The sequence below is a fragment of the Oncorhynchus gorbuscha genome, linkage group LG02 (genome assembly GCF_021184085.1).
Source record: "Oncorhynchus gorbuscha isolate QuinsamMale2020 ecotype Even-year linkage group LG02, OgorEven_v1.0, whole genome shotgun sequence".
Lineage (NCBI taxonomy): Eukaryota > Metazoa > Chordata > Actinopteri > Salmoniformes > Salmonidae > Oncorhynchus > Oncorhynchus gorbuscha.
The window spans coordinates 26,556,411-26,622,181 of record NC_060174.1 but is presented as its reverse complement, the minus strand read 5'-3'; the positions used below and the strand labels follow the sequence as shown (position 1 = coordinate 26,622,181).

The window sequence follows — 65,771 nt, the reverse complement described above, 5'->3', positions numbered from 1 at the left end:
TGGATCAAGAAGGTCATTCTGAGAGAGATAGCGGGAGAGCTGACCAAGGACGGCACGTTCAAGAGTTTTGGAGAGAAAAGAAAGAAGGGATACTGGTCTGTAGTTGTTGACATCGGAGGGATCGAGTGTAGGTTTTTTCAGAAGGGGTGCAACTCTCGCTCTCTTGAAGACGGAAGGGACGTAGCCAGCGGTCAGGGATAAGTTGATGAGCGAGGTGAGGTAAGGGAGAAGGTCTCCGGAAATGGTCTGGAGAAGAGAGGAGGGGATAGGGTCGAGCGGGCAGGTTGTTGGGCGGCCGGCCGTCACAAGACGCGAGATTTCATCTGGAGAGAGAGGGGAGAAAGAGGTCAGAGCACAGGGTAGGGCAGTGTGAGCAGAACCAGCGGTGTTGTTTGACTTAGCAAACGAGGATCGGATGTCGTCGATCTTCTTTTCAAAATGGTTGACGAAGTCATCTGCAGAGAGGAGGAGGGGGGGGAGGGGGAGGAGGATTCAGGAGGGAGGAGAATGTGGCAAAGAGCTTCCTAGGGTTAGAGGCAGATGCTTGGAATTTAGAGTGGTAGAAAGTGGCTTTAGCAGCAGAGACAGAGGAGGAAAATGTAGAGAGGAGGGAGTGAAAGGATGCCAGGTCCGCAGGGAGGCGAGTTTTCCTCCATTTCCGCTCGGCCTTCCGGAGCCCTGTTCTGTGAGCTCGCATTGAGTCGTCAAGCCACGGAGCGGGAGGGGAGGACCGAGCCGGCCTGGAAGATAGGGGACATAGAGAGTCAAAGGATGCAGAAAGGGAGGAGAGGAGGGTTGAGGAGGCAGAATCAGGAGATAGGTTGGAGAAGGTTTGAGCAGAGGGAAGAGATGATAGGATGGAAGAGGAGAGAGTAGCGGGGGAGAGAGAGCGAAGGTTGGGACGGCGCGATACCATCCGAGTAGGGGCAGTGTGGGAAGTGTTGGATGAGAGCGAGAGGGAAAAGGATACAAGGTAGTGGTCGGAGACTTGGAGGGGAGTTGCAATGAGGTTAGTGGAAGAACAGCATCTAGTAAAGATGAGGTCGAGCGTATTGCCTGCCTTGTGAGTAGGGGGAAGGTGAGAGGGTGAGGTCAAAAGAGGAGAGGAGTGGAAAGAAGGAGGCAGAGAGGAATGAGTCAAAGGTAGACGTGGGGAGGTTAAAGTCGCCCAGAACTGTGAGAGGTGAGCCGTCCTCAGGAAAGGAGCTTATCAAGGCATCAAGCTCATTGATGAACTCTCCGAGGGGACCTGGAGGGCGATAAATGATAAGGATGTTAAGCTTGAAAGGGCTGGTAACTGTGACAGCATGAAATTCAAAGGAGGCGATAGACAGATGGGTAAGGGGAGAAAGAGAGAATGACCACATGGGAGAGATAAGGATCCCTATGCCACCACCCCGCTGACCAGAAGCTCTCGGGGTGTGCGAGAACACGTGGGCGGACGAAGAGAGAGCAGTAGGAGTAGCAGAAAAGGAAAGAAAAGCACATTTTCTGTCCATTAAAATAAAATAAAATTGATCAGAAATACAGTATAGACATAGTTAATGTTGTAAATGACTATTGTAGCTGGAAACAGCTAATTTTTGTATGGAATATCTACATAGGCGTACAGAGGCCCATTATCAGCAACCATCACTCCTGTGTTCCAATGGCACGTTGTGTAAGGTAATCCAAGTTTATAATTTTAAAAGGCTAATTGATCATTAGAAAAGCCTTTTCCAATTATGTTAGGACAGCTGAAAACTGCTGTCCTAAATAAAACTGACCTTCTTTAGACTAGTTGAGTACCTGGAGCATCATCATTTGTGGGTTCGATTACAGGCTCAAAATGGCCGGAAACAAATAATTTTCTTCTGAAACTTGTCAGTCTATTCTTGTTCTGAGAAATGAAGGCTATTCCATGCGAGAAATTACCAAGAAACTGGAGATCTCGTACAACGCTGTGTACTACTCCCTTCCCAGAACAGTGCAAACTGGCCCTAACCGGATTAGAAAGAGGATTGGGAGGCCCCGGTGCACAACTGAGCAAGAGGACAAGTACATTGGAGTGTCTAGTTTGAGAAACAGACGCATCATAAATTCTCAACTGGCAGCTTCATTAAATAGTACCCACAAAACTCAACATCAACACTCTTCACATCCACACATGGCTTGCAGAGAAACAGCTAATGAGGGATCAAAGGACCAGCAGGATTGCCTGTCACTTCCCATTAGTCTTTTCACCTCTGTGCAAAGCCTCAGAGTGGGTCAATGGTCTGGTTTAACTAATAATACAATCGACTATGCAATTGGCATTCATTACTAGATAAATACTACAATACAGCACTGGACATGAGCCAAACTCAGAGGGAAGAAAGGTACATCGAGAGGTGACTATTGTTGAATTTAAGCCCCCAGCTGAAGACTTTCCCACGCAACTTATTAACAGTGGCCAGTCTCATCGAAAATGTGGAAAATCCCTGGCTATTAATCATCAGTTTTGTATTAGCATGGCCTCTCCAAAGGCAGGCTGCGGACTCTTTTAAACAACCACGTTTGTGGGGTCGGGCAGAGGAAATCACCAATGTGAGTCACAGTGGCTCTGGCACCAAGGTGACATACCTATCTACCTACCACATCCAACAGACACGCCTACGGAGTGTTGCAGCAAACTACTGCACCAGATGTACAGTACCTGCTCCAGTTCAGGGTCACAGAGTGCAGTACACACACGGAAATACATCTGAGGTCAGTCATTATTTCAATACAACAAAAAGTATCCTGTCTTGGCAGTAACTCTATATTTATAACTGAACATGACATAAGAACAGTTGGATACAGGGAGGTGTACTGTAGTACACTAGTACATGCTGTAAAGTGTGGTGTGTGGATTAAAGGCTGTGTGAGTGAGAGAAACACGGAGATAGGTATTCTGGGATCAACGATGCTGGGGTTCTCAGACTGGTGTTCAAAGTAAGGGAGAAGGACATTACAGATCCACTCTTCTTTGTCTCTCCATTCCAGCTGGCTCTAGTATTCCACATGTAAACACGGTGCTGTTCACCAAGACACACATCTCCACTCACATGTCAACTACATTAGATTACATTTTGTAAGAGGACATACCAATGTTTTTCTTCTTATGACTGTTCAACAAATTTGTGTGTGTGTGTGAATGCTCAACAAATGTGTGTTTCCATTTGGTTCTAGTACCTGTGTAGGTATAGATACTGTATCTGCTGTATTGATGTACCTGTGTGGCTTTGTCGCAGCAGGGCTCGCCACTCCTCAGCAGCTCGCCACACCTCTGCCTCCTCCTGTCTTTATTAGTGCCGTCAGACAGGTGCTCAACTGATGAAAAACACACACACACACACAGATAAAAACACTCATGGGGGCTGAAATGGCAGAAACCGATCTATACAGAAGCAGTGAACTTGCCAATGTTCGCAGTGCTGTGGTTACCGCTAGTGGACCGGGTCAATTTACATATTGGAAGGATGGACACACCCACACATTCCGGCAGGCTGCGATGGACTGAGAGGGATTAGGCTGTAGCAGAGAGCAGAGAGCCATGGCTCTCTTGAATAAGGATCCCTGTTACTCAGCCTGACAGAGATGCTTATTCATGAAGCAGAGTCTACAGTGCACAGCCCTCGCTGACAGATCCCCAACCCTCACAGCAGCTTTATTTAGGGCCCTGACCACTGCAGCATGCAGGCAGGCCTTCCACAGGCTGCCCTGACACACACACACACATTCTGCCTGGAGTGGACATGCGTTTGAGTGAAGTGATTCCAGCCTCACTCCCTCATCCTCCCCCCACCTGCAAAAAGCCTGATCTCAGCGCAGAAGGAGGGGCTCTATAGGAGAGGACACTCCAACAACAATACTGCTGAGCTGGGAGAAATCTGTCATGGGCAGAGGATGTGGCCAAGACAGGGGCAGTAGGACAATTACAGTCAGTTTAGTGATCTTCCTCTGAAGAAAGAGAACCATGACTTTAACCTTGAACAGCACCTGCTGTTCCCCTGACCCTTACTTGAACCCCACCCTGACCCCAACTCAGTGACACAATTAAGAGAAGGTTCATCTTGTAATGAGTGGGTGGGAAATGTAAAGATGATTAATTGATGGACAAAGGAGACATAATAACTATCTACCTTACCTACTGACATTTAGACACTAGGCGAATAAACTGACAGTCTATAGTGTAAAGTTGTTTAACCGTATGACAAGGTTTACTAATGGTTCTCACCTCCTGAGTACTGCACAGAGCAAGTCTACAAGCAAAATTGACTATTGGCTGCTGACAGTGCTGAGGAAACTTCCTCACATGTCTGTCCTCAAACACACCTCAGGAGAACATGACATCACTACCTGCCTGTGGTCCTGCTGGGGAAGTTCTTTTTTTTTGCAAAAGTGGTTGCTAAATCTGAGGAGAAGCTTAAATAGAGAATAGACTTTATTCCTTTCAGGGTGTGTGTGTGTGAGAGAGAGTGTAAGAGTGTGTATATCTGCCTTACGGATACAGCCCCCCACTGACGGGGCTAAACCTGCTCTATTCTACAGCTCAAAGCAGTGGGAGTGGGGCAATGGAGTTGACCAGGTGACAGGGTGTCCCAGTAAGACCCAGACGGGTGGACTTGGCCGGGGTCCCTGCAGGTGAGTCTGCTGGACCAGTCAGATAGACCCACCATGACACACAGATCCTATTAAATTAGTATTATATATTTGTATTGTAATTCCTAATTCTATGCTATGAGAGGTATCATTCAGCCTGCCGAGGCCTCCACCCTGTCCCTCCAGATACACCCCACACACTAGTTCAGCTGGCCACTCCTCAGTCAGAGACACGTTTCAAAGGAGGGTCACGGTTATAGTTTCCTTAATGAAAGAGAAAACAAGTGTGTGAGTGACTGTATCTGGATTAGAAGGCATGTACATCATCCAGTTTCTCCTGTACATTCCTGACTCACTTCATCATTCTAGCTCCTTTGTCCAGTAAGTCAAACAACTGACTGTATATTTCCATCAGTCTCAGACCAAGAATCTCAAGGATATACATTCGCCTTCATGTGAATTTGGACAGTGAAGCAAAAGTTAGAACATTTGTTGATTTTGGTTTTGAAATAAAAATGTTTCATGTGAGGCGCAGTGCATGTGAGGCGCACCTTATTTGAGGGTATTTTCATAGATATCTTTTTTACTGTTTGGAAATTAAAAGCATTTTATGAATTAATAAGTATTTTGACAAATTCACTTAGTGTTTAAAAGTAGTCAAAAGTGTTGTATTTGGTTCTCTTATTCCTAGCACGCAATGACTACATCAAGCTTGTTAACTCTACAAACTCGTTGGATGCATTTGCAGTTTGTTAGGGTTGTTTTGGGTGAAATGTTTCCCAATAAGAACTGAATGGTGAATGATGACTGGAGTCATTTTCTTTTTAAGTGAGTAGATAAGAGGTTAGTGTAATGGGAATTTTAATACTTGTGATAATCTTGTCACTCATCTGTTCTATTCATGTGTTGTTCTAAGTAATCGAGTTGTGTTCATGCAAGTGGCTGGCTATACAAATCCTCAGATCTTGTTTTGAGAACAAACAAACAATATCTCAGTTTCAAGGTGTCAGCTTAGCAAGAAAGAAGCATTGTGAGGTATTGGTCTGTCACATGTTATAAACCAGTATTGGTCTATCACAAGGATTAAACAAAACGGTAATGATTAATTAACTATGCTATATCATGCAAATATAACTTGTCTGTGTATAGCCGTACATAAGACAACAGCTGGGTCTGCCTTGGCAGAGCTCCTGATTGAAATGTGTACAATGGTGCATTGAGTTGGTTGGAACCTCTCCAGCTCGCTGACAGTAAACAATAATTCATTTAAGATTGACTTTGATTGTCCCTGTGTAATAATTTTCATGACATTAGCATTTTTGGGGACTTGTGCCTCTATAACTTTCTCACTCATCAATATTCACGATTAATTCATGATTATCCATAATGTCATGATCGTCGTAGTGAGGAGACCAAAGCGCAGCGTGGTGTGAATGCATATTTTAATGGATGACGAAAAACACGAAGTACACTGAACAAACTATACAAAATAATAAGACGAACGTGACCGCTATCAATACATGCAACATAACATAGACAATAACCCACGAAATTCCCAAAGCAGATGGCTGCCTAAATATGGTTCCCAATCAGAGACAACGATAATTGAGAACCAATCTAGGCAACCATAGACATATATAAACACCTAGATGATAAAAAACCCCATAAACGTACAAAACCCCTAGACAGTACAAAAACACATTCATCACCCATGTCACACCATGACCAAAACAATAAAGAAAACAAAGAATACTCAGGTCAGGGCGTGACAGTGCCCCCCCACCCCCCACAAAGGTGCGGACTCCGGCCACAAAACCTAATCTAAAGGGGAGGGTCCGGGTGGGCCTTTTTCACGGCGGCGGTTCGGGTGCAGGACGTGGATCCCGCTCTACCTCAGTCTCGGCCCACTTAGGTGGCGCCTCTGGAGCGGGGACCCTCGCAGCGGACCCCGGACTGAAGATCATCGTAGCGGCTCTGGCAGTTCCTGGCTGGCTGATGGCTCTGGCGGCTCCTGGCTGGCTGACGGCTCTGGCGGCTCCTGGCTGGCTGACTGCTCTGGCGGCTCCTGGCTGGCTGACTGCTCTGGCGGCTCCGGACAGGAGGGAATCTCTGGTGGCTCAGGACAGGAGGGAATCTCTGGCGGCTCAGGACAGGAGGGAATCTCTGGCGGCTCAGGACAGGAGGGAGACTGGCGGATCCGGACTGTGACCCGGTGTGGTAGGTTCCAGTCTGTAGACTGTTGCCGGACGCTCTGGACTGGGTACTGTTGCCGGACGCTCTGGACTGGGTACTGTTGCCAGACGCTCTGAGCTGGGTACTGTAGCCGGACGCTCTGGGCTGGGTACTGCAGCCGGACGCTCTGGGCTGGGTACTGCAGCCGGACGCTCTGGGCTGGGTACTGCAGCCGGACGCTCTGGGCTGGGTACTGTTGCCGGACGCACTGGACTGGCGAGGCGCACTGTAGGCCTGGTGCGTGGTGCCGGCACTGGTGGTACTGGGCCGAGGACATGCACCTCAGGGCGAGTGCCCGGGAGGAGGAACAGGGCGTACTGGACTGCCGAGGTGCACTATAGGCCTGGTGCGTGGTGCCGGCACTGGTGGTACCGGGCTGGGGACACGCACCTCAGGGCGAGTGCGGGGAGCAGGCACAGGACATAATGGGCTGTGGAGGCGTACTGGAGGTCTGGAGTGTAAAGCTGACACAACCCGTCCAGCCTGGATGCTCATTCTAGCCTGGCCAATGCGAGGAGCTGGAATATAGAGCACCGGGCTAGAAATGCGCACTGGAGACACCGTGCGCATCTCTGCATAACACAGTGCCTGACCAGTTACACGCTCCCCACAGTAAGCACGAGGAGTTGGCTCAGGTCTCCTACCTGACTTAGCCAATCGCCTCGTGTGCCTCCCTCAAAACATTATTGGGGCTGCCTCTCGGGCTTCCGTGCTAGCCGTGTACCCTTATATCTTCGCCGTTCCTCCATTCTCCTGTATCCCTCCTCGCACTGTTCCAAAGAATCCCATGCAGGCTCGGGCACTCTCCCTGGATCGATCGACCAACTCTCAATCTCCTCCCAGGTTGTTACCCATTCGTCCTTCTCCCGTGTCCATCTCTCCATTAAGCGCTGTTCCTCCCAATCACGCTGCTTGGTCCTTTTAAGGTGGGTTATTCTGTCACGATCGTCAAAGTGAGGAGACCAAAGCGCAGCGTGGTGTGAATGCATATTTTCATGGATGATGAAAAACACAAAGTACACTGAACAAACTATACAAAATAATAAGACGAACGTGACCGCTATCAATACTCTGTGCAAACATGCAACATAACATAGACAATAACCCACAAAATACCCAAAGAAGATGGCTTCCTAAATATGGTTCCGAATCAGAGACAACGATAAACACCTAACTCTAATTGAGAACCAATCTAGGCAACCATAGACATATATAAACACCTAGATGATAAACAACCCCATAAACCTACAAAACCCCTAGACAGTACTGAAACACATACATCACCAATGTCACACTCTGACCTAACCAAAACAATAAATAAAACAAAGAATACTCAGGTCAGGGCGTGACACATAATCATGGTAGCCTCCAAATTAATGTAGAAGTGATCAGAAACATATTATATTGTTTATTACAATAAAAGTGACTTCAAAATTCATTATTCACCATTCAGTTCTTACTGGGCAAAATACAATCAGAAACACAACCAAACAAAATGCAAATGCATCCAACAAGTTTGTAGAGTTACAAGCTTGATGTCATTGTCTGCTAGGAACAGGAGACCAAATATTAAACTTTTGACTAAGTGAATTTACCCAAATTGTTGACTTTTTCAAATGTGGGGATGAGATACATTTAATTCTAAATGGTGAAACATACAGTGCCTTCAGAAAGTATTCACACCTCTTTCACATTTTGTTGTTACAGATTAAATTGAGCTTTTTTGTCACTGGTCTACACACAACAACCCATAACGTCAAGGTGAAATTATGTTTTTATATATATTTTTTAATTAATAAAAAATTAAAAACTGAAATGTCTTGAATGTCAATAAGTATTCAACCCCTTTGTTATGGCAAGCCTAAATAAGTTCAGGAGTAAAAATGTACTTAACCAGTCGCAATAAGTTGCATGGACTCACTCTGTGTGCAATAAAACATTTGACCCCAACTCCAGAATACTGGAGGACATAGCTCCATTTAAAACTTTAGCTTCGCTGCCCAAATACATATGGAGGTGAGGGTATGTTTGCAAGCCGTACAATGAAAAAGCAAAAGAAAAGTGGCCCATTGTGCACTGGGGATTTGGACAGATACAGAACGTGGGGCCCTATGGTTTGATCATAGTTGTTCCGAATACGTGGGTTGGCGGGCAGAAGAAGTTTCCCAGGTGCATAAGAAGGGGAGAGTGATACAGAGGAGTGACAAAAGATCCCTGTGGGTATCTAATGTGGCAACAAACCAGCTGTTCAACCAGCTGAGATTATGTTCTGTTAGACTGGTGGAGCAGGGCCAGGGAGAGACCGTCGCTGGTCTGTCTGGGTGTCTTTCACATCCAAGACAAGGCAGAGGGAGGGGGGTATGCCGAATAAACCCTCACTTGTCCCGAGAAATGGCACTATCGAGATCTGGCAGACAAAACCAGGGAGAGGGGAAAAACCCAAACAGGGAATTCTATCAGAGATAGGTTTTAATACAGTCCCCTCCAAACAAACCTGAGTATGGAACAAGCATGTATTGTCTGATGTAAGACTGTTTTATGCCTTTCTGACTAAAATTAGGCCTGATCCACTGTTCTGACACAATAACATGAGTAAGCACATTCACATTCATTCATACACATGTCCCTCACAAAACAGCTCATTATGAATCTGTCAGATGCTTGGGTGACTGTGTCATTGAGGCTAACTGCAGGTACTTCCTTCTTTGTGTGGTCAAATCTACACGCCAAAAGATACTGAGTCTATTGATGGAGCCTCTCCCATGTTGTGTGGTTTTTGTGGTGATTTTCTTTTTTTTACTAGGTCAGCAAGCTGGGTTCATAACAGTCCACTCATCCATAGCCCTGGGAGCCCTCATCAGCACCTCTCCAACCTTCAGACGTGTCTCCAGTGTCCTCTCCTTCTGTGAGGATGGACCACTCTGGTACTCTTCCTGCAGCCACAGCCAGGCCTGCAGAGAGAAGAGGTAGACAGAGAATGGGACACTGAGAAACCCCAAGCCCAATACAACCTATATACCACCATTAGGTGATTCCACTGCAGGTTAATGTCAATGTCATTCCAGAACATCCATTTCTAGGGCATATGAGATGAGATACAACAGTCGTATCATAGATATACTTGTTACAACTTTCTAAAAGGAAAGCCAGCCAAAGTCAAAGGTTAATAACACCCCACAAAACTTGAGTGAAGACCAAAGGTTTACACATGTAAGGTGAAGCACCACCTGGAGCCCCTTGACTTCCTACCTTGAATGGCTGACAGATACACAAAAGAGTTTTCATGCTTCAAGTTCTCCAGAAAGAGCTTTAAGACAAACTATAAGATAAGACACATTACACCAAATCTGCTCAACTTTCCCTGTCTAAAATTTCCATAGTGTTTACTATTTGTCCCAAAACAACCCTAACACATCTTCAATAAGATGAATATTAAAGAGGAACCCCACCCCCCACTATCCCCACTACCCCCTAAGCACAGATTGACGGACGGACGGGGGTCGTGGAAGGTGCACACAAAAGGGGGCTCATTACGCTGAATACTAAATGAGAGCCAGGCCCAGGGGTGATAATCCAGTCTCCTCCACCTCAGTCACATTAACAAGTCCCCATAGACACCACTGTCACGCCTAGGGTCTCTGATCAACTCCCCTCATCTATTAAACATCCTCTCCACCCAAACAGACAGCAGCACCCACACAGATTGGTACTGCTGCCTGCTACTGTCCATGCCTCCAGGGCCTGCGTGAGGCCCAGGAGAGGAGCCTCTTCAAGGCAACAGTACCAATCTGTGTGGGTGCTGCTGTCTGTTTGGGTGGAGAGGATGTTTAATAGATGAGTGGAGTTGATCAGAGACTCTGAGCGTGACAGTGGGGTCTAAAGTTCACCACCTCATTACTTATAGTTTTTTGTCAAACTTTTTCTTTAAAGCTGCAATATGTAACTTTTTGGGCAATCTGACCAAAATCAGTTATAGTTCTGTAACTCTCATTGAAAGCAAGTCTAAAAAGCGGTATATCTGTTCTATGTGCGTTATTTATATGCTTCCAATTCTTAAGTTAGTTTTTGCGTCTTTTAGTTTTGTACATCAGATTCAAACAGCTGAAAATATAATATTTTTTGTTACGGAAAATATATTTCACAGTGGTTTAGATGGTACAATGATTATCTACACTATTCTTGCTTGCTTTGTCACATAAACTGATGGCGGAGAGATTTCTGCATAGTGCATCTTTAAGCGTCTCTGTCCTCTCCTTCAGCATCAGGGCTTTACAGAACACTGGTCATCTGGGCCTCTTTATTAAGGAATGAGGGCATGTTGACTAATACTTTAAGAGCTGTAAGAATAGCAGTGTCTGTCTCTGATGAGGTAAAAGACCCAGGGCTAACACTGTGCCATTTTGCATGAGGTAAACCCTTCATGCTCAGATTAGATCAACTGGTCTCAATTTGGTTGATAAGCAGTCATTTTAGACGTCTTATCTCTACTGCCATTAGCCAGGTTTTTTTAAATGAAAACTTTCAAAAAAAAGTTTTATGTCTGTGTTGGTTTGAGGATGTGATGGAACTCTTTAGTAGACACCCAGTGGTAGGAAATGTGTGGTTTGTACAAGAAGTTGTCTGTCTGTTCTCTCCCAGGTGGTGGAGTTCATCGTGGCCAACCCGCAGAGGGCCTGTATGGGTCTGGACAAGGTCTGGGGTGTTGAGGGGCAGGTGGAGACCGAGACCCTCAGCATGGGAATGGGCCTGGTGGCCACCCTGCCCTCAGGACCCTCATTGGTACACGCACGTACGTTCAGGCAACAGGCTTTAACATTGGTATTACTAATACTGCTACTAGTATGCTACTATGTTGATGTGGTCATTGTGTGTAATATGTGGTATTTTGTTTTGATGTCTCTCTTCCTCGCTCTCCCTCTGTCTCTTTCGGTCTCCTCTCTCTTTCTCCTTGTCACAGTTGAGTGCTGATGACTACTCAGCAATGCCAAGGCTCCTCCCACCCTTGGAGGAGATTTCCCAGAGGCACCCAGTGGTGGTGATCCAGAAGCTGGCCTCAGACCGCCGCCATCACCACATGGGGCATACCACCCTGACAACGTGACGTGAGCCGCTACGTACCAAAACCACAAAACTGACAATAACATGCCTTCTGAGAAGAACCCAAAGATCAAGCGTCCCAAACAAGTCACTCACAAGTCACTCACAAGTCACTCACAAGTCACCCAAACTAGACTCCCCTCACCCACCTCTCATTCCAACCACAGCACACACACTTCCCAAACGCCTAACACCCCAGCCCCTATTCAGACCTGCATCCCCAACCTCAGAACACAGCTATGGAGATGGGGATAGTCTGGCCCAGAACACTCATCCCATCCCAGATAGGGTCATCTGGGGCTGGCCAGGGTCGTATAGGGATAGGAACAGGAACAGCAGGAGGGAGGGATGGCAGCAGGAGCAGTGGGCCCTCCAATGGCACCCCCAGTAGGGCCCTTCTCAGACTGCCTGCTGTAGGCTTGTGACCGTGACATCCCCACCAGAACAGTAACCCTGAGAACCCTAACCCAGGCCATACATAACGGAGACAGAGAGGCACTACAGAACTAGGAGAAAGTCCTCATGGTGAGTAGAGAGGTAGCGTATAGCTTATTAAATATGTCTGTGGTCTGACTGTGAATAAACCAAAAACCCCGTACAGAAATGGGTTTAATGGGTTCCCTCTGAATCAGTAGTATCTATCTACCGTAATTGCTGGACTATTAAGCGCACCTGAATATAAACCGCACTCACTGAATTATTAAAAAATATGTATTTTGTACATAAATACGCCACACATATCTATAAGCCGCAGGTGCCTACCGGTGCATTGAAACAAATGAACTTGGTCACTATCTTCCTCCTCCTGTGCACTGAAACCACTGAAGTCATCTCCTTCGGTGTCGGAGATGAATAGCCTCAGAATTGCTTCATCCGATGTTGGATCGTTTTCATTGTCGCTCTCGTCACTTTCATCCGGAGGCAAATACCCCGCTGAGCTCATGCTGCCCCTTCAACACGCAGCAGTCCAGCCTTTCGAAACCCGTTGATGATAGTGGATTTTTTGACAATGCTCCACGCTGTCAGGACCCACTGGCAGACTTGACCATAAGTTGCTCTTTGCATACAGCCCGTGTTAGTGAAGGATTTCTCCCCACTTGTCATCCAAGCCTCCCACTGAACAAGGAGCGCCACCTTAAATGCACGATTTACACTGATGTCGAGTGGCTGCAAATACTTTGGGCCATCTGCTTTTCTTCCCTCTGAAAGCCTTTGTTGTCTTTTTGCACTGAGTCAGTTCCTCACGCTGCTGTTTCCAACGTCTTATCATCGACTCATTAAGGCCAAGCTCCCGTGCAGCAGCTCTTTTACCTTTTCCAACAGCCAGATCGATCGCCTTCAACTTGAAAGCTGCATCATATGCATTTCTCCGTGTCTTTGCCATGATGAGGGTGACAAAATTACTACCGTAATCAGAATGATGGGAAGTTTGAGCGCGCTCGATTTTATGTCACATTATGTGACGGTGCTCAGTTTTTTGGCGGCATGAATCTTGTGAAAGAGGGAAAAATCCATAAATTAGCCGCGTCATTGTATAAACCGCGAGGTTCAAAGCGTGGGAATAAAGTAGCGGCTTATAGTCCAGCAATTACGGTATCTATCATCCCAATTGCCCCTAGGATCTCCATCTCCCATGAGAGGTGCCTCTAACATCATAGCCTTGAAGAGGCTCATCTCCTGGGCCTCACGCAGGCCCTGGAGGCATGAACAATAACAGGCAGTAGTACCAATCTGTGATGCATAGTTATGCAGTGAAAGGCAAAGTCTATATTGGTTAACTATGGCTTGCGCAGTAGAAGAGTATGAGGGAGACCTTCACACATGACAGTCAGGACCTGCAGTAGAGCCAGCTACTGACCCCGCCCTGTGATTTTCCCTCCTTCTCCATCTGCCATGTCATGGCTGACGTGTCCACTTCCTGCTCATCTTCCTCTTCAGCCCAGCAAGTCAGTGCCTGGCAGGGAAAAGAACATCCATAGTTACAGACCAACCTCACCTGGGCAACACAGCAAGACAATAAAGACTCATGTCCAAAGCCATAGGCTGCCTCTCTGTGTGTGGTACAGTAGCTACCTGCAGAAGCTCCAGGAAGAAGTCTCCAGGCAGGTCACTGTCCATCTCAGCCAGCAGCTGGGCCAGACACTCCACCCTCCACTGCTCCCCAGACACCCTCTTATACAGAGCATCATCCTCATTACTGAGACATGCAGGGTAGAGGAGAGGAGGGGAGAGATACATGAAGGGAGACACTTCAAACATGTTTGAATAGTTTATAGTTTTGTCTTTCTATCCCTCCTTGGAATACTCCATAACATGACATGATTGGATAGGTGAATGTGTGGTTTCCACGACATTAGTTTCATCAATCCCAGTCACATCAGATCAGTGATTATCCCCCCAAGGAAGAGAAGAATTGGGGACCAGTTATTGTGTGATGCTGAATAGGAAAGAGAGGACAGGGGGATACCTAGTCAGTTGTAGAACTGAATGCCTTCAACTGAAATGTGTCTTCCGCATTTAACCCAAACCCACTCACATGAGCAGGATCTCCTGACAGGGGGCGCTGTGGAGCACACATCATACAGGGAAAAGTTAGAAACTATCTAAAAAGCAGAGACCAATCCATGACAAGATACATGTGAAACCATTGTTACATTGCTGAAGTGACCATCACAAATAGGGCATGTTGAGAAGTTCACAACTGGCAGCTTGCACAAGCACCCACACCAAGTAAATACCTAGAGTCATTTTCAGAGCAGTAAGGGCATTGATTGGCAGACTAATTAAAACAGTATTTTTCTGTAGCAGTGTCAATTTCCCTGACGCACAGAGCAAATCATTTTTATAGAAAAAGGAAATGGTAAGCAGCTGAAATCAGCTCTGCACACTATCAACAGTGGTGGTTATTTTTCAGTTATATAGCCTATATTATTTTCCTTTTTAACAAACCAACATAGGTGACTAATTAGACTGAACAAAAATATAAAACGCAACATGCAACAATTTAAAAGATTTTACTAAGTTACAGTTTATAAGAAAATCAGTCAATTTAAATGCATTTATTACACCCTAATCTATGGATTTCACATGACTGGGAACACAGTCATGTGTTGTTCACAGATACCCTTCTTTTTTTTAAAGTAGGTGCGTGGATCAGAAAACCTTTCCGTATCTGGTGTGACCACCATGTGTATCATGCAGTGCATCTCCTTCGCATAGAGTTGATCAGGCTGTTGATTGTGGCCTGTGGAATGTTGTCCCACTCCTCTTCAATGGCTGTGCAAAGTTGCTGGATATTGGTGGGAACTGGAACACGCTGTCGTACACGTCGATCGAGAGCATCCCAAACATGCTCAATGGGTGACATGTCTGGTGAGTATGCAGGACATGGAAGAACTGGGACATTTTCAGCTTCCAGGAATTGTTTACAGATCCTTGCGACATGGGGCTGTGCATTATCATGCTGAAACATGAGGTGATGGCGGCGGATGAATGGCAACACACTGTCATTGACACTGACCCAACTCCAGCCACTTTAATAATGGGAATTGATGGGAAATTATGTAAATATATCACTAGCCACGTTAAACAATGCTTGCTACCTTATATAATGTTACTTACCCTACATTATTCATCTCATATGCATACGTATATACTGTACTCTACATCATCGACTGTATCCTTACGTAATACATGTATCACTAGCCACTTTAACTATGCCACTTTGTTTACATACTCTTCTCATATGTATATACTGTACTCGATACCATCTACTGTATCTTGCCTATGCTGCTCTGTACCATCACTCATTCATATATCCTTATGTACATGTTCTTTATCCCCTTACACTGTGTATAAGACAGTAGTTTTGGAATTGTTAGTTAGATTACTTGTTGGTTATTACTAAACTGTCGGAACTAGAAGCACAAGCATTTCGCTACACTCGCATTAACATCTGCTAACCATGTGTATGTGACAAATAAAATTAGATTTGATTTGACATCCGCACTGAGCTAAAGTAGAGCTGCCGCTTTCAAGGAGCGGGACTCTAACGCGGAAGCTTATAAGAAATCCCTCTATGCCCTCCGACGAACCACCAAACAAGCAAAGCATCGATACAGGACAAAGATCGAATCGTACTACACCGGCTCTGACGCTCGTTGGATGTGGCAGGGCTTGCAAACTATTACAGACTACAAAGGGAAGCACAGCCAAGAGCTGCCCAGTGACACGAGCCTACCAGACAAGCAAAATTACTTCTATACTTGCTCCGAGGCAAGTAACAATGAAACATACATGAGAGCATCAGCTGTTCTGGACGACTGTGTGATCCCGCTCTCCGCAGCCGATGTAAGTAAGACATTTAAACAGGTCAACATTTACAAGGCCGCATGGCCAGACGGATTACCAGGACATATACTCCGAGCATGCGCTGACCAATTGGCAAGTGTCTTCACTGACATTAATCAGCCTCTCCCTGTCTGAGTCTGTAATACAAATATTTTTCAAGCAGACCACCATAGTTCCTGTGCCCAAGAACACTAAGATAACCTGCCTATATGACTACCGACCCGTAGCACTCACGTCTGTAGCCATGAAGTGCTTTGAAAGACTGGTCATGGCTCACATCAACACTATTATCCCAGAAACCCTAGACCCACTCCAAAGAACACCTATATGAGAATGCTATTCATTGACTACAGCTCAGCGTTCCAACACCATATTGCCCTCAAAGCTCATCACTAAGCTAAGTACCCTGGCACTAAACACCTCCCTCTGCAACTGGATCCTGGACTTCCTGACAGGCCACCCAGGTGGTAAGGGTAGGTAACAACACATCCGCCACGCTGATCCTGAACATGGGGGCCCCTCAGGGTTGCGTGCTCAGTCCCCTCCTGTACTCACTTCACTCATAACTGCACTGCCAGGCACGACTCCAGCATGATCACCAACAACGACGAGACAGCATATATGGAGGAGGTCAGAGACCTGGCCGTGTGGTGCCAGGACAACAACCTCTCCCTTAACGTTTTTACAAAGCTAACTAGTCACAGCTCTTTTTCTTCTGACATGGATAAATGTAAATGTAGCGTTGGAGTAGACAGCTTTCCCTTATTCATATGTGGCTTAGCTAGCTAGCTAACACTGTACACAAACAGTACCAGTCAAATGTTTGGACACCTACGCATTCATTTTTACTATTTTCTAGAATAATATAATAATAGTGAAGACATCAAAACTATGAAATAACACATGGGATCATAAAGTAACCAAAAAAGTGTTAAACAAATCAAAAATATATTTTAGATTCTTCAAAGTAGCCACCCTTTGCCTTGATGACAGCTTTGCAAACTCTTTGCATTCTCTCAACAAGCTTCATGAGGAATGCTTTTCCAATAGTCTTGAAGCATTTCCCACATATGCTGAGCACTTGTTGGCTGCTTGTCCTTCCCTCTGCGGTCCAACTCATTCCAAACCATCTCAATTGGGTTGAGGTCGGGTGATTGTGGAGGCCAGGTCATCTGATGCAGCACTCCATCACTCTACTTCTTGGTCAAATAGCCCTTACACAGCCTAGAGGTGTGTTGGGTTGTTGTCCTATTGAAAAACAAATGAGAGTCCCACTATCTGCATACCAGATGGGATTGCGTATCGCTGCAGAATGCTGTGGTAGCTATGCTGGTTAAGTGTGCCTTGAATTTTAAATTAATCACTGACAGTGTCACCAGCAAAGCACTCCCACACCATCACACCTCCTTCTCCATGCTTCACGATGGGAACCACATACAGCAGAAATCATCCGTTCACCTACTCTGCATCTCACAAAGACACAGCGGATGGAACAAAACATATCAAATTTGGACTCATCAGACCAAAGGACAGATTTCCACTAGTCTAATGTCCATTGCTCGTGTTTCTTGTCCCAAGCAGGTCTCTTCTTCTTCTTGGTGTCCTTTAGTAGTGTTTTCTTTACAGCAATTCGACCATCAAGGCCTGATTCACGCAGTCTCCTCTGAACAGTTGATTTTAAGATGTGTCTGTTACTTGAACTCTGTGAAGCATTTACTTGGGTAAATGCTGCAATTTCTGAGACTGGTAACTAATGAATGAATTCTCTGCAGCAGAGGTAACTCTGGCTCTTTCTTTCCTGTGGCGGTCCTCATGAGAGCCAGTTTAATCATAGCGCTTGATGGTTTTTGCGACTGCACTTGAAAAAACTTTCAAAGTTCTTGAAATGTTCTGCATTGACTGACCTTCATGTCTTAAAGTAATGATGGACTGTCGTGTCTCTTTGCATATTTGAGCTGTCCTTGCCATAATATGGACTTGGTCTTTTACCAATAGGGCTATCTTCTGTGTACCACCCCTACCTTGTCACAACACAATTGATTGGCTCAAACACATTAAGGAAAGAAATTCCACAAATAAACTTTTAAAAAGGCACACATGTTAAATGGTTGAGAGAATGCCAACAATGTGCAAAACTGTCAAGGCAAAGGGTGGCTACTTTGAAGAATCTAAAATATATTTTGATTTGTTTAACATTTTTTTGGTTACTACATGATTCCATATGTGCTATTTCATAGTTTTGATGTATTTACTATTATTCTACAATGTAGAAAATAGTACAAAATAAAGAAAAACCTTGTAATGATTAAGTGTGTCCAAATATTTGACTGGTCCTGTACATAATAATGATGAGCGTCTTTCGCTAAATCACACTGAATATTAACTTACCTCCGAGAGGTTTAGTGAGAACACTACGTGCAGGCAGTATGGCATATTTATGTTTTATCTTTCTTTAGCAGAGGTCCTGTACCGTTTTTATTTAAAGACCTGATTATCTTTTGTAGCCATGCTGCTAAAAACACGTAGCCGAAATTTTACCCACTTGTCATGTGGGTAGTTCAGGAGTGGATCCGATTGGTTATAATTTCATAGATCTGAAAACAGAAGATACCCGTAAAGAATTGGCGGACGCCTTCAAGCAATTCATCTGCGCTCATTCTCAAATCGTTATAAAAATCTCAATAGTAAATTGTTGGCTCATGTAATAACGAAGGCTGTCTTGATGTTGCTTTTTAAATAACCTTAGTATATATTATAACCCCGAAGATTTATCCACCTTTAATCATTTAGGTTGGCCTAAATAAAGCATGATCGGCAGATATTTCATTAGTAATCTTTATTAAGATAACAATAACATTTAATAAATTCTGCTACATTTCTATAAATTCATCACCCACGTACAATTTGTCAAAATCAATACCGATAAATAGCCTAATCAAACGATTCGTATAGTATACTGCGTTAAATGCGCAGAAAATTCGAATATTTACCATTTCCAATTTCAACAGAGGCAGCTATCTAAAATGTTTGATTGTGTTGATGGGAAAACAGGAACAGAAGAACACATTGATGTTGAAAGGAATAGGCCTAATAACAAAAGTCACCAAAAAACATCGAGAAATAAATAGCTTGAGAACATAGTTCAATAAATAGTTAGTCTCTGAAACCCAGACCTATGAGCAACAGCCGGAACATTGGTACATTGTGGGAGGAAATCCGTCTGCCGAGACTAATAAATAGTTAATAGATCATCAAATAAATACAACCTTGCAACACAAGTACTACATTAATGTACCTAAGAGTGTCATGTAAAAATCCATGTATTCTCGATAGCTTCGTATCCATAAGCATAGTGGTATACTTTCAATAACTTAAGTGCATTTTAAAACAAACACAACAAAATGTGAAACATGTCACTACAGTTTGTCTAAAAAATGTCCTCTATGAGAGGCACTTAATATGTCCTAGCCTTAACGCAGGTGCAGGCAATAGGCACTTTAATATAATGTGAGCTGAATGAATATTTTCCTGGGTCGGTCGTGCACTTGGTCTTCATCAAAACCATCTGGGATTGCACTACAGGCACAGAGTTATATCCATAATCTTCGTATTCGGCCCCGTGATGTCCGTGCCCTTTGACGATGATACATCCCGTGCATAGACATTCAGCAACAACAATCTTCTCAGGGAATCGTCCCTCCTTGCTATCGATGCTGTGGGAAAAGTCACATTCCAATTAATCAATTAGCCAATTAATCAATTAATAATGCCATACGAAAATGTATTTTCTTTCCTAGCCATATGTCATGCACATTGACTCAAATTATATTACTGTCCGAATGAGAACACTATGACTGCACGAGTACAATTGTAGCCTCGTACGAACCATCCTGATCTCAGAGCTCACATTCTTTGATCACGTTCTGTGTCGAAACAGAATATGAGTTCGCGAGATCATGATGGTTCGTACGAGGCTATAAAATGTTAGACCTATCCAGAAAGTATTTACTTCTAGTAGAAAGAGATGCCTTACCTGTACCGCCAGGGGGAGACAGAACGGTTGTTGTAGTCTACTGACTGTGAATGAAGCACAGCAGGGCAGGTCTTCTTCGTACCCAGCTTGTGATATTGCGTTTCATCAATATGACCGTCTTTCAGGTACCGGTTTCGACGCAAGATCTTAAGAGCTCCATCCTCCAATTCTTCTGCACTGAAGCATCCCTTATGCTTGTGTGCCTCTGATGCCAAAGTCAATTTATAAATAAAAAGTCCAAGTAAAAGTAGAGTCTGCAAAGGAGTGAAATAAATGAATAAAAACGAACAAACACCATTAATAAATTACCATTAGAATAAAAACCAATCCAAAATGATGGATCAAAACGTAATCCACCATTCATTCAGGTGTAGTTAAATTTCAAACAATCAGGGCAGTCAAACTCTCACTTACCTGCATAATCTTGAATAGACCTGGCAATTTCTAATATCAAATATATATTTGTTAGTAGAGGAGCCCAAGTGCTTATGCTCTGTTTTGTGCCATAATGCCAGTGATCCTACAATTTATAGCGGATGTACCTGGTTGGGGAAATCCGTATGTAGGAGGAAATGGAAATCACTATATTCAGTTCCCAGCTTCCTCTTTCCTACAGTGAGTGTCCCCACTGTCAGGACTTGGCTTGTGTTTACATCAACATTACATCACCTGTTATTACATTCATCTATATGAGCTTGTGTACACCTATACATAATTATTCATATTGATTTTATTAGCTGCTATAATCAATATATTGACCATAGGCATACTGTCAGACAGCTTGCATCCATTGACAGACAGTAATCTTACTGATATGTTTTCAAAGTCAAGACAGAAGCTAGGAATTATGAAGAAATGTAACAAAACGGTTCATTTATACACACACGGATAAAATAGACCAAATCTGAATCCATAAAATAAATGTAGCATAATTTTGGCCTATCCTACTACACCTTTTCAGTTTTCTGCCAATAATAAATGTAACCACATACTGTATGCTAAAACCTTCAGAGGGAAAAAACTGTAAATATATTTTTTCATGTTAAATTCAGCATGATAAACGAAGGATGATGATTGATGAATTCTTATTATAGTATATTTAGCTCATTCACTTGACAACCTCATCAGCCTTCCTACAAGGTGAACACTTTCTCCTGCAGCCTGGATCGTCCCACTCTGATGCAAACAATGGTGTCATCACAATAGCCTCATCTCTCCCTGCCCCTCCTCGTCGTTCCCTTACTGAACAAGGAGTATTTTTCATGTTATTCCTGATTGAAACATTTCCAACATCGTTGGTTCCAGAAATACAAGTCAGTTACAAAGAAAGCAGATAAGGTGTGATAGCTGGGCAAACCAGTAAGTATGCCTTATCAGTGCATTATAATGACAAACATCACGTGAGATTGTCATAATGACAGGTATCCTCACCATCAAGCCAGTACACAGGCAAAGAGAAATCTGTAAAGAACGCCACATGGCTTCAATAAACTGTCAGAAGACAACATGCCTCATTATAAATAGGTATTTTTCTTTGTGATGAAGAAGTTCCCCCTATCTGTAGGCTAATGAACTGTCAAGGTATGGGACTTTTAGTATGCAGAATAATCAGACTGTATGCAGAAAAAGTAGTAGAGCATGTGTTTTAATATATTCTGGTTATGTTGAAACAGACCCTAGACTATTAGTCTGCTTACTGATTAACATGTCTGAGAGACATACATTAACATCTGCCACTCTGGAGTCTAAAACTGAGATGAGTCTAATAAGGGCAAGTACCATGAACTTTCCAATGACCAATCCCTGCCCCGAAGAACAAACACACTAAATCAGTAGGACTTGTACCATTGACCAGCTTAGCTGGGCTCATATTTCCACCTCACTAACGTTAAATCAATATCATCACATCTTCTATCACATTTGCCTCTATCACATGAGCCTCAGCCCAGCCATTGACTGCCAGTGGAAAAGCACCAAATATCATTGGTTAATCCGAATGCATCTGTGATGTCCTTGCCCCACCCTAGAAAGCAGGTGTCCTGCCCATTATTATTCATAAGATCTGCAGTAATCATGTGAAAGCCTTGTTTTTCAAATTATATTTGGTAGTGAAAATGTACATCAACATGCAATACATTGCGCTTCATCTCCTGTGAAGAACGAGAGAAAACAAGTGATTGATGGAGCCATGTATCCAATTAATATAGGATTGGGGAGAGTGAAATTATGGAGAAGGAACAGACACACGACAGATGGTTTCTCTTTATCAAAATAGTTTATTTAGAAGCCTTTTGTCACAAAAGCAAGACGCTCCTTATCCTCCGGTGTCCCCAACCATCTCTCATACTCTGTCAACTAAAAATGTGAGAAAAATAAAACACAGTAAATTACTTGAGAAGAGCTAGAGATTTTTTTGGGTAGATTAAAAAAGCAATACTTCACACATCACTATCAATTTGTTCTCTACAATCATACACTTGAAAAAAATGGGTGCTTGTCAAATGCTCACAATTATTGTACACTGTATGTAAAATGAACACTGCAAGAGAACACAGAGCACAGGCCTAGAACAGGAGAAGTCATTGGTTAAGACATAACCACCATGAACAAGAGGTCCTGTGAGCGTGTTTCTCATTCTGAATGAATGCAGACGAAATGTTTGTACAGAGAACCAGTTGGGAGACTAGAGGCAGTTTCCAGGATCTTCAGAACGGAAGAAATGGGGCAAGACCAGCACTCGACCCAACAGACAGAAAAAAAGACATGAGATAAGAGACAGTAAAAGGGGCAGACAGAGAGAAACAGTGTGGATCGAAAGTATATAAATTCACCTTATCAATGAGACACGATGGGAAGATTGTTCCTTCTCACTAAATAGACAACAGTGACACCCTGCTACTACTTCTTTTCAGCACTGTAAAACCTTTTAGACAACCTCTCTCTGAAGGCAAACAAGCAGAAATGTTTTGGTGGCCATTTTGTTCAGTAACAATTACACAATGGCCTTTACATTTAGGGACAGACACCTTTTTTACATTTCCAGAGAATGCTAGGCTTCTTGACAGGTATTGGTGACTTATGTCCCTTGATGCTTGATGTTGCCTGGGCGACTTGGGTAGGCAGGCAGGCAGGCAGGGTGAGGGTTATTTCCCTGGGATCTTGGCCCTCTTGCGGGCGATGGCATCCTCAACAGCTTTGAGCTGCTTCAGCAGTTCCTCACGGCGAGACAGTGTGCTGCTAGGCTTGCCGGAGCCTGAGCCTGGGCCGCCTGGGGGCTGTTTGCCTGAGCCCGAGGACAACACCCCTGGACCTTTGCCAGACGACTTTGGTGGTGGGGACAGAGGACGTTTTCTAAAGAGAGAAATGACATGATTGGGCTTAGTGCCACATGCCTATGACAATTTACAAGGGTTATCATGGGGATGAATCTACCTGTATAGAGAGGGTGCGTGTAGATGTATAAATAGTGACGACAGGGTCACATGCCCTGTGTATTGGTGTATATCATATACTTCGGGGGCTTCCACTTTTGTGACTTGTTCCACATTCAAAACAAAGGCTTGTGGTTGCTCTAACATCCTAAAATGACATCACTACTGCGGTGAAGGGCAGCACCAACAAAGAGGCGTCAGATTGGGGTTGTGTGTGTAGTTTTGGATGAGAAGCAGCAGAGGGCACCTACCTTTCTCCCGGTGGTGGCATGGGGCGAGGGCCCTGGCCTCTGGGCCGGTCCATTCTAGGAGAGAGTGGGGGCCGTCCAGGCATCCTCCTGTCACCACGACCTGTAGGACATTGATGGGAAGTTGATTACATACAGCAGGGAATTGTGGCCTCAGATGAATGACTTGGTTAAACACAGACAAAGCATATAGAAAGAACAGATAATGCAGCCTACGGTAAGGTTTCTCTGGTAGTTGGATTTCCACATTTGGTATAACCAAACCACGTGTGTGTGCACGAGTTCCTTGGGAAGAACACATTATTAATGTCAGACTAAGCGTTTTCTGAACAGTTTGAGGCCCTCACCTCTCTCAGGAGACAATGCTATCCTCTTGCTGAGTGGAGAGGTAGGCCTGTCCTTGTCTGAAGACATGTATCGCTTCCTGTTACCCCGCTCTGCCTGCTGCTACAGAGTGAGAGAGCGATACATTGTTACGAGTCAGACAGTTAATTCACAAGCAACAAATGCAATCCAATACAGTACATTGAAATGAGATAAAATCACATTTGCTCAATGTTCAATGGTGGCATTTAAATAACACTGAAACAATATCAGCGATACCAAAGGTATGGTATACAGAAGCTTGATATTAGTACTAGTATCTAGTTATTCTTTTTTTTTTTTTGTACCCCATTTTCTTCCCAATTTCATGGTATCCAATTGTTTTTTTGTAGCTACTATCTTGTCTCATCGCTACAACTCCCGTACGGGCTCGGGAGAGACCAAGGTTGAAAGTCATGCGTCCGGCCCGCCACAGGAGTCGCTGGTGCGCGATGAGACAAGGATTTCCCTAACGGCCAAACCCTCACTAACCTGGAGACGCTAGGCCAATTGTGCGTCGCCCCCACGGACCTCCCGGTTGCGGCCGGTTACGACAGAGCTTGGGCGCGAGAGTCTCTGGTGGCACAGCTGGCGCTGCAGTACAGCACCCTTAACCACTGCGCCACCCGGGAGGCACACTATCTAGTTATTCAGTCTGACTGATAAGAGTATGAGGAAGTCAGACACTTATCACATTGACTGTCCAACCTCTCCTTCGCACAAAGATACTCAGACCTCTAAACTCTAATGCCATTAGCGTCACAGGGTGTGATATCAGTGTCACTTGTATCTAAATTAATGTTGTCACGATACCAGTATAGCAATCCTACAATGCCAGATATTCCTTGGCAAAAAGAAAACACGAAGCAGAGTGAATTCTGTGGTCATTTAAAACATACATTTGTAAAATGGTGTGTGCTATAGCTTGCAAAATAAATAAATGTGACTCTGGGTGGCAACATAAGGCTGTTTTTTTCCAACATGAACATAATTTCTGTCGTTATTAGTCTCGGGACAACACTAATCCACATATTTTTCCATAGTAATTCAGAGACTCGGTCTATTTGAGTTGAGAGCAGTTGACTTTCAACAGTAAATCCAGCAGCGGTCACCTTGTTGAGAAGCGTGAGTTTGATGTCTTTGTGCTGGCCATAGCCTCCAGGGGCTCCCATGGGGGGTCCGTGGGGCGGGTGCATGGGGTGGCCACCAGGACCGTGCCCCCCAGGACCGTGCCCCCTGCTGCCAGGCCCAGATCTGGGCATGGGGCCGTGGGTATGTCTATGAGGGAGGCCTGAGGTATCAATCTTCCTCCGGTCCTCTCTGGGGGGATGGGGCTCATCTTTCTTAGTGGGCTTCCCTGTGGAGAGCAGACAGTATACATCACTAACATACAACCCATAGAACCACCAGATGCTGACATTCTGTGATGACACATCAACCACAATACAATCCAGAGTGAATTGCAGAGTCTATGACAAAAGCCTAACTGCTACCTTTGTCCTTGTTGGGACCCCTGTCCCGTGGCGGGACCCTCTCCTTGCGGGCATGGGGCTGTCCGGGGGTGGGGGATTGGGAACTGGCTGACGACACAGGGCTGGCCAGGTCAGCGTACATGTCATCGGAGTCAGCGCTCCTCACTGAGCTGCTGCTGGAGGCCGAGGACACACTAGACACACTGCTCACACTCAGAGACCTAAACAGGGACCACACAGGCCACAGGGAGAGAGAGACTCAGTGCTGTGTCAAAAAAACCTGCACACACACTAACTCAGGCTGAAGAAAATATTGACAGAATATCGACATTTGTAGTGTTTTTTAAAATTGATTTAAGCATGACTAAAACACCCAAGAACAGAAGGTGGTGACTGAGTGGGTGGTGGGGCAAAATGGGGGAGAAATCAATCAAACGGATGAATCACGGTTAAGATAAATGAAGAGAGGAGCAGGTGTACAAGCCAGGGTAATATAAATGGCAGATATAAAATGGCATAGTACCTGGATTTTCTAGGTAGTTGACCAGTGGATAAACAGCAAAGAAAAACAAGAGAGCAGGTATTCAATACATATCGGTTTCAAAGTGGTACCTGCATCAAATCAAATTTGATATGTTACATGCACCGAATACAAACAGGTGTAGACCACCGTGAAATGCTTAGTTACAAGCCCTTACTCTACAATGCGGTTCAAGAAAAAGAGTTTAAAAAATATTTACTAAATAAACTAAAATAATAAAAGTTTTTTTTTTATAAAAAAAAAAGTTACAATAAAATAATAACGAGGCTATATACAGGGGGTACCAGCACCAAGTCAATAACTCCTTTCTGAGGCAAAATTCTCTTAACTGTCAGCTTCTAAAGCAGTGTAGTGGAAGTTAGTGGAAGTGGGATCGATTCATCCTACCTGGACTTCTTGGACCCAGAGCGTGAGACGGAGGCAGAGGAGGAGCGGGATCTGGAGCGAGAGCTGGAGCCAGAGTAACTACTGCCGCTCACACTGCCACTGACTGTCCGCCTAAACAGGGAAATAGAGTGAGAGGAGAGAGAAAGATCAACATATTTCAGTGAGCGAAGATATCATCATACTTTTAATAGTAGAATGTACATCACAGTAACAACGTGTCAGTCCAAATGATCCTCAACACTGGAGCTCCACAGGGGTGCGTGCTCATTCCCCTCCTGTACTCCCTGTTTACCCACGACTGCATGGCCATTCTCTGTTTATCATATATGCATAGTCACTTTAACTATACATTCATGTACATACTACCTCAATTGGGCCGACCAACCAATGCTCCCGCACATTGGCTAACCAGGCTATCTGCATTGTGACCCACCACCCGCCACCCACCAACCCCTCTTTTACGCTACTGCTACTCTGTTCATCATATATGCATTAGAGGTCGACCGATTAATTGGAATGGCTGATTAATTAGGGCCGATTTCAAGTTTTCATAACAATTGGAAATAAGTATTTTTGGATGCCGATTTTGCCTATTTTTCTTTTTACACCTTTATTTAACTAGGCAAGTCAGATAAGAACACATTCTTATTTTCAATGACGGCCTAGGAACGGTGGGTTAAGTGCCTTGTTCAAGAGGCAGAACGACAGATTTTTACCTTGTCAGCTCAGGGATTCAATCTTGCAACCTTACGGTTAACTAGTCCAAAGCTCTAACCACCTGCCTCACGAGGAGTCTGCCTGTTGTGCGAATGCAGTAAGAAGCCAAGGTAAGTTGCTAGCTAGCATTAAACTTATCTTATAAAAAACAATCAATCGTCATCACTAGTTATAACTACACATGGTTGATGATATTACTAGTTTATCTAGCGTGTCCTGCGTTGCATATAATCGATGCAGTGCGCATTCGCGAAAAAGGACTGTCGTTGCTCCAACGTGTACCTAACGATAAACATCGATGCCTTTCTAAAAAATCAATAAAAAGTAGTATATATTTTTTAAAGCTGCATATTTAGCTAAAAGAAATCCAGGTTAGCAGGCAATATTAACCAGGTGAAATTGTGTCACTTCTCTTGCGTTCATTGCACGCAGAGTCAGGGTATATGCAACAGTTTGGGCCGCCTGGCTCATTGCGAACTAATTTGCCAGAATTGTATGCAATTATGATATAACATTGAAGGTTGTGCAATGTAACAGCAATGTTTAGACTTAGGGATGCCACCCGTTAGATAATATACGGAACAGTTCCGTATTTCACCGAAATAATTAACTTTTTGTTTTCGAAATGATAGTTTCCGGATTCGACCGGATTAATGACCTAAGGCTCCTATTTCTGTGTGTTATTATGTTATAATTAATTCTATAATTTGATATTTGATAGAGCAGTCTGACTGAGCGGTGGTAGGCAGCAGCAGGCTCGTAAACATTCATTCAAACAGCATTCATTCAAACAAACTTTTGTGCGTTTTACCAGCAGCTCTTCGAAATGCTTCAAGCATTGCACTGTTTACGACTTCAAGCCAATCAACTCCAGAGATTAGGCTGGTGTAACCGATGTGAAATGGCTAGCTAATTAACGGGGTGGGCGCTAATTGTGTTTCAATGCTTCGAGGGTGGCTGTTGTCGATGTGTTCCTGGTTCGAGCCCAGGTAGGAGCGAGGAGAGGGATGGAAGCTATACTGTTACACTGGCAATACTAAAGTACCTGTAAGAACATCCAATAGTCAAAGGTTAATGAAATACAAATCGTATAGAGAAAATGGTCCTATAATTCAACAACCTAAAACTTCTTACCTAGGAATATTGAAGACTCATGTTCAAAGGAAACACCAGCTTTCATATGTTCTCATGTTCTGAGCAAGGAACTTAAACATTAGCTTTCTTAGATGGCACATATTGCACTTTTACTTTCTTCTCCAACACTGTTTTTGCATTCCTTAAAACCAAATTGAACATGTTTCATTATTTATTTGAGGCTAAATAGATTTTATTGATGTATTATATTAAGTTAAAATGTGTTCATCCAGTATCATTGTAATTGTCATTATTACAAATAAATAAAATACTTTAAAAAAATTATTTTTAAATTGGCCGGTATCTGCTTTTTTTGGTCCTCCAATAATCGGTATCGCCGTTAGAAAAATCATAATCGGTCGACCTCTAATATGCATAGCCACTTTAACCATATCTACATGTACATACTACCTCAATCAGCCTGACTAACCAGTGTCTGTATGTAGCCCCGCTACTGTATATAGCCTGTCTTTTTACTGTTGTTTTATTTCTGTACTTACTGATTGTTCAGCTAACACCTTTTTTTGCACTATTGGTTAGAGCCTGTAAGTAGGCATTTAACTCTAAGTTCTACCTACACCTGTTGTATTCGGCGCACGTGACAAATAAACTTTGATTTGATTGCATACTTAATTAGCAAGACATTTTAGGTCACATTCATATAACTGAAAACAAACTGTTGTCCCTGCAGTGGAGTAGAGTGCTGCATCACAGATGAAGGGAGATTTCCCTCAGAGCAGGAACAACAACTGTGTTCATTTGACGCCACTAACATCAAGTCACGTCGTGACTGACGATACAAGTTCACCTGAGAGGAAAACCTACAAAACAGCCTACAACAGTCTTCAAGTCCTACTCCTCTTGCCAAGGGAAACTCCCAGCGGCACCTCAGGCGTCATCGTGCCAGTCAGCTGTGAACATTAATCTCTGAGTGACAGCATCTTTTGTTGAAATTAATTAGTCAGGTTGTGTCTGAGCTATGTGGTAGCACTAAAAGCATCCAACACCCATTGAAATAATTTCTCGACAGCCCTTAAGATGCACGCACATCAATCTTTTGCCCGTCTTACTTCCTACCCTTTTGCCTGCTCCTGTGACATGGATACCTGGTGAGCAGTGCCAAAGTCAATATTCAAATCACCATTTCACCATTTCATACAACGGATGGGCTTTAAAGTGTTGAGGGAAAAGGGTTGAGGGAAAAGGGTAGAGGGAAAAGGGTAGAGGGAAAAGGGTAGAGGGAAAAGGGTAGAGGGAAAAGGGTAGAGGGAAAAGGGTAGAGGGAAAAGGGTAGAGGGAAAAGGGTAGAGGGAAAAGGGTTGAGGGAAAAGTGTTAGTTTCATTAACTATGAATCATTGTTGAACAAAATGACTTACATAAACATGCAATCAAGTCAATAAATTAACATTTTACAAGGGAGCACAATGCATCTTTAGAGCTGCAGGACCCCCAGCCAACAGGTTTTACATGAGATTTTCCACAGGGAGAACCACGCCACCCACACAGCGTGAGCCTAGTGCATTCTACCCATGCAGGCAGAGAAACCACAGCCAGTGGCTCGCCCCCTCGCTGTCCTTTCCTACCCTTTTACTGTCCTTTCCCTGACCACAGCACCAGCCCTGGGTTCTTCCCCATGCAGGCCCAGACATGGCCGTCAGCTGAACCAGAGATAGAGGATAGTTCTTTCACCAACACACAGTCCTGCTGCTGGAATAGGCCCCTGCTGATGCAAATCTACCTGCCATACAAAGTGGCTTTGTGAGCTGAGGGATACTCGTCGTGCAATTTCAATAAAAAACCCACACACACACACTCACAAATATGCCTGGTATTAGGCCTACCTGTGACATACTGCCTGAAAATAAGGTTAACAATCTGATTTGCAAAATATTAAAATGTGAACCGGTTAAGTCTCAAGTTAGTGGAGCCGCAATAGAGTTCACTGCAATAATTTTAAAAAAGACAGATGGGAAAAAATTGTCTCTCCTTGATTTGTGGCAATATTTTGTACAATCATTGCACCATGGTATTAGGGATGGGAACAGTTAATTGAATAATCAAACGGACGTTAGTATTGGATTACTTAAGTGAGTGTTCATTAAAAAATATATAATTGTAGGCCTATTTTAACAATGAAACAGCTGTCTAAATTAAACAAAATTATACTTGTGACATTGTTAGCTACAAGGATATATACCATGACACTTAATTCTTAATTGAATAAAACACAATGTAGCTTTTATAACGTTGAGCTACTGTTGCACATTTAGCCCTCCAGTCCTCCCTGATATCGGTACACTTCAAACAGTTTCCACAAAACCCAAAACCCGAAACAGATCTATGCAAAACACACACCAGAAAATGTGAAAATCAGAATTCTCTTTCACTTTTGCTGTTAGCCAAAACTAGCGGAGAAAAGCAGTCGGTCCTCTGTTTACCACTGCCATGTGCATGTGTCATTTTGATTGGTCAAGAGCATTTTATTTGTGTGTTGCATTTGGACTACCCGCATATACAAACAAATGTCATGATATCATTTGAATAGTAAAATCATTTCAAATGTCCATCCCTATTTGGTATATCACTGGATATCCTTGAGCTCTAAGGTTGGCTTTGTTATTAATATGTGACAGAGAAACCTGTGATAAGACGGATGGCCAGTAGAAGTGTGTACTTCTGTCCTACCTCCTGGGTGGGTTGTGCTGCTGCCTCTCCTTCCGCCGGCCCCCCTCCCGAGGCGGCATGGGTCGGCCCCCCTCCCGAGGCGGCATGGGCCGGCCCCCCTCCCGAGGCGGCATGGGCCGGCCCCCCTCCCGAGGCGGCATGGGCCGGCCCCCCTCCCGAGGCGGCATGGGTCGGCCCCCCTCGTGGGGCTCGCGGTGGTTGATGGGCTTTCCCCATTCTGGGGTGGGTTTGGAGAGTTTCCCAGGCTGGCCTGGCAATGGTGGGCTGGGAGCCTTCCTGGGGGGTGCCTTCTCCCTACGAGGAGGGGGAGGTGTACCAGGCTTCAGTGGGATGCTTGAAGATAAGAGTATATTGCTTTGTTGTTTGGCATGCAGCATTCACACGTCACAGTAATGAGGGCAAAACCCATACTTTCTTCAAAAGACTGATTGACTATAGACTAACACCAGAAGCATGCTAGCTACACACCTAAGGTGAACCATATAGCATGTCAATTAAACGTAAACTACTCTATTATTATGTAAGACTCAGTACCTATTGACTCTTGAGCTATGAAAGGAAAAGTACAAACGATCTGTGTGAGTTGTGTATGAAGGTACACAGCACAACGGATGAAAATATAGCATGTCTATGGATGAATGGGTATGGCTGTACCCTTTGGGGCCTAGAGCTGGCGGGGCCTCAACTTTATTCTTGGCGTTCCTCTGTGCTGAAGGGGTCGGAGACGGAGACGATGAGAATGATCTGGACCTGCAGTGACCATAGGTTAAAGGTTAGCATGGACTCAGTGAATGAGTGTCCTATTCAATAGACAGTGTTGTGGGGGTGTGTTAGGTGGTGCTGTGCATTGACAGACAGGCAGGCAGAGTGTGTGTCGGACCTGGAGTGGCTGCCGCTGAAGGAGCTGCGCTGGGATGAGTGGCTGGAGTACGAGCTGAAGGACGAGGAGCCTGAGCGAGACCGAGAGCGGGATGAACCGGAGCCTGTGTAGGAGGAAGAGCGGGACGAAGACCTGCAGAACAGAACACACACTTAACCTCTCTCTTTAACACACAAACACGGAGTACTCAAGTAGATTGAAACGCTGCAGAAAATAGGTGCTTTAGTAAGGTAGAGTACCAAAGTAGATGTATGGCTGAATTGAAAGCTACCTAGATGAGTTGGACAGCGATACAGAGGATCCAGAAGGCCGGTGTCGCCGGCGGCCCCGCGGCGGTGACCCAGACATGCCCGGAAGTCTCCTGGGGGATTTGGACCGGCGCCAGGGGTCCTTCCACTCATCTGGCCGCTTGGACATGGGCATCAGCTCCTTTTTGGAAGGCGGTTCCATCATCGGTCGACTGAGGGGTTAAGAAAGGAAATGGGGGCAAACATGTTTTTTTTAAATCACACATTTTGCAATAAAGCAGCACAAATGAATGAGACTGAAATCATGGACAGAAGGCCAATGATGAATGAGGACATTTTGAATCCATTCACTATTTTCATTCCTTCCTGTCAGTGACATGTGTTGTTTAAAAAAAAAGCTGTGGTAGGAAAACATCGTGCGTACATGGAACCAGTTCATGTTCTTGTAAAAAAAATGTTACCACTTTTTCTCCCCAATTTCGTGGTATCCAATTGTTGTAGTAGCTACTATCTTGTCTCATCGCTACAACTCCCGTACGGACTCGGGAGAGACGAAGGTTGAAAGTCATGCGTCCTCCGATACACAACCCAACCAAGCCGCACTGCTTCTTAACACAGTGCGCATCCAACCCGGAAGCCAGCCACACCAATGCGCCGGAGGAAACACCGTGCACCTGGCCACCTTGGCGCACACTGCGCCCAGCCCGCCACAGGAGTCGCTGGTGCGCGATCAGACAAGGACACCCCTACCGATCAAGCCCTCCCTAACCCGGGCGACGCTAGGCCAATTGTGCGTCGCCCCACGGACCTCCCGGTCGCGGCCGGTTACAACAGAGCCTGGGCGCGAACCCAGGGATTCTGATGGCACAGCTGGCGCTGCAGTACAGCGCCCTTAACTACTGCGCCACCCGGGAGGCCCCAGTTCATGTTCTTGATAGAGTGTGGCACAACATACTGGCACAACATACTTGAGCGGCAGCCCTCCAGTTATTCCCAGGTAAAAGAAACCAAGACACTGATTTACAACATGATGCGTCGCAACATGAGCTGATGATGATCTAAAAAACACATTCAACTGTTCAAAAGACCGTTCCTTGCCATACCTATGTGTGTTATACGTCCTGTGCCCACTTCCTGACAGGTTGTCATTCTAAATAAGAATGTTCTGAATTGATTTACCAGTATAAAGAAAAATGTGAAAAAACAGTGCATCTGGAAAGTATTCAGAGCCCTCGACTTTTTCTACATTTTGTTACGTTACAACCTTATTCTAAAATGTATTAAATTGTTTTCTCCCCCCATCAATCTACACACAATACCACATAACGACAAAGAAACAGATTTTTAGAAATAGTCACAAATTTATTACAAATAAAAATACATAAATATCAATTTACATAAGTATTCAGACCCTTTACTCAGTACTTGGTTGAAGCAACTTTGACAGCAATTACATCCTTGAGTCTTCTTGGGTATGAGGGCACAAGCTTGGCACGCCTGCATTTGGAGATTTAGTTCCATTCTTTTCTGCAGATCCTCTCGAGCCCAGTCAGGTTGGATGGGGAGCATTTCTGCACAGCCATTTTCAGAGTTACAGTGTGCGAGGGTACAGATTAGTTGAGGAAATTTGTACATGTAGGTAGGGGTGAAGTGACTATACATAGATAATAAACAGTGAATAGCAGCAGTGTACAAAAGGGAGGGTGGTCAATGTAAATAGTCCAGTGGCGATTTTATTATTTGTTCAGTAGTCTTATGGCTTGGGGGTAGAAGCTGTTGAGGAGCCCTTTGGTCCTAGACTTGGCACTCCAGTACCGATTATTGTGCGGTATCAGAGAAACTTGGGTGACTGGAGTCTCTGACAATTTTATGGGCTTTCATCTGACACCGCCTATTATATTAGGTCCTGGATGGCAGGAAGCTTGGCCCCAGTGATGTACTGGGCCGTACACACAACCCTCTGTAGCGCCATATGGTCAGATGCCGAGCAGTTGCCATACCGGGTGGTGATGCAACCGGTCAGGATGCTCTCGATGGTGCAGCTGTAGAACCTTTTAAGGATCTGGGGACCCATGCCAAATATTTTCATTCTGCTGAGGGGGGAAAGGTTTTGTCGTGCCCTCTTCACGACTGTTTTGGTATGTTTGGACCATGCTAGTTCATTGGTGATGTGGACACCAAGGAACTTGAAACTGGACCCGCTCCACTACAGCCCCGTCGATGTTAATGGGGGCCTGTTCAGCCCACCTTTTCCTGTAGTCTACGATCAGCTGCTTTGTCTTGCTTACTTTGAGGGAGAGGTTGTTGTCCTGGCACCACACTGCCAGTTCTCTGACCTCCTCCCTATAGGCCGTCTCATTGTTCTCAGTGATGTGTTGTTAGCAAACTTGGTGTTGGAGTCGTGTTTGGCCACGCAGTCGTGGGTGAACAGGGAGTACAGGAGGGGATTAAGTACACACCCCTGAGGGGCCCCAGTGTTAAGGATCAGCGTGGCAGACGTGTTGTTGCCTACTCTTACCACCTGGGGCAGCCCTTAGGAAGTCCAGGATCCAGGTGCAGAGGGAGGTGTTTAGTCCCAGAGGCCTTAGCTTGGTGACAAACTTCATAGGCACTATGGTGTTGAACGCTGAACTGTAGTCAATGAACAGCATTTTCACATTGGTGTTCCTTTGTCCAGGTGGGAAAGGGCAGTGTGGAGTGCGATTGAGATTGCATCATCTGTGGATCTGTTGGGGCAGTATGCGAATTGGAGTGGATCTAGGGTGTCCTGGAGGATGCTGTTGATGTGAGCCATAACCAGCCTTTCAAAGCACTTCATGGCTAACAGGCAGTAATCATTTAGACAGGTTACCTTCGCTTCCTTGGGCACAGGGACTGTTGAACTGCTTGAATCATGTAAGTATTAGAGACTCGGTCAGGGAGAGGTTGAAAATGCCAGTGAAGACACTTGGTCCGCGCATGCTTGAGTACACATCCTGGTAATCCGTCTGGCTCAGTGGCTTTGTGAATAAAGACCTGTTTAAAGGTTTTGTTCACATCGGCTATCGAGAGTGTCATCACAGTCATCTAGAACAGCTGGTGCTCTCGTGCATGCTTCAGTGTTGCTTGCCTCAAAGCGAGCATAAAGGGCATTTAGCTCATCTGTTAGGCTCGAGTCACTGGGCAGCTCGCGTCTGGGTAGCCCTTTGTAGTCCATAATAATTTTCAAGCCCTGCCACATCCGACGAGCGTCAGAGCCAGTGTAGTAGGATTCAATCTTAATCCTGTATTGACACTTTCTTATAAGAGTACGAATTAGTCTCCCGCTCCATGAAAGCAGCAGCTCTAGTCTTTAGCTCGATGCGGATGTTGCCTGTAATCCATGGCTTCTGATTGGGATATGTACATACGATCACTGTGGGAACGAAGTCATTGATGCACTTATTGATGAAGCCAAAGACTGAAGGCCTGGTTGGTGTAGTGCTGCACAGATGGTGGTCCTTCAGGAAGGTTCTCCCATCTCCACAGAGGAACGCATGAGCTCTGTCAGAGTGACCATCGGGTTCTTGGTCACCTCCCTGACCAAGGCCCTTCTCCCCCGATTGCTCAGTTTGGCTGGGTGGCCAGCTCTGTTCTCTCTGCTTTTGCATGGCAAGCGTAACCAGTCCATCAATTCTGACACCAACAGGCTCCTGAACAGCTTCTATTCCCAAACCATAAAACTGCTAAATAGCGACACAGATTATTGGAGTGGATCCTTATATTTTATTTTGCACTGTCTCTACACACTCACAATGACACTGACTACACACACACTCACAAAAAATCTTCTACTCTTTTTATCAAATGTCCTGATGCACACATCGTGATTAGCCCTATACATATCTACCTCTATCACTCCAGTATCCCTACATAGTATAAATATGGTATAGAAACTGACCCTCTATATAGCTTCTTACTTTCGTTTTTCTATTTCTCATGTTTTTGTTCTATCTTGATAGTTTTAGTACTACATGGATTACGGCATTGCTGGGTTTATAGCTTGCAAGAAAGGCACTTCACTGGACTTGTGCGCGTGGCATTAAAACTTAACTTCAAATGTTGCTTTAATACATTGTGACAATAATGACACATGAGAATGGCAGCAAATGTTCAAATAGGATGAAAAAAAGGGTCTCACGCTTATCTATTGAATATCGGTTATCGTGGAATTATTGGCCGATACCGATATAGCGGTAAAAAGGCCAATATCTGCCAAGAACATTGGTGAACCGATATATCTGCCGGGCTCTATTAAACACAGCTCTACCACAGTCTTCTCCACAAACCTGAGGGTTCATTCCAGATACAGTGCCTATAGAAAGTCTACACCCCCTTGTAATGTTTTCACATTCTGTTGCATTACAAAGTAGAAATGAAATATTATTTTTGTCATTGATATACAGCATCATCCAAAAGTTTGGACTCAAGGTTTTTTTAATTTTTTTTTACTATTTTCTACATTGTAGAATAATAGTGAAGACAACAAAACTATGAAATAACACATGGAATCATATAGTAAGCAAAATTGTTAAATAATTCAAAATATATTTTATATTTGAGATTCTTCAAAGTAGCCACCCTTTGCCTTGATGACAGCTTTGCACACTTGGCATTCTCTCAACCAGCTTCATGAGGTAGTCACCTGGAATGCATTTCAATTAACAGGTGTGCCTTGTTAAAAGTTAATTTCCTTCTTAATGTGTTTGAGCCAGTTGTGTTGTGACATGGTAGGGGTGATATACAGAAGATTGCCCTATTTTGTAAAATACCAAGTCCATATTATGGCAAGAACAGCTCAAATATGCAAATAGAAATTACAATACATCATTAGTTTAAACATGGACAGTCAATCAGGAACATTTCAAGAACTTTGAATGTTTCCTTAATTGCAGTCGCAAAAACCAGACTGTGTGAATAAGGCCTTCATGGTCGAATTGCTGCATAGAAACTACTACTAAAAGGATGTGCCGTGACATGTGGAAGGAAATTTGCAACACAAACAAACATGGAAGAGGGGAAAGGTCGGTCGCATTGATGTGGTTTGGGAATGATAAGTAAAATATGCAGCAGGCTGGTCCCGACAACAGGCTCAAACACCACAAACCTCTTTTACCACCTACGCAAGAATCATGTGAAACAGTACGGAGAGTCTACGGATGAGACCCAGAAAAGTACAATCGAGTGCTCAAAACAAACCCCCGACTCAGACGTTGCAAGAGGCTTTTGCCCGTGGCACACCAGATGGCAAAGAATCCCAAAGATGGAAGGAGATAACAGCTGCCGTTACAACTTACAAGAGGTTGACCGATTAATCGGAACGGCCGATTAATTAGGGCCGATTTAAAGTTTTCATAACAATCAGTAATGGGTATTTTTGAGCACCATTTTTTTTAAACACCTTTATTTCATCTTTATTTAACTAGGCAAGTCAGTAACACATTCTTATTTTCAATGACGGCCTAGGAACGGTGGATTAACTGCCTCGTTCAGGGGCAGAAAGACAGATCGGGGGATCCAATCTTGCAACCTTACAGTTAACTAGTCCAACGCAATAACAACCTGCCTCTCTCGTTGCACTCCACAAGGAGCCAAGGTAAGTTGCTAGCTAGCATTAAACTAATCTTATAAAAAACAATCATAATCACTACTTAACTACACATGGTTGATGATATTACTAGATATTATCTAGTGTGTCCTGTGTTGCATATCATCTGACTGAGCATACAAGTATCTAAGTATCTGACTGAGCGGTGGTAGGCAGAAGCAGGCGCGTAAACATTCATTCAAACAGCACTTTTGTGCGTTTGCCAGCAGCTCTTCGTTGTCCGTCAAGCATTGCGCTGTTTATGACTTTAAAACTATCAACTCCCGAGATGAGGCTGGTGTGACTGAAGTGAAATGGCTGGCTAGTTAGCTCGCGCTAATAGCGTTTCAAACTTCACTCGCTCTGAGCCTTGGGGTGGCTGTTTCCCTTGCTCTGCATGGGTAACGTTGTTTCGATGTGGTGGCTGATGTCGTTGTGTTGCTGGTTCGAGCCCAGGGAGGAGCGAGGAGAGAGACGGAAGCTATCGGTGTTGAAAAATCATAATCGGTCGACCTCTACAACTTACATCTGAAAAGACATGACCCCAATTTACACGGTCGAGAAACTGAGATTTTGTGAGTTGGTGCTAACACTCAACCCAAGGGAACAAGTGCAAATTGAGGCCAAAATAACATGCAAAACAGGCAAGCCCCCCCGAGCGAGAAAATATATTTCAGGACAGTATTTATATGGTTTGCAACTATAGTTTAAGTGTTTTCTATGTACCTTTTTAGATTTTATACAGTCATATTTTATATTTTGTTAAATGCTTAAATTGAAAATCCGCACATGTTCAATATAGAAGAAATAATAAAATATTAGTAAGTACCTTTTTTATTTGTTGAGTATAATTCAAAATGTAACAAGAAATAGGCCTTTACATGTGGTAATTTTATATAAACTATTTATTCATTGAATTTACAGAAAATGTGCTATATTGTGATATGTATCGTTATCAGGATATGAAATTACCTATAAATCAGGATATGAGACTTTGGCCATATCGCCCAGCCCTAGTTCTCACCATGAGAAAAAAGAAGGAACCGGCACAATGCTCTTGATAGCATCACTGCTCTTTAATAAGCTTTACGCATCAGCCTCACGGCTTCGTCAGAGCTCGATACGTAAAGCTTATTAAAGAGCAGTGAAACTATCAAGAGCAGTGTCAGTTTTTTTGTATTCATCTGTTACCATGCACCTGCCAAAAAGATAGCTCAGATGTGAGAGTTCCTTTTTAAATGTTGGATTCCACCATGAAGCATGGAGGAGGTGTGATGGTGCTTTGCTGGTGACACTGTCAGTGATTAATTTAGAATTCAAGGCACACTTAACCAGGATGGCTATCACAGCATTCTGCAGCGATACGCTGTCCCATCTGGTTTGCGGTTAGTGGGACTATCATTTGCTTTTCAACAGGACAATGACCCAACACACTTCCAGGCTGTGTAAGGGCTATTTGACCTGGCCTCCACAACCCCCCGACCTCAACCCAAATGAGATGGTTTGGGATGAGTTGGACCGCAACAAGTGTTCAGTATATGTTGGAACTCCTTCACGACTGTTGGAAAAGCATTCCAGGTGAAGCTGGTTGAGGGAATGCTAAGAGTGTGCAAAGCTGTCATCAAGGCAAAGGGTGGCTACTTTGAAGAACCACTTTTTTGGTTACTACATGATTCCACCTGTTACTTCATAGTTTTGATACCTTCACTATTCTTCTACAATGTAGAAAATAGCACAAATATTGAAAAACCCTTGAATGAGTAAGTGTGTCCAAGCATTTGACTGGTACTGTACACGAAAAAAACTCCATAAAAGTCCATGTGAAAATAATTCTACACATTTTTACAAATCAACACAAATTCAATAACTAAAATTGTTGTTGCGTAAGTATTCTCCACCTTTGTTTAGGTAAGCCTAAATTAGTTCAGAAGTAAGATTTGGCAATAACAAAACGGAAATGGAATATATCTTTAAGTGAATCATTATGCTGTGGATGATATAATAAACCAGCTCTGTTAACTTAGTGCCTCAACTGAGACGGCACAGCAAGCTTACATCATGGGAATCTTTCCCAAACATCAGTGGTAATAAGCGAGGTGGGTGGGTGCACAGCTCAGCTAAACTTCCAAGCTGAGCCAACTGATGGAATAAAGGACTTAAGGAGGAAGTATTACACTTGGGTCAATGACACAAACACTGAGGGAAAACAAGCACGTCTATACTCTGTGGGCGTCTCAGTGCATGCAAGATGATATTAGTCACGGCTCACTGAATACGGTAGTGTCGCTGTCACACACTGTTAACGACTTAAGCCGGGCGAACACTACATGATTTGGCCCTGATTTCGATGTCCCAGACAATGAGACTCTCAATGAGACACTGCACGGAAAGTGGCCACTCTCAATGACATACTGCACGGAACATGGGACACTCAATAATACTAATAATATTAACAGATACTGCATGTCTGACATGGACGGGATGGGCTAGTTGCATCATGTTTCGTATGCAAAACTCCTCCCTCGCCACCCTTTCCAAACAAACCCAGAAACTAGGCACTCCTGTCATTGAGAAAGAAAACAGTGAAAAAATACATTACTTCCTGAGTGAATGAGTCAATCAATGCTCTGTCCACAGGCTATGCTACAAACTGGCAAAGGAGACCACAATGAAACTCAACCAGGGTTATGACTTAACAGGCCAAAGTCTCAAAACTTGTATACAGGAAAACAAATGCCAAACTCCTTTTAACCAACAGGTTGCCCTGCCTAAGAATTTACATCGCGAATATGACAGCAAAACACAAACGCGAGTTGAGCCAGTCTAAGACAACTATGATTTCAATTGGTGGTCACAAACGTGAGCAAATTATAAACAATAGATGAAATTAATCTCAGAAAGGAAAAATGTGTCAAAGTTCTAGATAGAGGGTGGAAAGATTCAAACAATGCAGTTTGGAATGAAGATCAGGGAACCATCATCTTGCTTGTGACTAGGGCTGTCCCTGACAAAAAAAAATATTGGTTGACAGAGTCGTCGGTTCTTTCAACCAATTGATTGGTCAACATTTTAAAACATGCCTAACCAGAAGAAAAAAACATGTTCCCAACCAGACCCTCCTCCTCCCGCTGCCCGGTGCTGCTGGCCTTTACAGATTCTGCCATTATGCTCCTGTAGTTGCCAGCAATAGACTACACCAGCGGTCGGCAACCTTTTCCATTTGGAGTGCCAAGTTATCCTACCATTTCTATGCGTGCCAGTTATGATTTTCATACACGCATTTTTGTGGAACAGTTTAATTTAATTTATAATAAAGTCTTCATATCTCAAAAACAATGTCGTGGTTAATAACAACTCAAAATGAAAATTAGACTAATCTTAAAGTAACTTCTATTGCCAATATGTAAAAATAGCCTACATAAAGCCATCAAATAAAAACATTGCAGCCCGCAGGTAGAAAATATCCTGATAAAAACAAATATCCTATAAATCCCATTGGCAATGTATGGCCAGTCTGCAATTAACTTGAAACACTATCAATTACTAACTTGGATCAGGCCTGAAGGCACTTGAAAACTTGCAACATTGTCTAAAATATTGTGGGCCCTCAGAGTTACCAGAGTCAGTGAGCTCCAGACAGACAGACACAGCTGTAAGCCATTTGCGCAAGGGATAAGTAGTAATCAGGTTGACCTTTTTTTTCAAATAGGCTACATTGAGGAACTATTGTCATTCTCAATGGATGTAAAAACAGACTTAGTTTACTTGCATTTTGAGGTGAAGAAATATAATTTGAGAAACTCCACAGTGATATTGAGTTAAGACAATCATAAATCGTGTCAGATACCCAAATGTGCACATTAATAAGCCTACATTTGCACGCCAGCCAGGTAACCTAGGCCCAGTTAATGTGTAATCAGGTGCGCGTCCTAACTCAGGATTGACGACTAAAAAAAAATCTCAGTCGACCGACAGCCAATCGACCAAGCAATCAACAGTAGACTAAATAGGGTCAGCCCTACCTGTGACATTATAATTTGGAGGATTCCCATCAGGTAGAAACAGAAATTAAATACATTCCAGCGTCTTGCAGTCATACACAAATACATTTTCTAGCCATGTGCCTCACAAATTATATGGAAGTAGTGTGGAGTATGACCAATAGCTGCCTTCCAGCTCCCTGTTATCTTTAGGTGCTGACAGCTCTGTTAACTTAGCTCCCCAACAGACGGGACAGCAAGGTTACATCATGGGAAACTTTCCCAAACATCAGTGGCCATAGGTGAAGGTGGGCGGGGGTGCACAGCTCAGCTAAACTTCCAAGCTGAGCCAACTGACGGAAGGATATACTTGAGAAAGTATTGCACTAGAGACTATTACACAAACACAAGTATAATATGTGGACATCTCAGTGCATACAACCTGATATTAGTCACTGCTCAGTGTACAAAACTTAAGCCGGGCGTACACTACACGATCTGGCCCTAATTTAGCTGTCCAAGACAAGTTAAGATCGGAGGAAAACAATTTTCCAAACCAGTACATCTACGGAGCTACGTTGAGACATTGCAGCCTTTAACCTCAGCTCAATCAGTGAAAGGACTGGTGTCTTATTGACACTGTATAGGCTACTGTATGTCTAATAAAGAAGCCTAGAGGTATTGCTCGCGTGAGGCAGAATACCTTTTGATAAATTGTAGACCACACTATCTACCAAGAGAGTTCTCGGCTATATTATTTGTAGCCGTCTATTTACCACCACAGAACGAAGCTGGCACTAAGACCGCATTCAACCAACTCTAAGGCCACAAGCAAGAAAATGCTCATCCAGAAGCGGCTCTCCTAGGGGCCGGAGACGTTAATGCAGGCAAAAATCTGTTTTACATTCTACCTTCACATGTGCAACCAGAGAGAATGTTTATTTATTATTTATTTTATATATATATTTTTTTTTCTTAAATACACTCTAGACCACCTTTACACACAGAGATGTATTCAAAGCTCTCCCCCTCCCTCCATTTGGCCAATCTGACCATAATTCTATCCTCCTGATTCCTGCTTACAAGCAAAAACTAAAGCAGGAAGTACCAGTGACTCGCTCAATACGGAAGTGGTCAGATGGCGCGGATGCTACGCTACAGGACTGTTTTGCTGGCACAGACTGGAATATGTTCCGGGATTCATCCACTGGCATTGAGGAATACACCACCTCAGTGATCGGCTTCATCAATAAGTGCATCGACGACGTAGTCCCCACGGTGACCGTACGTACATATCCCAACCAGAAGCCATGGATTACAGGCAGCATCCGCATAGAAATAAAGGCTAGAGCTGCCGCTTTCAAGGAGCGGGAGACTAATCCGTACCCTTTTAAGAAATCCCCCTATGAACAGACAAACCACCAAACAAGCAAAGTGTCAATACAGGATTAAGATTGAAACCTACTACACTGGATCTGACGCTCGTCGGATGTGGCAGGGCTTGAAAGCAGTCTTTGTGTTCTTCTGCCCATCTTAATCTTTTCTTTTTTATTGGCAAGTCTGAGATTTGCAATGACAAAGCCATCTCTGCCTAGAAGGCCAGCATCCCGGAGTCGCCTCTTCACTGTTGACCTTGAGACTGGTGTTTTGCGGGTACTATTTCATGAAGCTGCCAGGTGACTTGTGAGGCGTCTGTTCCTCAAACTACACACTAATGTACTTGTCCTCTTGCTCAGTTGTGCACCGGGGCCTCCCACTCCTCTTTCTATTCTAGTTAGAGACAGTTTGCGCTGTTCTGTGAAGGAGTAGTACACAGCGCTGTACGAGATCTTCCGTTTCTTGGCAATTTATCACATGGAATAGACTTCATTTCTCAAAACAAGAAAAGACTGATGAGTTCCAGAAAAAAAAGTTTTGTTTCTGGCCATTTTGAGCCGGTAATCAAACCCACAAATGCTGATGCTCCAGATACTCAACTAGTCTAAAGAAGGCCAGTTTTGTTGCTTCTTTAATCAGAACAACAGTTTTCAGCTGTGCTAACTTAATTGCAAAAGTTTTTTCAATGATCAATTAGCCTTTTAAAATGATTAACTTGGATTAGGTTACTCAACGTGCCATTGGAAAACATGGTTGCTGATAATGGGCCTCTGAACGCCTATGTAGATATTCCATTAAAAATGAGCCGTTTCCAACTACAATAGTCATTTACAACATTAACAATGTCTACACTGTATTTCTGATTAATTTGATATTATTTTAAATGGACATTTTTGGGGGGCTTTTCTTTCAAAAACAAGGAAATTTCTAAGTGACCCCAAACTTTTGAACGGTAGTGTATATATTTTTCGCTGTGGTGGCAACGTTAGGGGGGATACTGGGTGTGGCCAATGGTGCCGCTTCTGACCAAACATTTTAGAGGACCTCTTAACCGCGGATAAAAAATGTTGCTATTTTAAAGCTAATTTCCTGCAATTCTACACATTTTGCCACGTCTTAAGCTATCTGATTGACTCAAACATAACTAAAATCAATGGGGGCCCAATGCCCTGACATCTTTTGTATTTTATTTTCCCTGACCGTCTAATTTTTCTTATTTAAAAATATATTGCTCCATTACATTTTCTACATACTGTATATCTGGTTTTAGTTGTTTAAGTTTACAATGAAAACATCTTACCATCCCCAAATTAAGTTTTGTTATTTAATTTTTGTATCATAATTTTGAGGAGTTTGGAAGTGGCGGCTGCTGCTGCTAAATTAATATAGGGCAAACACTAGTACATGTGCAATCTGTTAATCGTCACTGCTCAGTGAAAACTGATCATGTAACAGAGTCACTACTATACACAACTTAGGGAGTGGAGGGTAGCGCTGGGATGATAAACCGAAAATTATCGACACCAACCATACCGATCTCTTATCGCAAGCAATTTTGATGATATCGTCCTATACTAGAAAAATGTAATACGTTTGCTATTATGTGTGAATTAATGAATACAACCATCTAACTAGTAGCAGTAGTTTAAAGGATCATTTGGAACTTAACGTTCCATTTATCATTATTGCATCAATTCAGGAAATTTATCGCAATATTAATCTTTCCCCCATATCCCCCAGCTCTAACGAAGGGGGGAGTCAAAAGTGCAAAGTCTACATCAGCCAAAGTCTACATCAGCCAAAGTCTACATCAGCCAAAGTCTACATCAGCCAAAGTCTACATCAGCCAAAGTCTACATCAGCCAAAGTCTACATCAGCCAAAGTCTACATTAGCCAAAGTCTACATTAGCCAAAGTCTACATTAGCCAAAGTCTACATTAGCCAAAGTCTACATTAGCCAAAGTCTACATTAGCCAAAGTCTACATTAGCCAATGTCTAAATCCGGGCTGCCCAACCCTCTTCTTGGAGATCTACCGTCCTGTGGTTTCAGTCCAACCCTAAATTAACACCTACTAATTAGCTGCTCAACATGACCTTAACTAGCTGAATCAGATATGCTAAATTAGGGTTGGACTGAAAACCTACAGGACAGTAGATCTCCAGGAAGAGGGTTGGGCAGCCCTGGTCTAAATCATGTAAAAATATTTTGCAACAGGTTTGTGTTAATATCCCAGTCAGATACAAAACGATCTACATTGGATGTCAAAAAATGAGTGCTCTATGACCAGACCCTGCTCAACTGAACTGTAAATGTTCACTGAGCTTTGCTGCGGCAGGGCAGATGTTTATGGCCAGCCACAACAGGTGTCATGTTTACAGCCATGAGAGTCTGAGAGAAAACCCCAAACTTCAATAAGAGGTGTGTACTATATCTAACCCTAGTCAAGTGAGGGTCTCTCACTGAGGTGTGTTAACTGCTTTGTCCAGAGAACATGATAGTAGAGAATATGCTACTCACTTGGGGAGCATGTTGGTGTCAGTGGGGGACCTGGGGGAACCTTTAGGGTGCTTGTCCTCCCCCTCCTTCTCCTGAGGTTCCCGCGGTGGCCGCTCCCTGACAGGCCTCTCCTTCTCATCACGCTTCATGCGATCCCTCTCCCACTCCTCCTTTCGGCGCATCCTCTCCTTCTCTCGTTCCCTCTCTCTTTCCCTCTCGCGTTCTCTCTGCCGGCGTTCTCGCTCGCGGTGGTCCCGCTCTCGCTCGCGGTGGCGCTCCCGCGGATCCCGCTCTCGTTCACGCTCCTGACATTCACACAGGTGGATTTGTGAACACTCGGTCATGGTCCTTACAGCAAGGCTCCTTTAATGGTTCCTTCAAGATCATCTTTAATCAATAGGCCTAAGCGTAATAAAGTTCATATCTCTTTGTATTAATAAAGTTAATATCTCTGCGTATTAGTGTTTGTAAGGTGTGTAGTCCTTAAGGGGTGGACATCTCTTTGAGTGTACTCACACTGTAGTGGTAGGGCAGAGGGGTCTCTGTGTACTGCACTCTGAAGTTCTCATACTGTCCCCCTCTCCAAAAGGCCTCCATCTCGTAGTCATAGTAGGGATCAGCATAAGGGTCGTTACTGAAAAGAGATCCCAAACATGCGAGGGGAAATCAAAGTATATAGATGAATAGGAAATAAGATATTTGTTTCATATGGTTGTGCAGCTACATGCTCTATGAGTCTCTGTATCATATATTTGTATCAAAGAAATTAATTCAGGGCCATGTGTGGCTGATGGCAGGAGTCGTTTGGGAAGAGAAAGTAAAGATAAGAGCTGCGTGAAAAGAGGATGCTGCCATTTCCCCTCCACTGTACTTACGGATAGACTGGGTCTCTGAACTCCACGTCACTAAGGGGAAAGGCAATAAATGTATTAAATATGAGACGTAGTCTAAAAACATCCACAGGCAAGATATGTTGCACTCACTTTTAGGTCTCTCTTTTGACTAGAGCTGTTGAGCTTACCCTGGGTCTCTGATTTCTCTGGTGATGCGGTAGCTGCGTTCCCTGAAGAAGTCGTTCTCTTTGTCAAAGTCTCTCTCATCCTCTCCAATGGTCACGTTAAAGCGTTTCTCCTCAAAGTCTGGCTCCTGCTCTTTGCGTATGGTGGCTTTCTTCAACACCTAGAAGAATAGGGCAACATGTACATGGAAAGTCCACTAATGAATCATAGTCTACTGACTGAAACCACCACAAGGTGGTTACACACACACATTGATTAGTATAAAGAGGCTTCTCGAGCCAAATGTAGCATGGGAACCTCTCAGAAAACATGTTAATCAAAAAAGTATCAAACACGAAATCAGTTGGTGCTGAAACATAACATATACAGAAGAGGAGTACATTTAGCTTGTGAGAGCTGAGAGGGTGTTGTACCTCTTTGGCGTGTCTCAGACCCCTCTCCCAGGCACTCTCCACAGGAGGCTCCACTGGAGGAGGGGGTGGAGGGAGTTCCTCAACAGCAGGTCCACCCTGAGACAGAGGTAAAAGACAGTAACAGACATAAATACAACACATTTACTCACGTAGCCTACATACATACACACAGTCTTCAAATCATACAGCGGCAGTGAGAGGTCAGGGGTGGTGCATACCCAGGGGTTATTGCCTGGCATGAGAGGGTGGGGTGCTCCAGGTGGTGCCCCGTTGGGAGAGAAGGGGTCTGGCTTGGAGATGAGAGAGTAGTTGCCCTTGTCATTGACCCCTGGATGGATGAACCTACAATTCATACCCCAGGTGCAGTTACCTGGGAAAGAAAAACATTTGGTATCATTTTGTGATAACAGATAAATGGGAATTGGAAAAAGCATATGTTCATTGAATATAAATACTTTGAAGAAAATTGTGGTTGGATGTAAATTGACATCAATCATCGGTGTATGTGGTTTAGCTCCTAATGCTATTCCATTACCACATTATCTGTATGTAAGATATGAAGTACAATGCTTCCCCCTGCTGTCTGAAACCAGTGTTTTTAATATCACTGCCTCACTGAACAAGTTTCAACAACAAGAGACATGCTTCACAAGCTAGAGAAGAAGCACATCAGTGAAGCAACAAAATGCAAGGTTTGTGTTAATGATAAAGTAGCTTACACTATCTTCATCATGATACGTCTTTGGTGTAGAATCGAATCCTCTAGTTGCACACGCAATGTTTGCACAGCGTAGCTTCGTCATAATTAAGACGGGTACTGTACACGTGTGTGGTGCACAGGAGAGTATGTTGAGGTACCTTTCAAAAAGAAGCGGCAGATGGGCCTGGGTCTGATCTTCCTGTCCATGGGGTCCTTCACCTCTCCCTCCTCTAGGTCATCATCCTGTACAAAGGAAACAGAACCCAGGCTAAGTATCAATCTACTTACCCATGTGTGTAACTGCTGTAACAATATTATGACACTGGAACAGGGTATAAATTGTATTGCATGGCAAGTTTATTGTATTGTTACATTGGTTCTGACTTTGCAGTCCTGTACTTGATCTGATCTACCGTTTTGATTCCCTCCCTCATGTTAAGAGTGTGAGAAACCCTGTATACGCAAAAAAAAATCACTCAATGAAAATTACAACAATACAGATAGAAGACCGAGACAGCATATACCAGTGCCTTCAGAAAGTATTCCCACCCCTTGACTTTTTCCACATTTTGTTGCGTTAGAGAATTTAACATTTATTAAAATTTAGATTTTGTGTCACTGGCCTACAAACAATACCTCATAACATCAAAGTAGAATTATGTTTTTAGAAATATTTAAAAATGAATTACATATTAAAAGCAGAAACGTCTTGAGTCAATAAGTATGGGAAGCCTAAATAAGTTCAGGAGTAAAAATATGCTTAACAAGTCACATAAGTTGCATGGGCTTAGTCTGTGTGCAATAATATTGTTTACAATTGTTTTTGAATGACTACCTCATCTCTGTACCTCACACACACACTTATCGGTAAGGTCCCTCAATTGAGCAACCACAAAGACCAGGGAGGTTTTCCAATACCTCGCAAAGAAGGGCACCTATTGGTACATTGGTATAAATAAAAAAGACGACATTGACTATCCATTTGAGGATGGTGAAGTTATTAATTATACTTTGGGTGGTGTACCAATACACCCAGAGATACAGGTGTCCTTCCTAACTCAGTTGCCGGAGAGGAAGGAAACCGCTCAGGGATTTCACCATGAGGCCAAAGGTGACTTTAAAGCATTCACAGAGTTTAATGGCTGTGATAGGAGAAAACTGAGGATGGACCAACAACATTATAGTTACTCCACAATACTAACCTAAAAAGACAGAGTGAAAAGAAGGAAGCATGTACAGTCTACAAATATTTCAAAACATGCATCCTGTTTGCAACAAGGCACTAAGAAAAACAGAAAAACATGTGGCAAAAGGTATGTTATGTCCTGAACACAAAGCACTGTGTTTGGGGCAAATCCTACCCAACAAATCACTACGTACCACTCTATTTTCCAGCATGGTGGTGGCTGCATCATGTTATGGGTATGCTTGTCATCGGCAAGGATTAGTACTTTAGGATAAAAATAAATGGTATAGAGCTAAGCACAGGCAAAATCGTAGCGGAAAACCTGGATCAGTCTGCTTTCCACCAGACACTGGGAGATTAATTCACCATTCACTTGGACAATAACCTAAAACACAAGGCCAATTATACACTGGAGTTGCTTACCAGGAAGACATTGAATGTTACTGAGTGGCCTGGTTACAGTTTTGACTTAAATCTGCTTGAAAATCTATGGCAAGACTTGGAAATAGTTGTCTAGCAATGATCACCAACAAATTTTACAGAGCTTGAAAATGTTTCTAAAAAAATAATAATGTGCAAATATTGTACAATCCAGGTGTGCAAAGCTCTTACAGACTTATCCAGAAATAGTCACAGCTGTAATCACTGTCAAAGGTGCTTCTACAAAGTATTGACTCAGGGGTGTCAATTGTTATGTAAATGAGATTTAATTATTATTTAATTTTCTATACATTTGCAAAAATGCCTAAAAACATGTTTTCATTTTGTCATCCTGGGGTATTGTGTGTAGATGGGTGAGAAAAATTATGAATCTAATTCATTTTGAATTCAGGCTGCAACACAATGTGGAATAAGTCAAGGGGTAAGAATACTTTCTGAAGGCACTGTAAACCCCATTTACATTACTTACATCTATCTCTCCCTCATCAATCTCGCCATCATCCTCATCCTTCTTTTTGTCACGAAAGGAATCTCTCCTTCCTCTCTCCTGAGCCCTGTACTCTTCAAGCTTCTTATGTGGACCGTCTTTCGGGGATGGAGGAAGGATTGGTATTTTCTCTTTCTTTTTGATGCCCTTGTCCTCTTTCTCCCCCCATCTCCAGGTCCTTTCTCCACCTCCTCATCCTCATCAGGCGCTAGAACATTGGGCTCCTCAGGAACCTCCTCGTCATAGTCCAGCTCATGTTCATCAAGCTCTCTAGACACAGATGACTCCATCTCATTCACCACCACCACTCTCCTCCTCCTCCTCCGACCCTCTTCCTCCTCATCTACTTCATCTACCTCTGCAGTCTCTGCTGCCAGCTTGGCTGATGGTTCCCCTCCTTCACACCGCTCTTCTTCCTTCTCATATCTGGACATCTCCTGCTCAGCCAAGGGGGATGACCTCTCCTGCTCTGGCTCAGAATCAGGGGACTTAGGAGTTTGGCTGACCTGGTCCTCCTCTTCATCCTCATCAGCTGATTGGCTCACCTTTCCCATCATCACCATCCCCACTGACTCCTCCTGCTCCTGTTCTAAACCAGTATGGCTATCCCTTCTACCGTCTCCACCCGCTTCATCATCCTCTGGGTCAGAGATACGCTCCTGAACTATCCCCTCATCTCCGTCATCATCCAGCTCAGAGTCCCCACCTCCACCACCCTCTTCATCTAACTCATCATTTTCTTCATCATTCAGCAGCTCGCTGTCGGAGAGCAGCCTGTCCTCCTCCTCGGGGGATGCCAGGAACTCGCTGTCAGAAATGCCCTTCTCCTCTTCCTCTGGGGACTGGGGTGACTGGTTGGGGCTTTCAGGGGACTGGGTGGGGCTCTCAGGGGTGTCCATTGAAGAATGATCCACTAAAATAGAGTAACATATTTGATTATATAAGTGTCTTATTAAAATGAGAATACATTTATTTAATACACAAAAAAAACATCTATGGGCAATATACACATTTTGGTACATACCATAAACACACCATCTACTTTTTGGAGTAAGTAGTTACAATAATTTTGTAGGAGGATTTACTAACCAGCTAGTAACTAAATATCATTATGGGAGTCATTTGACTACTGCCAGCTATCTATTTCTCGATACAATATGTCCAAGTGTGCTAGCCATCCGATCAACATTATAGCTACTACATACATTTCGTAATCAGATACATGCATGTAGAGAAGGCATCCGCCTCATCTCAAAAAGAGTCAACCTCACGCAGGTCAATAACATTCGGTCAGAAACACATTAGCTAGCTGGCTAGCGAATGATAGTAGCTATCTGTTTCAGCCGGTAGGTTATCATCGCTTCCTTTAATAATATATCAGATTAAATCTCGGGTACTCGGTGTTTACAGTAGAACAATGTCATAGGTAGCTAGCTATCTAGTAGATAAGCAAGAGGCAACTTGGGCGCTGTAGGACGAGACGTATCGTTAGCTTGCTAGTTAGCGCTTAGCTACAATACTAGCTAACTACCCAGTGAAGCAGGCCCGAAAACTGCCAGGGCTCTAGCAGACAAGAAACCAACGTCAACGTCTGATTTGTCTTTAAAAGAAGCCACAATGCGCTTAAACAAATGTGCAATCAACCAATACAACTGAAAAGCAACTTTACACACGCGAAACACCGCTTTCTGGTCTGCTATCGCAGCATGCGTGTCTTGTCTGTTCAATTAACAATGCAGCCCTCACTCTAAAAACACCAGTAGCTACACTTTAAATATTTTCAGTCACCTTTCCAACCTGAACCTCTTTGAAGACAGGTTTGCGGCGTTAAGAACAACCCAGCCTCTTTCTTTATGTCTGACGCTCTACAATAAATAATTGTATGGTTATTTATCTACTATGCATGAGAAAACAAAAAAACCTACACGATACATTAAGAGCGGCCATTACCGTGACGTCATCAAAATACGACACTGTCAGTTTAGTGATTTGGCTTTGGCGCCACCGTGCGCTCAATATGAAGCATGACTTCAATAACTTAACAAAATACAACTCTGTCACTGTTTATGGTGTCATTGTACATATATATATTTATTTTTTTAAACCTATTTTCTATATCTTATTTTAATATTGGCCTAATTAGGGTTAGCCTACATTGGTGTCAGGAGTGGGATGGTGCTGGCGGGAGGCACATGGTGGTGATGGACTTGTGAAGGTGAAAGGCAGGTGGGGATTTCTGAGCATGGGGGGTAACACAATACAATTGCCTACTTTGTCCTGGACTTGTAAAATATTTTTATGGTAATTTTGATATAGGCCTAGACCTACTGTGGTAATTCAGGGCATAATGTAAATTGTAGGCTAGTGATTACTATCAGAAAAAGAGAACATTCCATTTAAGAAAGGCTCCAGACATAAATAAATGTAGTCTTGATGACTGGCTGAATTATCTATATAATTCTGTATTCTTGCATGCAGAACGGCATAGTTTAGGATTCCATGGGTTAATGATTAACAAACACCGCTGTGGCAGTGGTTCAACGCAAGGTGGGAGACATGAGCTATGACGAAAGCGCATGGACTGCGTTGGAGAGGCTGTGAAGGCGCATCATAGTTTATGTCAGCGCATTGCTGGTCTGCAAGACTGTACATTCTCTTAGACAACAGAAACGAGTCTTAACTGCACAGTGTTCAAGGTGAATAACAGAGCTGAAAATAATTTGAACAAACGAGAAATTGGGCAAGTGTGTCTATGCGCATCAATTAGCAAGAATGGATATAAGGTAGGTGCGCAAATTTTGAGATTGATTTGGGCAGGAGAGGTGCAAGGGATTAAAGTTATTAAAGGCATTATTAATTGTCACATTGTTTGCCTAATATTTCTCAGAAATTTTCCTGCAAAATGCACCATTAATTCTTAATCATTTCTGGAAGTTGCCTCTACAGTGAAGTATTATTGTGGGTTTTTGGAGACAACATGATAGGTAGGTTATGAATTTGAAAATGACCTGTAGTGGGGAAATTGTAGCTGTCGATAATTTTTCTATGATATATATCTCATATAGGGTCATCAGGTCCTCAGTGATTAATTAATTTGAATATTGATTTATGAGTTTGAATATTGATTAATGAGTTTGATGATTAGTTAATGTCATTGTTTTCAATAATTATGCTGATCCATATGACAAGATCATTTTTGTTCATTTACTTGTACATTTTAAGTGTCAATAGTCCATGATGCCCGAAAGATTGTGATGAGCCTCTATGAGCCACATATTTTGAACAACTCTTACTGGATTTGATGGCTTCGCATGCTGCTGTCACATGCAGGCACAAAAACACTGAAAATGACAGATTGACAAACAAGCTCCAAAATGTTTCTTCCATTTATGACCATGCTGCTATAGGGAAACATGCCCAATCTCCAACAGCTTAATTAACATCACATGACTTTAGTTACCACCATAATTTCCAACAGAATCAGAATGAAAGTTTGGCATCCATCACAACACAAGACAATAGAAATCCAGAGTCCAGTGTAATAATGACATTCTGGATTGTGTGTACTGCAGTGATGATCAGAGCAACCAATGACAGCAGAGTGTTCAAACTACAGAGAACACAGTAAAGATATGTGTTGTTGATCAATAGGCAGAAATTAAACAATGAAATTAAAGACATTAAACGTAATAGTCACAGCAAAGTATATGTGGCTAGCAAATAGGCTTACATCTATTTTTAAAGACAAACCTAGTAAACAAACACATCTATAGTGTATTTAACAGTTTATTAAATGTACAGCCTGTAGCTGGTAGATGATAACCTATACTGACCATAATACAGAATTATTATTCTTCCAATCATCTCTGCATAGCAATGTTAAAATTGCTTCAGACCAACAGCCCAACATAATGAAAATGTAGAAATGGGTAAAACTAAGTTTACGGTGAGATGTGGGGGGATGGTGGTGTCTGAATTATGGTGGGATTCAGTTAAATTACTTTTCATTTCATGTCCACCTCAATTTATTAGAGGTTTCCTCTGGGGAGGAGGCCCAATCTCATTTACAAGGCAAGGAGACTGAAAAGAGCAACAGATGTCTAGATGGCTTTCACTCACTAAATGTGTTGCAACTCTGACTAAGCCTAAAGCAGATTTGAAACACAGTCTTTGAAATAAGCGATGAGGTTCTTGGGGTGATATTTGTAAAGAGTGTATTGATGTTTGTGTTGAATTGTATTGATATTGTGTTGAATATATGAAACTATTAGCTGCTAAATGGCCCCAGAAGGTAATTTATATTCTACTGAATATTAATCTACATTATCTGGGCTTCAAGTAAACATACTGTATTTTGCACATGCAGGAAAGCACACATTGGAATATAATTTGTATCTTTACCAATCTAAATGAATCATTTTGGAAATGTCAAGTGTCTGGAAAGCGCTGGCATGCTTTTTGGGAATTTGTTATGCTTAACTAATACTATGCAGAACTAATATGCCTCATTTGAATAATTTTCTGTGGGAGCTTCTGTCTCCCTAGTGTTTCCCCTATATTCATTTAGCGTTGCTAAATTGTTGCCACCGCTGCAAAAATATGTCATTTTTTTATACAGTATATATATTTCTGCCAAGACACGCTTTTAGAACATAAGGGAAAGAATCTGTACATCTGTACAGATGGTTTATAATGTTTTGTTTTACAAACATGTGTTGAGCCAATTGTTTTACTCCTAATGTTGACATTCAAACAAACAGCATTTATCTATCATGTCCAGCTAAATGTGTATTTAGCGATTGGCAATGCATGTCTTTCCCAAGGTAGATACTTTGATAGTAGTATTCTTTCAATTAACTACAATAATTGTTCTATTTTCAGGCGGATCAATGGCATTCTCATTTGTTTAAGGGCTAGAGGCAGAGGAAAATTCGCTCCAACATGTTGATTTGATTAATTAAATCAAATTATAACCCTGCAAAATAATTAAATAGGCTGAAGACAGACAGAACATTAAGTATACTATTAAAAGGGTATCATTACCAACAAATACAGAACACGTGTAGGGACATTTATTCCTACATTCCCACGCTGACATATCACACACTCACACATGCCAGTTCCTATGTCCTTCACTCTCTCCATCTTACTCACATAGAAACAAACTCATCACCTGCAAACATGACAGAAAATGTGAGCTCAAGGATGGACACCCCAACCAACATTTCCTTGGTGGGACCAGGGGACCCCATATCCCAGTCTCTGGAGTACAAGACTGTGGCAGTTTTTCTGGTTCTGCTAGTCTGTGGACTTGGCATTGTGGGTAATATCATGGTGGTTCTGGTGGTCCTCACCACGAGACACATGCGTACGCCCACTAACTGCTACCTGGTCAGCCTGGCCATAGCGGACCTGACCGTGCTGGTTGCCGCTGGTCTGCCCAATGTGTCAGACAGCCTGACGGGTACCTGGGTGTTTGGGCATGCTGGCTGCCTTGGCATCACCTACCTCCAGTACCTTGGCATCAATGTGTCCTCCTGCTCTATCACAGCCTTTACTGTGGAGAGGTGAGTGATGCCTCAACTACCGTAACCCCTTTATACCTCATCAACCAAAGCCATTAACAAAAACTATTTGGAATAATTTGTTGTATAAATGTCTTTGGAGAACAACAAGCCAAAGTGTCTGTTGTTTGTGCTTCTCCATTTCCAGGTACATTGCTATCTGCCACCCAATGAGGGCCCAGACAGTGTGCACGGTGTCCCGGGCCAAGCGGATCATAGCAGGGGTGTGGGTGTTCACCTGTGTCTACTGCATGCTGTGGTTCTTCCTGGTGGACATCCAGGTAATGAAGAGCGGCAGCATCCAGTGTGGCTACAAGGTGTCCCGTGACCTCTACCTCCCCATATACCTCATTGACTTTGCCATCTTCTATGTGATCCCTCTGCTCCTGGCCATCGTCCTGTACGGCCTCATCGCCCGCATCCTGTACCTCAATCCACTCCCCAACCGGCCCGATGTGGGCACGGTCTCCTCTGGTGCCACCATGCTCCGCAGGAGCTGCAAGGAACCAGCAGATGGAGGGAAAGGGGGTCGTCAGGGCCGCCCGAAGAGCACGCTCTCCTCCAGGAAACAGGTGCGTGCATCACAGAGCAAGGAGCCCCCTTTATGTCCTCCTGTAATTGACATCCAATGGCTTTGGTCACAATTGACCCCAGCATAATCTTTACCCTGCTCTCTGATCTCCACGGATTAGCGCATGATACCATCAAAGCATCATGTTCTTCCAATCACTTGGGATAAGTGGCCTGCTGTTTGCAGAGTCAACTGCACTGCCCACCTTGGTTATGACTGACCTAAGGGTGAAATAGCTGTAATGGTTTCTGGAGCTGTTGGGGTAAAAGGCTTTCTCAGGGGGTCTGAGTTTGTGGTGTTGCACAATGCCAAGTGCCTTAGCCGTAGCTTTATACGTGTTCTCTCCAGACTTTACAGTATTGTACACTGTGTACTATGCCTGAAAACCCAGATTCCCCTTATCCATTTAATATGAGGGTAAGCAAGGCCGTATTTGTATGTAGGCTATATATGTATGTTTTGATTTCACCCATCAATTTGTTTCCAAACACATGTGTATGGTAATACCCAATTCCTTAGCAAATTCATGTAATTATTTATTTTCGCATTGCCTACATAACAGAAGCATTCAAAATATGAATACCTATCTAATCACAATGTTACAAAACAGTAAGTAAACAGTGACGTAGACCTTCAGGGTCTAGAAATACAACCATACTTGTAGAATGAAGAAAATAACTCCCGTTTATCAGTCAGCATTGGCAAAATCCTTTGCATGAGACACATTTGGCTGAGGAATATCACACAGCCAGTTAGTGCTTGCTCGGTATGGCAGCATTGTAGGCTACATGTATTGCAATGGGGAAATAAAACACAGGATTGTAAAATCATACACATAGACACACACAAAAAAGTCTCGCCTCTGAAATAATGACTTCCCCAGGCTCTCCAGTGCATTGCACCTGCTGTGGGATACAGTGTCCACAGTTCCTTATTATCCACAGGTCCACAGCTATAATGATGTTTCAAGGCTGAAATGAAAACATAGACTAAAACAGAACACTGGATACAGCAACAGCTGTCAGTTCTGTGGCAGAAAAGTGAACGGATGTCATGTCAGGATGCTCTAAATGACCTTGTGTGTGTGTGTGTGTGTGTGTGTGTGTGTGTGTGTGTGTGTGTGTGTGTGTGTGTGTGTGTGTGTGTGTGTGTGTGTGTGTGTGTGTGTGTGTGTGTGTGTGTGTGTGTGTGTGTGTGTGTGTGTGTGTGTGTGTGTGTGTGTGTGTGTGTGTGTGTGTGTGTGTGTGTGTGTGTGCTTGCGTGCGTGCGTGCATCGGTTTTTGATTGTGGGTAGATCTTAATCTCAAGTGTTCAAGGAGCTCCATTTGACAAAATATTTGCATAATAAGATTTGTAATTTCCATTGAAGTGTGCTTAATGCAGCAGATGATTATAGTCTCAGTTCTCCAACAGTTACTCTTTGCTCTTTTATTTATTAGACCTCTATTTGATTTGCTGATAAAAATCTGATGAAGTTATGATGAAACTCCTGTAGGATCTTAATTTGAACCAGTTTGCTACCGCGGGAAAGTAATCCTGCAGCAACAGGAAATGTGAATTCTTATGTGGATTATGATTCATGGACATTTTTGTAGAGGTTAATACATTTTTCGTACATCAAGTCTGAAATTTCAGAAGCCCCTTTAAACCTAAACTACACTACAAGTTTTATATTTCCTGTATTCAACCTAATTGAAACCTGCTATGATCTGCAGCAGCTTTGTTTGTGATCTACAGCAGTCTGCTTTAAAACTCCCTGTGCTGGTGATGCGTTATGAAAATATATTCAAAATGTCACAGTGATCCTCAGTGTCATTATCTCGCTGTTGTATAATTAAAGCCTTCACCTCCATGGCTCTCTCCGCTTCAATTAAACGCTTCAATTTTTTTATTTCACTCAAGGTTGCTGTCATCGACTGTCGTTTATCAAGGGAACCTTATCTCAAAAAGCATTTAGCTTAAAGAGGCCATGTATGATACGAGTATCAACCGCCTCTCTTTTGTGTTGCCATGATCAAACGTAGGACGACTAATAAAAGGTTTTGAATTGGTGAGAGTAAAGTGTTTAAAATTCGTACAGACAAAAAGGTGAGCAGGGGATAAAAGACAGCCTGTGCCATTGTTTGGGAGTGATAAGGCTAATCAGTGGAGTCTTACGGTGGTTCTTCATCTGTCTCACCGGGGTTCTAGAATCTCTGCCTGTGTGTTGTCGCCATGGTCACAAAGCCAGGGCGCTCTCTCTCTCTCTCTCTCTCTCTCTCTCTCTCTCTCTCTCTCTCTCTCTCTCTCTCTCTCTCTCTCTCTCTCTCTCTCTCGCTCTCTCTCGCTCTCTCTCTCACTCTCTCGCTCTCTCTGAGGATATACCAACCTCTGAAATGGGGGTCTGTTCTCCCTAAGACACTGGGGGCCCCTGTGGCCTCGTTGACATAATCCACTATGCCTGCTGGCCAAGGCCAAACACTCTCTGGTTAAGAGTGGCCACAGTGTGTCTGTTTGCTTGATACAAGGCCCTCGCACAGATAAACACTGAATTGTGGAGTGCTAAAGGTAATCTCTAATATAATGTTGAGTGCGATAAGGGAATCTGATTAATGATACTGTAATATGTACCACAGTATTTACCTGTGCTTCCGATACCACTGAATATGACAGTTTGACACATATGTTTAAACGGTTATGTATGCATGTTCATCCAATTATTGGATTTAAAAGGTTAATGGCTTAGCCCAGGTTTATTGGGACATGAGTGAACATACAGTATGCATTAGATCTCCCCTGATCTAATCTCTCCTGTCTCTCTCACAGGTCACTAAGATGCTCTCAGTGGTGGTGATCCTGTTCGCTTTACTGTGGATGCCCTACCGGACCTTGGTCCTTATTAACTCCTTCATTGCCACACCCTACCTGGACGCATGGTTTGTTCTGTTCTGTCGGATCTGTATGTATGCCAACAGCGCCATCAACCCCGTAGTGTACAACCTGATGTCTCAGAAGTTCCGTTCAGCGTTCCGCAGGCTCTACAGATGCCAGAGCCAGGAGGCCCACCACCGCACCCTCTCCATGATCCAGAGCGGCTACAGCATGGCCAGGGACCCACGCACCCCACAGCAGACCAGCAACGGGACCAAACAGGGGGCCAGGAGAGTGACCTGCACTGACACAGTGACAGAGTGGCAGAGCAAAGACACCTCCCCAGACAAAGAGAAGAAGGATCTGGATCACCTGAAGGAAGATAGAAAAGACACAAGCTGTGGTGAGATCAAATCAACACCTCAACAACCTGAGATCAACTCCACATCTGGGAAAACTGAGATCATATTCACGCCTAGGCAAAATGAGATCAAATCTACACTTGGGCTGAATGTGATCAAATCCACACCTGGGCAAAATGAGATAAAATCCACACCTGGGCAGAACGAGATCAAGTCCACAACTGGGCAAAATGAAATCAAGTCCACAACTGGGCAAAATGAAATCAAGTCCACATCTGTGCAAAATGAGATCAAGTCCACACCTGGGCCAACTGAGATGACTGAGGCAGAAATGAATCACACAGTGCTGTAGATAAAACAAGCCTGTTTTCACATGAGGAAGTGAGTATTAGTCATTCACCAATTCAAACACATTTTGGTCACATATCAAGCCCTTGATGGGTATTGCAGGATGCATTGGAATGGAAAAGTCATCCATCTCATTACCCTTGAATAAGCACTATCACCTATTGTAGAATGAAACGATTCTCGCCAATAATGCTATATACATTTAGGATTCTGGATTTTTGGCTGTTGCATATTCCCAAAAATCATCATCAACATGTGACAGAGTGGTATGGACCGCTTCCAGGGATCACTGCAGGTCTCCTCTGCTCTTGTTAGTGAATTTCATTCGGTACACTTCTGTTGTTAAGCTCAGAGGGAAAGAGGAATAACATGCTGTTCAGAGAGAGTAAGAGAGAGAGAGCACTGACTGCCTTTAAGGGATGCCACAAATACATTTTTAGAAGTGCTTTTAGGTATGATGCTGCTTACAGAGCTCTTCTCATCATTCAGTTTCAAAGCCCTAAAAATCAGATGTGAAATAGCAATGATCTGTCCTCCCTGCAGTCCAGGGACAACACTGTAAAGCACTGCCATTTGTTCTGCATAAAAGCCCCTGCTCAGAGCACAGGACATGTTAATATAGTTGTATCTCCACTTTGCCAAGAGATACATGTTAATATTCTGGGCCATATGTAAGACAGTTGGAAGGACTGGGGTAACCGTGGTTTGAGAGTACACAGGTTAAATGCCCATAGATGTTAAATGTTTGGGTTAATATAAACAGCCGTCGTAAATGATCCCTTAACAATGTTTGGGGAAGTGGGAATATTAGGATGCCGGCCTTCAAAGTGGTTCAGCCGACCCAGCTCTGCGAAAATGAGTTCAAGTTGTTGCATTATTGAAAGAGTGGCTCATCCACTGTCTACACATCCACACCTCATTATGAGTCATAGTCCCAGCCCAACCTAGGCTGAGTCTCTTTCAAATCACACATCCTGAATTAAAGTGGATGATGTGCACATTCTTTATCCTGTAATGAGAATACCACTCTAGTTTCAGTCATTGCTAGTGAGTAGCCATCAATACATGTATAGATGAGTACGGTCTGCAGCATTTTAATATAGATAGTTTCAGTGCCACAGATTTAGTCATCATCCGGTTCATGTCGTACACATATAGGTCCCACGGCTATTCTACAGTATGTGATCTCCAATCCCAGTGGTCGGCAGACTATTACGTTTTATTACACAAATATGGACACATTTCAAATCTCTAATAATATGTTTTTTTGTTGAGAAATAAGTGCATCATATTGAGACTCTAGTGGATCCTTTGATATGAATAGAAATGCCTTTTAACACTATCCGACTATTTCATTCCTGAATGTCTTTCCAAAAGTACATTTTGTTCAGTCGTTCAGGCGTTCAGTCGCTGTCACTTGGTCTCTTTTCAATGCTTTTTTCAAAGTCTTGGTTCTCCCTCTCTGTCTTCCCAGTTGACCTTGTCTTTTATTCGTGCCATCTAAAACCTGTGCCTCAAGGAAAAGCACTGAACATTTCTTCCTACGTCATCAAGATGGGTTGAGAATACTTCTGTCATTTTGCCAAAAACTGTTGAAACATAATTCATGTTTTGCTTTGTATTTGAAAAGCAGAACATCATTCTGTTTGTTAAGGATAATTACAACATTCTCAAACATAACTGCCGAAGCAACAAATGTGGCATAACAAAACACTCTTTATCTAGTTGTTTACACCGTGTATGGATTTGCTGATAGGATTTTGTAGTGTTATTTGGACGCTGGAAAGCGTGTATATTTTTTGGACTGATTTGATTTTGTTGGAGTCTAGCTTGCCACTTTGATATTGTGTCATCAGTGCGTTGTAATCTCAATCTTAGAATTGTATTTGATATGCTAAACTGGTGTTTGTAATGATAAATAAGCTATGTACTGGTGTGTGGTGTACAGTATATGCACGCGCAGTAAGTACAGTGTTGTGTTTACAATTTTGCCAAAACATAATAAATTCATGTTTGTCAGCAATTTCGTTATTCTTTGCCTTTGTTTCTTCATGAGCATCTTGCAGGAAAATCAGTATGGAACGCACAATCCAGATGTTTCTAATGGAATACATGTTTTTGCACTGCAATGGTTTTAAAATATACTTTACAGCAATGAGTCAGAAAATTATTTATTTTCGCCTAAGTGATGAAGTTAATTGGTTAATTCAGTGTTTTGTTAACATTTTATATACTGTATATATATATATATTTTAAACATTATATTAAAATATGGCTTTCGGGTTCTTTTAAATAAGATGTTCAGTTGCAGAAGAGGATTTGGTTGAGTTACAGAATTCTATTTGTAAAATTAAAGATACTCCAGATGTGCTGCAAATATCACGTTACATGTTCAAATTACAACCACTCTTTTCTTAGAATAATTTCAAGGACCCCTATATGGCTCAAAAGTATATTTTATTTTCTGGTATTGCAACAATAAACAAATCTAACTGTGGAATCTAACTCAGGTAGGCAGATGGTTGCTAAGGTTACATACTGTTTCTGTGCTCAGAATAGAGGGCTGGAGGGCCACCTGATAAGATGCTGTGGGGAATGGGTCTCTCATCAGGTGCAGGTAGCAGTGCCATGGCTGTTGTTTATCAGTATTCTTTGTCAAAAAATAAAGTGTCACCACCCAGAGGATTCTAAAAGGCCTTTGAAAATGACAATATGCTAATATCAGAATGTACTGTAGACCTTTGACCTAGAACAGATGTTTAAGAAGTATTTAGTTCCTCTGAGTAGGTGGCAACAACACTTCATCATCAGATCCGTTCTATTCCAGATTTCTCTTTGTTCATACCGTTGTCTCTACTGTTTCGATGTCTCTGATTAAATGGAATGAATGTCCCAAATTTTTCTAGAGGGGTAGAACTTTGACAGACAAAAGTGAGGTATAGCATCTAAATATGAGAGATACTGTTGAGCCCCCAAAGGATAACTTTTCTTTTCGTTTGGAAATTTTCACTGTCAATTAAACTGCAAAATCTAAATTGTAAACGTTCCTAATGTCACGTCCTGACCTTAGTTCATTTTTTTATGTCTCTGTTTTAGTTTGGTCAGGGCGTGAGTTGGGGTGGGCATTCTATGTTTTTGTTCTAGGTTTTGTATTTTTGCTTTTGGCCTGGTATGGTTCCCCATCAGAGGCAGCTGTCAATCGTTGTCTCTGATTGAGAACCATACTTAGGTAGCCTGTGTTCCCATTATGATTTGTGGGTAGTTGTTTTCTGTTTTGTGTATTCACCTGACAGAACTGTTTAGTTTCTTCCTTTCACTTTGTTATTTTGTTTCGTGTGGTCAGTCTAATAAATAATTAACATGGACACTTACCACTCTGCATATTGGTCCGATCCTTCCTACTCCTCCTTAGACGACGAAGAGATTTGTTACAGAACTACCCACCACAACTGGACCAAGCAGCGTGGTAACCAGGAGCAGAGGGTTCTGGACTCTGGACATGGGAGGAGATTTTGGACGGTAAGGGACCCTGGGCATAGGCTGGGGAATATCGCCGCCCCAGGGAGGAGCTGGAGGCAGCTAAAGCCGAGCGGCGGCATTATGAGGAGTTAGCACGGCAGCGCAAAAGGGACGAGACGCAGCCCCAAAACCTTCTTGGGGGAGGCACACGGGGAGTTTGGCTAAGTCAGGTAGGAGACCTGAGCCAACTCCCCGTGCTTACTGTGGCGAGAGGTGGACCGGGCAGGCACCGTGTTATGCCGTGAGGCGCACGGTGTCCCCAGTGCGCAGGCATAGCCCGGTGCACTACATCGCAACTCCTCGTATCGGAAGGGCTAGAGTGGGCATCGAGCAAGGAACAATGAAGCCGGCTCAGCGCATCTGGTCTCCAGTGCGTCTCCTCTGCCCGGGTTATATGGCACCAGCCCTACGCACGGTGTCCCCGGTTCGCCAGCACAGCCCAGTGCGGTCTGTTCCACCCCGCAGCACTTGCCGGGCTACAGGGAGCATCCAGCCAGGACAGGTTGTGCAGACTCGGTGCTCAAGACCTCCAGTGCACCTCCACGGAACTGTCCATCTGGTGCCTCCTCCACGCACCAGGCCTCCTGTGGCAGCCCCACACACCAGGCAGTCTCTCCGTCTCCTCCCTCCAGGTGCTTCGTCCTGTCCAGCGCTTCCAGAGTCTCCCTCCTGTTTAGCGCTTCCAGAGTCTCCCTCCTGTCCAGCGCTTCCAGAGCCTCCCTCCTGTCCGGTGCTACCAGAGCCGCCTGTCAGTCAGGAGCTTCCAGAGCCGTCCGTCAGTCAGGAGCTGCCAGAGCCGCCCTTCATGCCGACGCTGCCAGAGTCGCCTTTGACGCCGGTGCTGCCGGAGTCACCCTTCACGCCGGCGCTGCCGGAGTCGCCCTTCACGCCGGCGCTGCTGGAGTCTCCCGCCGGTCCGGCGCTGCCGGAATCTCCCGTCTATTCGGGGCCCGCTGCAAAGGTCCCCAGTCCGAAGTCGGCGGCAAGGGTTGCCGCTCCAAAGGCGCCACTTAAGTGGGCCAAGACTATGGTGGAGTGGGGTCCACATCCCTAGCAAGAGCCGCCACCGCGGACAGATACCCACCCAGACCCTCCCCTACGGGGTTAGGTTTTGCGGCCGGAATCCGCATCTTTGGGGATGGGCTCCTGACCTTAGTTCATTTTTTATGTCTCTGTGGACGTGAGTTGGGGTGGCCATTTGATGTTTTTGTTCTAGGTTTTGTATTTCTGCTTTTGGCCTGGTATGGTTCCCAATCAGAGGCAGCTGTCAATCTTTGTCTCTGGTTGAGAACCATACTTGGGTAGCCTGTGTTCCCATTATGATTTTGGGGTAGTTGTTTTGTGTCAGGACCTGACAGAACTGTTTTGTTTCTTCCTTTCACTTTGTTCTTTTATTTTGTGTGTTCAGTCTAATAAATAATTAACATGGACACTTACCACGCTGCATATTGGTCCGATCCTTCCTACTCCTCCTCAGACGACGAAGAGATTCGTTACACCTAACCACTCCAATCAAAAAGTTTGTGATTGAAGAAGGGGAGCGGGTGATACGACTACATTCACACACAGTCCTTGATCCTGGTTTAAAATGGTCCACCTTTTAATAATTCATTTATAAAAAGCATCTCAATTAATTATGTACTTTTTGTCCACCTTTCCACAAATTTAGTAATTGTATTATGCGATTACTTTAGGGTCACAGAGGGGGCAAGCAACTGTTCACAGGATCCAAACCTGGCCAGATCAGTAGAGGTCATTGTTTCTGTCCACAGACCTGAAAGGCGTTAAGTGTCTGGGGGTGTGTGTTGTGAGGCACCTGACAGCACCCAGGTACAAAGCCTCATTCAGGCCAGATGTAGTGACAACAGGTTCATCAGAACCTCAGCCCCTGCCATGGAGACTGTGTTGTTGTCTGTCAGCCCTCCTCCAGTCCTCAGCCTCTATCTATCTAGTCCTTTATGCTGCTTTGTTTGGTGTTTGATGAGTGTCAAACGATATTAGGAAATACCAGACAGAGGCAGGAGGGAGGGAGGGAGGGAGGGAGGGAGGGAGGGAGGGAGGGAGGGAGGGAGGGAGGGGGAGGGAGGGAGGGAGGGAGGGAAAACTGAGGGGAAGTTAGGCATAAGTGAGAAACACTGGGTAGTTCCACGAAATTAGTTCCTTTTGCGTCGCTGATATTTTAAGTAGAAATTGTTCACCAACATTGAATTTTAAAAGCCTATTATATATATACAAAAAGTGCCCTTTAATATAGATCACATGGAGAATTCAATCAGATTTTTTATATGTATAAAGACTTGCTTTAGTGACAAAATTCCACATTTTGACATGTCCCTCCATGCACCATATGTGACTTCTAGGAAGATTTTAACCCCAACATTTCTCCAAGTTTTCACCATCATTGTCAAGCCACAGTTATATTGTTGCTT

At 43.6% G+C, this 65,771-nt stretch overlaps 3 protein-coding genes across 5 annotated transcripts; 1 reads left to right on the top strand and 2 right to left on the bottom strand.

Moving 5' to 3' along the window:
- Positions 1-19,179: 19,179 nt before the first annotated feature.
- On the bottom strand, positions 19,180-20,811 carry LOC123992348 (interleukin-17C-like). Its single transcript, XM_046293502.1, has 3 exons — positions 20,729-20,811; positions 20,315-20,568; positions 19,180-19,994 (listed from the first exon to the last, which is right to left on the bottom strand). The coding sequence occupies exons 1-3, from the start codon at positions 20,732-20,734 to the stop codon at positions 19,736-19,738; spliced, it is 519 nt and encodes a 172-aa protein (XP_046149458.1). The 5' UTR covers positions 20,735-20,811; the 3' UTR covers positions 19,180-19,735.
- Positions 20,812-22,570: 1,759 nt separating this feature from the next.
- LOC124000139 (zinc finger CCCH domain-containing protein 18-like) lies at positions 22,571-52,094 on the bottom strand. Its single transcript, XM_046306318.1, is given in 21 exon segments — positions 22,571-23,665; positions 23,997-24,096; positions 24,341-24,440; positions 25,469-25,713; positions 25,850-26,049; positions 26,352-26,360; positions 26,757-26,867; positions 31,294-31,587; positions 31,948-32,043; positions 32,174-32,305; positions 32,445-32,633; positions 45,904-46,187; positions 46,399-46,516; positions 46,758-46,787; positions 46,904-47,061; positions 47,315-47,410; positions 47,533-47,684; positions 48,173-48,257; positions 50,111-50,292; positions 50,295-51,041; positions 51,917-52,094. Coding segments are annotated over 20 exon segments (3,522 nt in total). The 5' UTR covers positions 51,028-51,041; positions 51,917-52,094; the 3' UTR covers positions 22,571-23,457.
- A 710-nt stretch (positions 52,095-52,804) lies between these two features.
- On the top strand, positions 52,805-61,823 carry LOC123992324 (thyrotropin-releasing hormone receptor-like). Of its 3 annotated transcripts, XM_046293495.1 has the most exons (5): positions 52,805-52,911; positions 55,010-55,695; positions 55,841-56,264; positions 59,069-59,856; positions 61,298-61,823. In XM_046293495.1, the coding sequence occupies exons 2-4, from the start codon at positions 55,310-55,312 to the stop codon at positions 59,825-59,827; spliced, it is 1,569 nt and encodes a 522-aa protein (XP_046149451.1). In that variant the 5' UTR covers positions 52,805-52,911; positions 55,010-55,309; the 3' UTR covers positions 59,828-59,856; positions 61,298-61,823. The 3 variants fall into 3 exon arrangements, with proteins under 3 accessions (XP_046149451.1, XP_046149437.1, XP_046149444.1); XM_046293481.1 differs by having other exon boundaries at positions 59,069-61,823; XM_046293488.1 differs by lacking the exon at positions 52,805-52,911 and having other exon boundaries at positions 54,886-55,695; positions 59,069-61,823.
- The last annotated feature ends 3,948 nt before the right edge of the window (positions 61,824-65,771 follow it).

Coding starts and splice junctions, on each gene's coding strand:
- LOC123992348 (XM_046293502.1), bottom strand. Junction 19,995..20,314: donor GTCTCCCCCTGGCGGTACAG/GTAAGGCATCTC, acceptor CTTTTCCCACAG/CATCGATAGCAAGGAGGGAC.
- LOC123992324 (XM_046293495.1), top strand. CDS start 55,310: ATGACAGAAAATGTGAGCTCAAGGATGGACACCCCAACCAACATTTCC. Junction 55,696..55,840: donor ACAGCCTTTACTGTGGAGAG/GTGAGTGATGCC, acceptor CTCCATTTCCAG/GTACATTGCTATCTGCCACC. Junction 56,265..59,068: donor CGCTCTCCTCCAGGAAACAG/GTGCGTGCATCA, acceptor TCTCTCTCACAG/GTCACTAAGATGCTCTCAGT.